Genomic DNA, 72,089 nt, shown 5'->3' with positions numbered 1-72,089 from the left:
TTTGACATTGTTGTGTGATGGTTTACATTGTTGTTATAATAATAGAAGGCAACAACCTGTTAGATAATTTTGTAAGATGACACATCGACTAACAATGGTTATTATTATATATTCTCACATAATGATCATTTCTGTTGCCACCTTTTGTATGTGGATCCAACCTGAAATCCTACAGAAAAAGAATATATTTTGGATCTAATCTCTCTAAAACTTAAATCCTACAGTTGTTTTAGAGGTTTCTTACTATGATATGGTTTATAAGCCTAATGAGCATATGCTCTAGTTTGGAATAGAACATGAAGGCTCTATTTCTTTGCAAGTGAAGAGAAGATAAAGGATGTGAATCAATTCATAACCAAATGGGGTGAATAAAGAACATAGACACGTGCAATTGCTACCTATATTACTTTCTATTTCACCCCTTTTTTTTTCTTTTCTTTTTTTAGCATCAGCAAGATGATCCGTTTTTTCTTCAGAAAATTTCAAAAAAGAAAGTGGGGAGAAGAAAGTCTTGTTGATCTCTCCCCCCGCCCCCCCCCCCCCCCCAATTGGTTTGTGTAAGTAATGTCTGTTTCTTATGTGCGAGTGAGTTCATTCTCTGCAAACTCTATTTTTCTCTAAAAAATTTTTAGGTGATTACTACTCCTTGCTTTTCTTTTCCCTCTTTTCAAGAATGAATACAGTTCTCTTCTATTTGCGATTGGTAGTTGATAGGAAGAAAAAATTTTGATCCTTCAACATTTTAGGTAGGGAATTGGGACTTGTCTACCTTTTTTTTTTTCCTTTCCATTTTCCTCCTTTTATTCAATTCTTTTAATAATTTTTATGATAGGAATAAAAAAATTGGTCTTCAATATTGTTAGAAGTCTATTGAGAGAAAGAAAGAATCTAGTGCAAGTCGTAGACTCCTTCCTTTGGTTTTCCTATCAGGATTATGAGCAATTAGTATTGGTTTCTTATTTTGTTTTATTTTATTCTTTCCTATTCATATTAGGACTTGTAATGATTATTCTATTTAATGAATGAAGGAGGGAGGGCATCACCAATTTAATCGATTGGGACTCCCTTTAAAACACAATCGCAAGTCATTCTGTCTTTATCTTTTTTCTTCTCTTCTCTTTACATGGTATCAGAGCTTAAGATGTCACACTCCACTTTGGAAATGATACCAATGGTATGAATATGATGCTTACCCATCCTATATCTCTACCAGGATCTCCAATAGCAATACCTTAGCCTTCACAACCACAATATAACTGAACCATCTAAAATCATTGCAGCGGAATCAGAGTATAAATATAAATCCATTGGAGAAAACTATTAAGATTATGGGAAATTATTAACATAACAAGGGTCTGTTATTTACCCAAACATAATAAGACATCAATTAACCTCGTAAAACAATCATAAGGGACTCGATTGGAAATAAATTTATCGGATAGTTAAGTAAAATCACATTCATATTTGGTAATAGAAAAAACAAATTGAAGAAAACGAAAAACTTCAATAACATATCTTAATAAAGGGTTAAATAGTAAATTGCCCAACCTATCTTCCTCGCAATGATCTCTCAAACATCTCTCACCTCCCGCCATGAACCAACCCAATACTGTGAATAACGCCTTTGCAACTTTCTAGGTCGTTGGCAGGCAAAACCTCTAAGTTTGAAATTGAACTCGGTATTCTCTCTCTCTTCACACAGTCTATTTCTTCTTCTTCCCTGGCTCTTCTGCGTTGTTCTTCAGCAATGTTGTTATTTATTCATTAATTTGTTAATTGTTTCTTTTCCTTTCTCATAGTCTCACAAGCTCCCTGGGTAGATCAAAGACGGGGAGTTGCCTTGCCTCTAATTGATGTTTTGTGAGCTTCAGTTGTTGATCGAAGTCCTGGAATTGAGCATTTATTCTACAGTATGATTCATATTATCTTAAGGGGCAGAGGATTCCAGGTACTTTTTTTGTGGTTTTTATGGATTCTTCTGTTTAATGTGATGTTCTTCTATTTCTTTTGAATGTTTTTGGCTACTTAAAGCGAATAATGCCTCTGCAGCTTTCTTTTTTTTTTTTTTTTTTTGTGGTAATCCTTTTCTTTTTCTTTTGAATGTTGTTGGCTACTTAAAGCTGTGATTTGTTTTAGGTTGTTCGATTGCATTTTTGGAAGGCTTTTTGGTGATGAGAAGCTCTTGTTTATGGCATATTGTGTGTTTTTTTTTCCTGCAAAAATTTAATAAAGGGCCAATCTTGTGAAGCTTTGGTCATGTAGGAATTGCTCTCGATGGGGACTTGGTACTAGGTACCTAGTTGATTAATAGGTAAACCATGAAAAGGAGCTGATCAATTAGCATTTTTTTTTTCAAACATCTTAATCATGCTGCACTAAGCTATTTTCTCTTTAATGTGGAGTGTCGCATGGATTTATAACATTTACAAGTGAATAATGCTCTTCTTCTAAAGAATACATGTGTCTTTTGATTGGTTTCTGTCATCAATGGTGTTGAAAGGCAAGCTTTAGTTTGTTTGATCTTTTATTTGCTTATTTGCACTCTAGTAGGAGCTGAAATTTTATTCATTAGACTTGGCGTAGGTAATGCTGAACTCGATAAGGTAAGAGGTTAATCACTAAAACCAGTCAAAGAAAAACTAAAATCAACCTGCTAATCTGATTAGGTGTAGTCCTTACAGTATTTGGACAATAACAAATTGTGTTGTGAGTAAACAAGAATGTTATCTTAACATTGTTGGATATTGGGATTAGAGTAGTAGACATAGTTGAGTGATGGGATAGGTTAGCTAAGTGGTACTTCTAGGCTCACTTTTGGCTTTCAGGTTGGAGTTGCACAAGATTCAAGCCTTCAAATATGAGAAAATGACAACAATATGGGAGAGGCATTGGTACGGAAGATAAATGATTCCTTGCAAAGTGGATTGGTCTTGGTTTCTGAAGTTAGATGAACAGGTGTTATTTTGAAGTCTAGAACAATTCTGAAAGTAAGCAGTAGAGTTCTAGTCCTAAACAATAACATTTAATTGATGAAGAAGTAGAAAAATAGAGCAATTTGAATGCTAAGGATGTCTCCATATCCTGAATTCAAACAAAAAAGACTAAGGGCCTCTTTGGTATGTTTTCTTAGAACCCATTGACGAAGTCTCTCTCAATCCTTCCTCTGTGTGAATCCTACCCTTCCTTTTTTTTATCTCTCACTGACTTCATGTTGTATCCTCTCTTGCAATTCCCCTTTTCTACCTATTCTGTCCACTCTCTCTCTTTTCTTTTTCTTTTTTTGGGGTTTTTTCTTTTTTTTGGGGGGGTGGGGTGGGAGAGGGTACTGTTCTCACTTCTATTTATGAGTCAGAATTTGCAATCCCAATTATGTCTCTTTTTGACTTTGAATGATTTTCCTCTTTTTGAGAGAGAGGAGAAAGGATTTCTGAAAATCCATACCAAAGAGGCCCAGAAGTACATTAGGACTTGCTAGAAATATAGTAAAATTCAAAAAGTGTGGTGCAGCTAGAGTAGGGCCAGTTTTCCTGGTGTTAGTAGGATGTTATTTACTCTACTTGTGGGGTTAGTTTGAGACATTTGTTGTTTTCCTTTTGATGGGTGGAGTTGCTTAATTCCTAGAGTCATTAGGAATTTACAGATGTATTTCTACTCATTTTTCATGATTTCATTTGCCTACTATCTACTAGATCCTTGATTGATGTCCTCATCAAATGGGATCTCCTTAAGGCTGCATTTGGATTTGGTGAACTGGATTTGAGCTCATGCAGTCAAATCTATCATTTGGATGAGAGATTTGGCTTAAATTTAGATTTTTATTCTTCCCATGATTTGTACTCCAGATTTTTGTGTTAGAAGTCTTGAACTCCAGGTTGTGGTTTGTTTTTGTTTCTGGGTTTGTCAACAAATCCTAATATTCTTGATGTCTTGGATGATCTAATGTAGCTTAGTTATTTAAATAAACCATCAGTATTGTTCCACCTTCAATATTTATAGAGGATTATGTAGACCAAAGTTTTCGTATGTGTATAGATTGTGGAAAACGAAAGACCTTTTTTCTATAAGTACTTAGTAATAATTATTAACATATTTATATGATTATATACTTAATAAACATGGTTGGATTAGATTGGGTTGGGTTGGGTTGGGCTGAGACCTCAACCCAGGCCCAACCCAACCTTGTCTCGGGCCTGAAAATCTCAACCCTAACCCACCCTATGGGCTGAAATCTCAGGCTAGGGTTGGTGCGGGTTGACCAGGCTTTTTTTACACCTCTATTTGGAACTTTATATTGAACATGGGCAGATTTTGGACACTCCTACGATGGAGGTGACCTTCGATAGTTAATTTTTGTATTATTTTTCATTTAAGTACATGAATTGTGTTCATATGCATAAGCTATATTGTTGGAGTTGTGGCCATATACAAGAGAAATGTGGAGCCCTGTTTTGTACTACTTAAGAGCCAAGAGAATGCATATTTGGTTGTTCTTAAGTTTTCATAATTGCTCTCATTTGCTTTCTTGTATAAGAATCTTTAGCTCAAATGGTAGAGCATTTGGGAATATCCCAAGAAATGATGGTTCGAATCCATCAAGATTCATTGAATGTTTTTATGTCTCATTTATGTATCTACTTTGGTTCGTAGGATATAGATTGCTCAATAAACATTGTTGACACAATGGCAAAAAAAAAAAAGTTTTCTCAAAATAAATAAAAATTTATTGGTATTTATTACTTATATTTTATTTTAATAAGATCATAGAGGAGGCAATGTAAAATCAATTGGGGTCGGCATTTAGAAGAGTTTCCCTAGTCGACATATCGGCACTTGTGGCATGGTGAAAAAAAAAAAAAAAAACCCAATTTAAATTGGTTGCACTAAAAAATTCACTAGTCTTCAGTTTTTTTTAAAAGTTAACCATGATAATAGAAAAAGACATTGTATGTTTCACTTGCGTAGGGCCATTTGGTCAATAAATATTATCAACATGATGTCTTTTGTGACAAGTGGCAACAAAAATAGAGAAATCAAATAAATATTATCAACATGATGTCTTTTGTGACAAGTGGCAACAAAAATAGAGAAATCACAGTGATTTCTCAGAAAAAATCAATTGGTGTTTACTTATTTTATTTTAATGAGATCATAGAGGAAACACGTAAGATCATTTAGGTTGTCGTTTGGATCAGATCCACTAGTCAAATATGTCGGCGCTTGTAACAAATGCCTAAAAAAAAATCCATTGTACTAGGTTAAATTGTTTGCACTAAAAACCCATTGGTTTTTAATGGTTTAAAAAGTTAACGGAGAATCATATGAACCATTCAGATCAGGCATTTGCCAGGTACACCTTGTCAACACGACAGCAACAAAAAAAAAAAGAGTCACATTTTCCTTGGACCGTGACCTACCTATTTAAGGAATGAGTCGATCTTGTGTCGGGCACAGTCGGGTTTCGGGTTTTAACCAGCCTTCTCCTAATCGGGCTTTAAACAAGGTAATGTACCAATAAAACCTTAAACGGGTCTTAACCATTTTTAATTGTCTTAGATTTAAGATATTTTATCAAAAATTTAGCAAAGATATTACACTTAATTACATTCAATAATTGATAAAAATATCAATATATACTCTATTCTATAACAAATAAAATAAAAATAAAAATATACATACAATTGGTTGGGCTAAACATGTCGGGTTTATAAATGGGTCGGGCCCATCTGGCTTACTTTTTACACATTGTACTATCTGTTTATAAATGGGTCGGGCTTGAGCCTGACACATTTAATAATTGGTGCAGGCCATACTGGTTTTTAAAAGATTGAGCCCAATCGATCTAACCGGTGCGGGCTTAGGATTGACACCTCTACCCTAAGGTGTCAATAGCCTTGTAACCTTACTTTTTTTCCCTTTGTTTTATTCTAAAAGTTATTTAATACAATATTTTTTTTTATTGCCATGGCTTCCCCTGAGATGCTTCCTATCGTTTTTATTTCACAGTTTGCTCTATCAATCCTATAGTTTTTAGCCTCTATTTTTTTTTCCATGTTATTGTTCCCTATTCCTTGTGAGATTGCATATTTTATCTACAAAAAATTAAACATATACTAAGAGTTTTTTCATTTCAATCCAAAATAAACTATACAACCAAATGTTTACAAATTTAGAAAAAAATAACATTCTTATAAATGTATCCAGAACATCCTTGTACAAGGTTTCCTAATAAAAGAAACAATGTCCATCTCTCAACTTTGAATAATGTTTTTTTGCGGCTGCTCTCATGACAAACTCTATGATCCCAGACCGAACAATGAGCTGTCCATTTTAATGGCTCAATTCTCTATATGTGCCTGAAAAGACGAACTAGCAAGGTCAATATAATCATTAAAAACTTGAACTATCTATTAGATTTGGCGTTGGCTAGATGTCTTAATACATATCTCCGTATTTGTTTTCCTTTTCAAACTCAAATTCATTTATATAGGAAACTTACCTTAAACAATGAATCTTTTCACGCAAGCCGTTTGGTTTTTTCCTAATCCGATGAATTTGCATTATAGCTTGCTCCTCTACTGCAGGATTCGACCATTGATCCTACTAATTTCACAGACAAAGGTAATCAAATAGAGAATGAATTTCTTTTTTCTTCTTTTTCCAAAATTAGATATTATATCTCTATTTAAGAATGCAGGGGAAACAAATGTTTTAATTTGCCATTATGCAAACATGATATGTCGCAGTCAAATTTATTTAAACCAAAACCACTAGCTTTCAATGACATCAACAACACCTAAAAATAAGAAAGTCGGTCAATTGTAAATCCTCCCAGAATTTAGAAAGAAAGGGTGAATGAGCTCAACCAACAAGAGACAAGATCAAGACTTGCCATGAATGTTATCACTTCAGCTTACTTGGATTCTAGCACATTTGAGTGGTGGATATATACAAACTAGTAGAAATGTAGATGAAAAATACCTTTTTTTCTATGATGGTTTCAGGTCCGAAGAATTGAAATATGAACAAATCAACATCGCTAATTTATATTGAAGCACGTGAAGATTCATAGGGCAGTATGCATAACGTCTGTCTACTAAGATGGTCATACAGAGTTCAATTAAAGAAAGAGTTGGAAGAGAATCTATATCAAATACTTCTAATTAAGGAAAACTAATGGTTGAAACAATAAAAATTTTGGAAAACTGAAATAGAAGAGCTATAGTTTTTTACCATTTTCTCGTTGGTCTTACTAAACTCCTTCAAAACCTTCTCCCTTTGCTTCTGCCCACATTTCCATCCAACCTTAAGAAGTTAATTCCTTTCTTCTCCAAGGAGATCTGTAACAGATCAAAAAAAGAAGTCCACTGGCTAAAGATAATTTCAGCACTTAAATTGCAAATTTACCTTTGATCTCTTGAAGAGGGTATCATAGAAATCCCTGCAACTTCAGATTTTAGGCAGTCAATGGTTTTGATGTCGACAGGAGCGAGAACTAATCTAGGCCTGAATTATATATATATTTATGTCATAAATGAAATGACAAAGGAAAAGTGTATTTCGTTCCTTTTATTTTGGTGAGAAGAAAAAATGAACTAACCCAACTTCCATCTGTCTTTTGTTTCGTTCATTCTCCTTAGCTTCAATAACCCATATAATTATATAAATTTCTTTTAGGAAAAGAACCACACTGAGATGGCCTAAGTATTTTCAAAAGAAACTCACTCCTTCTCTGGCCATCTGAGTTGCCTTGGGGAATTGAGCAGTTCCTTCCTCTGAAAAGATGTTGACATAGATCAAAGGAGCTATCCTGGTTGAAAGTAGACTTAATCAATACTAGCAATATAACTTCATAAAACAGACATCTAAAGACTGCAAATTAAAGATTGGTTCAGTTCATTGTCCAATTGCGCACCTGTCAATAAGTTGACCAACATGGATGTAGTGTTTTTGCTGCCTCCTTGGCATCTAAGCCCTTCTCCAATTCTGACATCCAATGGAGACTTTGTTTCTGGTATGGATGTAAATCACAATTAAGTGTGTCCAGAGACTCCATCTCCTGTACAGTTTAGAAAAAGAGAGGTTCATCACTAAAAGAAATGGATTCTAAACAATAGAGCTTTACAACTAAAATAAAGAGGATCTAACAATTAAAAATCATTATGTTGTTGTACTTCCATGTTGTATACATTTGTTGCACCAACAAGCTTATTCAGTGCTGACTCTAAGATAGATTGTTCATCATTATTTGGTTCACAAACCTGAGTGTCCTTCCTTCATTTTGTACTTGAAAAGAGACCTGAATCACCCCATTGTTTACCGGAAGACATTTTCTGGCTTTAGACTTATAAATGTAGGTCAATGCCAGCTTTTCAAAGATTGATCAAATGCAAGTGAATTTACATGTAGAGGTAAATCATATCCTTGTACAATGTAGATTCTGAAGTTATCATGTAAGTACTAAGTATTCAAAATCAAGAGCAGAAATTGAGAAGTGACAATTACTGGCCTTACACAAAATCACAAATGCAAACAGAAGAAACTAACTTATGTCACTAAACATATGAGAAGTATGAGTTGGTAAAGGTAAGAGATATTTCAGTGAGGGATAACTTACATTTTCAAGTATTAAGCACCTACGGCATGAATTCTACCTGGTATTAGTGCATCATAAACAAAATCTAGGTTCTAAGACATTGTAAATGGAATAAAGTACAATTAAATTCTCACAGGAAGGGGAGAGGATGCAGACCTTGTGAAATGGTCTGTTATTCAGTAGTTTGAAAAAATTTGTGAAGGCTGAGAAGTAAAGTATGACATAGTGTTCAACTAAATTCGACACAGCAGTATCCCCCTGGGTGAAAATAGAATGACACATAAAAACTGCAAAATAGAAGAATTAGATACAATTTGGTATTCCTAAAAAGTATATTCTAGTAAAATCATATCAGATAATAGCTACATAAGTGGTGGGGAATAGGAAAATGAGAAGAATGGGAGAACTTGTATATAAACAAGTTGTATGTGCTAGTGAGAAATTTATCTTAACTATAGTGGGATTTCCTGCATCAGCCTAAGGAGCGAAGGTGTACCCACAAAAATTCACCTTAGTTGAAGTAAGAAGGGGGAGGATGCATTTTGCCCAACTAATCATCAGCCTCCCAATCTGAAATAATTCACGCATATAATGCATCAGTAGTGAAATATATTAGAAAGGGGAGGGGGTGGAATAAACGCAAAATACAGGGGAGGGGGATGTAAATCACTCAAGAAAATAAAATGTCTAAATTGCCCCACCTAAATGATCCTTCAATGTTCCATTGCTTATTGCTTATTCGTGTTTTCATCATTTTGTTAATTTTCCAATCATAACACACCCTTGTTACGTTAATAATATCCCTAAGATTATATTACAAAACAAGATTATTCATCACAACATTCACCAAAACATAAGTATAATAATCCATCAAATAATATCCAAAAATACGGCATCGAAGAAAACGACAGCTCCACTCTTGGTTTAGGGTGCAGCATACGCACAAGTATCACAACCAAAGTCAGGATCATGCTAATCAAGCTCTATATCCACCAGTCGTCGCCCTACTCAGCCATGGAGGAGTAGGTGTCTCTGCCCAACGGCACGATGGTACTTGTCTCATCATCTAAAAAGCAACATACACATGGTGTGAGCTCTAACTAGCTCAGTGAGGGTTGGGGTTTATGCATACACACACATATGTCATGATGCAAAAATGATGCGATTCATTCTATTTTAACCACCTAACATATAACTAAGTCGGGTTCATACTACTACAACACTTTTTTTTTTTTCTAATCACTAGTTCCAAAAATCACACATCAGTCACCTAACGATATAAATCCTAGTCGTGATTAGGAATATGTCAGTCCCATAATGCGACTATCAGTCACCTAGCAAACCCCTGATAGTCCCCTCTTGGAAGTCACAATATCGGAATCACCATCAGCCATGCGAACTAATTTTCGTCTTCGACAATAATCACATCGTACCCGAAAGTGGCATTCTGGAAAGGTTCATTAAACATACTACAATGCGTTATCCAACACCTCATCCTCAGTTGGCGAGGGGTTGCAGTATAGGGAATGAAACCTAATCATAATATGCTACATGCCTTTTATAGTGATACAAGTAGTATGGAATAAGACACCAAAATCACCATCGGCCACATCACATCCATGTCCAAACTTATCTAGAATACATACAGTATAGTGTGGGATACACAGTACCAGAATTACCATCGGCCACACCACATATCCATAGCCATAGTTAATTTATATGCACACCCAATGCATGATGCAATCATCCACACGATGATCACGGTACTAGAATTTCCCTCGCAACACTGGATCCAGTTCACACAATCAAATCACATATACATTTCAATTTCAATAAACATCATACAGTTCAATTATAGCATACATGTAATCGAATTAACTAAACATGAATGCTATGGAATGCATACAATTTTAATAGGTTAAAACACTCCAAAAGAAATTCAGACCACCAGTCCCTTGTCTGTCGACCACGCAAGTAAAATTTCCAAGTTCGATACTCGAAACAGACCTCGCTAGGCCTCTCTGAATTATGATCGTCTCTGCCCTAATCGTAAGGGTAAACGAGCGTTAATACGTGTCAAAAGTATCCATGGATGCCAGGGTGGTGATTGGGTTGAATGACACAGGTTAGGCGCTTGAAAGTGTGACTGAACCCAGACTCGTATGGTGTTCTTTTTATCTTGTAAGTGACATTAAGTACTATAAGATACATTTCATATTGTATGTACTTTGTTACAACCATTTGTGAGAATGACTAAATGGATCCCTTCTTCGTCATTGTGTAAGTCGTTTGGATCAAAATAAGTTGATCTTTCAGATACCCTTTTAGATCATGTCGTGAAGAAGATGCCCACTAATGCTACTTTGACGTACTCCTTAGGATCATGGATGATACAGTCCAGTAGGACATGATTGGGAATAGTCGAATTGAATATGGGCTTAGGGAAATATATTCAAAATTACACCCTTGTTTTGTGGTTCATTGCCCCGATGACTTATCGTATTTGTGTTTCTACGTAGTCATGAGCACATTGCATGTTTAAGGGTCAACATTACTCACCGTTAGGGATCGGGAGTGTTGGATTTAGTGTAATTGGATTATTTAAGGTATTCTAGATTATTTGTGAGTGATATGCTATATTGGTTAGTTGGAAACTTGATATAGAACTCCTACCTTCATACTATCTCGTTAGGTTGCACACTCCATTTCCTATATGATGAGACACATGTGGTAGAGAGACTATAATGGACAATTGAGTATGTCCGCCCTGCATGGGCAAGTGGGAGATGTCAATCAAACTAGGTCAACTGGGTCTTAACCTGGTTCCTTATTGGGTTGCCCAGTTGGGGTAATCATAGACACGCTAGGATTAGGAACTTTAGCTAGCCAAAACTCTATAAATAAGAGGTTTGACCACAACAAAGTAAGGTTTTCGGGTCAAGAGCTATCTCTTTCTCCCTATTCTCTTATGTCTCTCCCAACTGAGAGTGTTTGTCTCCAAGGATCTCCATTGCAATCCTTGGGTTTGGAGGATGGGATTTTACCTGGCGAGATCACCGTAATATTTTGTTCGTTGTTATTCATGCTGATCGACACCTGGTTTAACCTGATCCATTCCATTGCATGGTTATTGGTTGTTGCCGGAGTGATAATGGTGATCATTGGGGGTGAAGACTTTCTTCGTCGGTTGTCACCAGAGTGTAGGATCATAGCGGACGTAAGGTTGAAGGTCGAATGTTCTTCCACTGGGAAAGAAGAAAAGGATGCTTTGGGTTGAAAAGGTAGAATGGGTACTTAAGTACATTAAAAGAGAATTTCCATCTTAAAAAAATTTGGGCCATCTAACGTCGCTACTTAATAATCTATGACTAATAGAGTGGGTCCAAACGTAATTAATTTTCGAAAGTCAGGGAAAGTAGCATAATTGCTTAAACAAAGGAGGATGGTCTTAATATTGAGGTATTCTTTAAGGGAGATCAACATAAATTACCCTAAGAATATAGGTAGGTGGATAATTGAGCAGAAACTCACATTTGAGATCAATGATTCATACTATCTGATCAACATCCCCATAGGAGCTACCACAACATGATTTGGCACACTACAACCACTTGTTACTAGTTACCACTCACTGATCATCACAAACAAGAGCTTTTCCATCAACTAAGGAGGCAGGGTGAGCTTACACATATTTGATTAGGCAGAAGGAGTTGTATCATCCGGTGTGGGGAATTGAAGGGCATGTTTGGTTGCGTAAATCTACGGATTTATTTTCCGTAGAATCGCAATTCTGTGTTTTTGGACGTGTTTGGTTCTCCTAGAATTATGTTCATCAGGGAACCAAACAAATCTTAAGAATCACCTTTTGTGAAGAAAAATCATTCATATATGAGATCACACTACATCTAATCTCAAATACGAACCACCCTTTTTCCCTTTCATATAAAAATGCAATTCTCTTATGAGTGACCAAAATCGGGATTTTGGTTCTCAAGATCTCTACCTTCTTCAAGCTCTGGCCAACCAAGAGAAAACTAACCTTTTGTTCATTGGTTTCTTGATCTCTTCCCCTCATGAACACCTACAAGGTAGTGTTCTCTCTCTCTCACTCTCTCTCTCTCTCTCTCTCTCTTGCTCTCTCTCTTACTTGCAAAGGGAGTTTACAAGCTCTATTTGTTCTTTTCATTTTGATAAGTTAGGATTTTTTTTGGATAGGGCATGGATTATTTATGGAGAAATTTATTTGGGGCTTTCCCTATTTTATTTGAACTAGGGTTTATTAGGAGGGAGGAGCTCACTCTCTAAGCATCTTATCCTTCCTACGAGACTTTCTGGATTGTTTTTCTTATCGTTTATTTGTTCATTTATTATTTTTTTATATTCCATGTAGCATCTCAGTTATCCTACTATTGATGCATATGCATCTGACCTCATTGGGAAGATCTTTGAGTTGCATTGGGGTAATAAGTAACAATTTATGGAAAATAGGATAATGATACAATAGGCCTCGAAATGAAGACCAATAAATGTTTGATTTTGGCTTGAACTTTTAACCATGGTGTTGACCAAACAGTTTTCCAAGAAGAATCACGTGACAGAATCAGGGTAACTAAATAGTTTTCCACTAAGAATCATGTTACAGACTCCAGATAATCAAACAATTTTTCCATTACAAAGATTGTTCAATAGAATGACTCTGCATGGAATTATGTCCCATGAACCTATGCATGACTTAGTTGATAAGGAGAGTAAGGGTTCGAACACTTGTCCTTGGCCATACATTGATCTTCATGAGCCATCAATTGATAACTGCACTAAGCGCAAGCCCCAAGGATGATAAATTTTTTACTCCTGGCTGATGGAGAATTAAGGATAACATCAGTGCTGATCCTGACATGAATCAATTGGAATGTGATAAGAATTAGCGAATCGATTGGATTGATTTTGGCTCAGCACATATACTATGCCTATACCTAGGGGTGAAACAGGAACGGGTTTCTTAAAACCTTAACCGAACCCTAGGTTCTCAAAATTCAACCCAGGCCCCAACCCAACCCTGTTGGGTTCATGTTTAGGCCCAAACCTGTCGGGTTCATACCAACCCAACCTGGCCCTAATTGACCCTATCATGGCTAGGTTGGGCCAGGTTGGGTCGGGTTGGGTTGACCTTAGCTTTTATAATGGTTAGATTAACCTTGATGGACATGTGTTTTCCATTCATGTCGCATATATTAAAAAATTATAGAAAAATAAAATACCTAGTGGAGCCGTAATTTCTATTATAAAGATGCAATGTTAAATTTCGGGCCAGGTTGGGCCGGGTTGAGGCCTCAACCCTAACCCAACCCAACCTGACCCAGGGTTGAGGTTTTTCAACCCTAACCCACCCTTAGGATAAAATAACTTGGTCCAAACCTTGTTTGGCCTCAGGGCGGGTTCGAATTGTCAGGGTCAAACTTTCACCCCTATCTATACCTATACCTATACCCATATAAGTAAGCGGTAATTTCATTTTGAAATTCAATTCTCATTGAAAAAAAAAAAAAAACCTGAAATTCAACCTAGGGGTGTCAATTCGTGGCCCGACCCGACTAAACCAACCGGGACCGACCATTTATAGACCGGCCTGGCCCAGACCGTTTATTAAACGTGTCGGGCTTGAGCCCGGCCCGTTTATAAATGGTCGGTCTCGGTTTTGCTACTTGGACCGTCGGGTGTCCGATCGAGACCAATCGAATAACGCCCGACCGAGACCGGCCTATTGTGCACCGACTTGGCCCGACCCTTTAATGATTATAGAATACCTATTTTACCTCCCAAATTAAAGAATAAAAACTAAAAAGTAAAGACATGTTCATATTTTAAATAATGGTTATATTTGGTATCATTTATTGATTTATTGTCATTTTTTTGGGCTTGCATGAGTGGGCCGGAATATAAGAGCACATTTTAAAGAGGGCCCGTTTAAAAACCGGTTAAAGCCCGTTTAACATTAAACATGTCCGTAGCCCGGTTAAGGTCCGACTAAAGCCCGATTAAGGTAGTTCGATTATAGCCTAAGACCGACCGACCAAATATAAAGTGTACCATGCCTTCAATAACTAAGCCCAATTAATTGAATGGGCAGACACGATGTAGCCTTTGAAAGTCTTCAAATCCGATTAAGCGCGATCGAAACCAGACCGGCCCGACCGGTTGACACCCCTAATTCAACCTATCTCGAGGCCTGGACACAAAGTAACAAAACTATATGCGTAAACGGCTAACGGTTCCTTTTCTAAAATCAAAAGTCCACATTCTTGGGAAGGGGAACTGGGAAGAACCGAAGAACTCATCACACAGGTGTTGGTTTATGATTGGAGACACTTCAAAGTTCAAACCGACCAAAGGTGAGAGAGATAATAGGGAAATTATCTCCGGGAATTGAGGCGGCCGACCAGGCAAGTAGAAGTTGGGGGCCAATTCACAGGGTTTCCTGTTTTTTCATTTTTCTACGGAGAGAGAAGAGGAAGGTTTATAGAGAAATGTGTGATTGAAAACACCGCCATCCCTTCTTTGCCTCACCATTCACTCCACTCTCCTTAACATCTCCCATCTCACTGATCTTTCTAACATTCCTGAGCGCATTCTGCTCGATCTCTTCCTGGTACGTCTCCTTCACCATTTTCATTCTTTTTAGGGAACACAAAATTTTGGGCTTTCTCCATTTTACCTTGCTATTGTTCTTTACTGGGTAATTGCTCTGATTCAAGTTGAAAATTTGTATGATATGAGATGTGTTTCTCTTAATTCTGGCTTTATGTCTCAAATAATCTTAAAGTCAATTCTTAACTTGGGGGAGTTAGTTTCTACTTAATTTTACTGTTTGCTTAGTGATTAGCTGAAGTTTGGTATTGGTAGGATAAACTGTATCTTTGTTTAATTGGGAAATTTTTTTTTTCTTCAAGAAGATGTCTTGTTAGTCTGGTGAATTTTGATGACAGTATTTATGGGTTCCCTTCGTTCAGTGGATTCATGAAAATTAAGTTTAGTTTGTTTAGTAGACTAGGTGTGATCATGGTTTTGTACTTGTTATGGAACCATATTTGCATATTGTTACCAAACCTGAGGTGGGATTTTGGTTTGTCTTATACTGTAAAAGATCCAATAAAACAGAATTGACTTTCTTAGAAACTTGGTCTTGATCTGGTGAGTTCTTTAGTTCAATGATATATTTAATTTATGTTATAAGGGATCAAATAGAAAAGTGGGATTATATTTCCACAGTGATATTGTCTACGTTTGGGGATTTTTATATTGAGAAATCAGTGGTTCATGGCTGCATATTCACATATTTGCTGGATATCTCTGGAGTTTGCAGTAACATGCTTGTCTACATATGGAAAATGGCACTGGAATGGTAAGAGTTGATATCCCGGCTGGCTGATCCAGTCCCCAGTACTGCTGTTTGCATCCTTGATGTGGATAATTGCTGATCTTTGCTGTACAGAACTTCTATATCAATGAAATTTCATTTTTGATCCAAAGGAAAAACAATACTACCAATCTTGATTAATTTGATAAGCTTGGACACAAGTGTCTGGTATCCAGAGCTTCAGTACTGGAGTGATTATTTAAATTATCGGTGGTATCTGAGAATTACTGAAACGTGTTTGAAAGAGTATTGTATTGCTTTGCAAGTTGCATGTGGAATTTCTTTCTCATTATTCTTCACTTATGGGGTGATTGAGGACACCAACCTGGTCATCCATTTAAAAGATAAAATTTTGAAGTTGCATGAAGAATTACCATGTGTAGACTTCCGTAGGAGATGAACTTGAGATCCCTCTCGGGACTGAGCACGTTCATCATTAGGGTATAACAGTTGGTTTCTAGATTGGGATTGCCAGAGGCATTTCTATTGTTGACTCAGTGAAGGACTGATTCGTGGCTTTGAAAGTGGGAAATATGCTTTGATAATCCTATTAAGAGGACATATTCTATATATTGGACCCACAATTCGGATACTTATGATCTTCTGATCAGGTTGATTTTTGAAGTGCTACAGGCACAATTCTTCTGGAGGTATAATCTGTACAATTCAATAAAGGGAAGAGCTAGGAAGCATTGTGTTGATCCCATAAAGAGTCCCAGGGGCTTCATGTTTTTAAGTTTTGTCGAAATCAACTGTTCTGTACAAATCTGAAAGCTTCTACATTGTATGAACTGGAGATGGGTGTCCTAATGGAAAAAACTAGACATTTATCATCATACTTGTGTCAACAAGGTTACCATGAGATTGGCAGATACCATCAATGTTGTCATGATACCTCGCAGACAGAACTCAACAGTTTCCTCTCTCTCTCTCTCTCTCCTTGCAAGAGTGGTACATTTCTATTGTTCTGTTATAAAATAAAAACATCATGCTGCCCTTGCTCTCTTTCATTAGGCATGAGGGAAATGGCCAAGATGCTCCCAGATTCCACTCATTTGAGGCACATGCTTATTAGTTCGGTGCCAATTGGATCTTTCTCCATTTATATTTTTCTGAGAAATAGGCTAAAAGTCCATTCTGGATTTATCTAAAGTTTCCTTTTTCTTGAGCAATGGTTTTAAAATTCATTCAAAAAGACTTTCTCTTTTTAGGGCCCGGAAAAATATTTCTGGGCCAGAAATGGTTTCTGGGAAACAATATTAAAGATACCTTAAATTTTGGTAGCTGTCCATCTGCCATGGTATTGGTGGCATGGTTAGGGACAACTTTGAGGGCAAGGTAATGCTTTCTGGTCCAGTTTGGTGTGATTCTGCCATCAATCAGTTGAGTTGGGTCAGTATCATATTGAGATTGGAAGTGGCTCTGATTTCAACCAACTTGGTAAATATGGCTCTGATTCCATTCTAGATCTATGATTGGAGATCCATGTTGTTCTCAGGGATTTAGTCTGTCAGTTGCTTGGTTCTGACAACCTGCCAGTGATGGCAGATCTGCTAATGTAATTGACTGGATTGTCATGTCTTCTCTGGACTCTTGCAAATTTGCACCTTTGTAAGGGAGGCATGCTTTAATGCTTCCAGGTTAAACTAGAGTAGCTTGTACAGTAACCTAGGTTACTCAATTTGATGGATTCCTAGAAGCCTTATGTGGTAGGTTTCAGAAATCCAGAAAATACCAGAATTGCAGTGAAGTAAAGGACCAGATTCCAAGGGATTTAAGATATCAGAAGTTCAAGGGTTCTGATCTGGTCAAAAGGCTGGCTGAGTCCTCTATTTGGAGAGGAGAAAATGATATTAAAACTTGGGGACCAATCTGATGGTCTAATCTGGAAATATGGGAGAAGAATACTACTGAAGATAGGATTCCAGAACAGTAAATGAAATCAGATTTATGGTCTATAGAGAACAATGATGATATTAAACAGATAACCAAATCAGCAACAAACCTCAGTAACAGTAACAAAAATATCAATCCGAACTTGAAATTAAGGTAGAGATCAGAGTTGAAGATTTCAGAAATTCGAGGAGCACACAGATTCTGAAGAATCAATGCAAAATCACAACTTTGAAACTTGAACCATCGTTCTAAATCTAGGTTTCGACCCACATTTTGGTCGAAACCTATGAAATTTTGAGGAAACAAGGAACTTTTCCTTGGCTTTTGGAAACCATGGTTTCAACCCTTAGATAATGTTTTTTTTTGTCTGATTTTTGTGAACAACCTATTTTTGACATTTCAAACCTAATCCGTGAACTAGTTTCATAAAAATAACACCCAAAATGGAACTTGCGATGTTCACCCAAGTTTTCCAAATATAGCTTACATACTGGAAATGGAAATGAGCTATTAAAACAAGAAAAACGTAATTTGGATTTGAAAAACAAGAAATAATGTAAGATGATAGGGATACAACTTCACTACTCAATTCCTTGCGGAGTTTCTAGGCAGCTCCAATCCACGAGCTGCGTACCACTGCAGATGTCATAGCAGCTCATCTGAATGCGATACATGAGTCCCATGACATATGAAACAAGGTATTACAAAGGTGCTGGTTCAACCAAAATGCTTGAACCAGTCGAAATATTTGGAAACTCCTTGAAACATGTTGAAACCAGTCGAAACTTAGGTACATTTTAATTTCGGTACCTGGTTCATCTCGGAGTGGGTCGAAACCACCGAAACTTGTGAATTTCAGTCGAAATTTTCGAGATTTAGAACTATGTCTTGAACAGATTAAGAACTTAATCCAGTTGATGAATTTGAAATCAGAATTGAAAACCAAGTACAAAATCTGAAGATTTCAGAAAATCCTTCTAAGAAAAGGATTCTTTGACATCAGTTAAAAGATGAAATTTTGACATCATGAATCGATGAAGCTTGAAGTTGCTGATTATGTAAACAGCACTGAGATCTATGGTGTATTAATGGAGAAAACTTAGATTTGACTTAAGTGTGGTATGCATATGAACTGAGAGAGTTCTGGGTACGAACTTGATTTTCTGGACTGAACAATGAAGAAGTTGAAGAATGGAAGAAAGGTAGAAGCATATGGACTAAGCTTCCACCTGGGATGAAGTTGAATGCCACCAACCACCCTTAGCATCTCACCAAGTGTTGCTGTTGTAACTCACAATAGCCATTAAAAAAATCATATAGAGGGCAAAAAGCCAAGCTTTATTCATCATCAAGTCATGGGGTGGCATTTAAACCTTTACATCCATATATATATATATATATATATAATATATCAAACTCTAACCAGGAAACTTTACAAAGATGGAAAATTGAAAACCTTCTTCCTGTGGGCTGTTTGGAGTGTGGGAAACTTCAAGATAAGGAATTAAAATAGGGAAGGGCTTATGGATCCTAAGTTCCTAACCCAACCCAACTACTTTACATTGAGTAAAGAAAGAGCAATATTTAAGACTCCAGACCCCATAATTCTGGTTTTGTGTGAACCAGAAAATAACCAAGCTATAAAGCTTGTTCTGAACCGGAACTGGTTCAAAATGGAACATCACTCCTTTGTTTGGGCTTGGAGTGTTTCCTATGTCGGTACTTGTTTATGTACCTCTTCTCATATCGATAACAGTTAGTCAATTTTATGAGTGAATATTTTGCGAAGAGTTGTTCACTTGGACCTGACAGATGTATTTAGCGATAGCCCTCCCCAATATGATTTTTCATTGGGGAGGCTGAAAGTTCTGGAGTTTATTCCTGTATGGCCTTCCTGAATTTTCTGCCTTCCTTTTGGCGGCTGTGACCTTATTTTTGTACTTTTCCTTTGGGTTACCGATATTCTTGGTATAGATCAAGTAACCAATTCCCTCACCCATGCCAATACCACATCACAAAACTTGGGTGGTGAGGATATCTTCCACAGCTCAGCTCATGCCAAGCCCCAAAGATCCTATCTAAGTAAAAGGAATGTGATTCTTTAGGGAAAATTGTTAGGCTCCTCTTGGTTCATAACTTAGGTATGCAATTTATGTTAAAATGTTGCCCAAGTGTCACCAGTGGTCGACTTGGTAGTTCAGGGTTATGCACTTGTGTGGCCTGCTGAGTGACACTAATTGATGACATGAGCAGTTGACCTAATTTACTAACTAGTGCATTGAGAAATCAACAATTACCTGTATTCTTGATGCAGATTTGTGGTTGACCAGATTCGAACCTGGAACCCAGACCAAAATGAACCGGGTCCCAACCTTGTACTGGTTCAGTAGGATATTTAGGATTTATTTTATTTGGGAAAGATATGTAGTCTTTTATTTTGGGGGTAGCTATTAGACATGTAAGGAACTTTCCTATTTGAGTTTTCTTGGGTTGCTATTTTTGTTGGTCTAAGTTTTAGGAAGCAAGTAGGAGTCTTTGTTTTTTGGGTTTTATAAATATATGTGTAACCTGACTATGGGATAGATTTGAGAATAGATTGAAGTTGAGTTTGTGTGGTGTGCCTGCTTGGCCTGGTGTCTGCGATCTTCCCCCTTCCTCTCTTCTCTCTCCTTCTCTTGCGTTAGCTTTTTTCCCTTCCGTAGTTCTCCTCAGTTTCTTTCCCTGCTCTGTTCCCAAGAGATGCACGATTAATCACAACTGGTCATTAATCTCCCTCTTCCTCTTTCCTCTCCCTTTATAGCTTTGAAGGGTTATTACTTACCTCTAGATGATTCTTTCTTCAAACCCTTAAGCCAAAACTCAGCTAGAGTTGAAAAATCAAACCATCGACCATAGCCGGTACTGTTCTGACTACCAGGTCTGGTTCCAGACCTGTCCAGCAACTCTGTTGTTACTTCTTCCAACTCAGTATGGGTCTTGTTTGGGAGGACCAGTAGCAAGAATCTTGCCCTTGTAATTTCAGGTTGAAAAGGAATTCTTCCCTCTGAACCAAGCGTGGTTTCCACCTTTGGTTTGTGCTAGCGGTTGAGGATGATAACCTCTTCCCCCCACCCCTTATTCGTTGTCTTTAGTTTTGTCACTTGCTTCAAAATTACCCTTCACTCTCCCCTTTATTACTTCTTACCCTTATTTTGTTTTTTAATTCCAAAATTATCCCCTCCCATATAACTCTCATGTTCCCCTTTGATAAAACTTTCTTTAAACTTTTTTTTGGTTTCCAGTAATGCCCCTTTCTTTTGAGAAACAGCCCCTTTGCTGAGCAGAGGTAAGGCTGCGTACGTCATGACCCCATGGTTCAAGATCTCGGCGAGATCTCGCTAATATCTCGTTTTTTCAAAAAGGCGAGACAAGATGAATGGCGAGATACAAATTGTACAAGAACTCGACCGAGATCTCGAGATCTCGCCAAATCTCGCCTCTCTCTACTTTTTTGAAGAAAAAACACCAAGGAGTAAGGTTTTTGGTGCTTTTTCTTGATGATCTCTAGTCCTACACTCATTGAGGCTTAAAGAGTAGAGAATATTACCTCATCATCCACATTTGGAGTTACTTTTCTTATATATGATGTCTTTTTAATTCTTATGATTATGTTGTGTCATGTGTTGATTGTGGAATGAGGATTGTGGAATAGAGCATACTAACCTAAGGTCCGAAGTGTTGGAAACTACTTACATAGGGTACGACGTCAAAGTACATTTTTAGGTTTGATTTTAAAATATGATGTTTCCATTGTGTTTAGAAGGCCTAAAATAGGTAATACCAACTTTCAGGGGGCTACAATGACCATATAGCCACCGAGTCGACTGGGAAAAAATACATGATCTCGGCGAGATCTCTCTTTTTTGGATTAGCGAGATTGGGGGCGAGAGCGAGATCTTAAACCTTGCATGACCCTCCCTAGACCCCGCAGTGGCGGGAGCCTTGTGCACTGGGCATGCCTTTTTAGTAATGCAACAACAACAACAACAACAACAACAACAACAACAACAACCTTATCCCAACTTAATGGGGTTGACTACATGGATCCAAACAAAGCAAATTAGGTAACAACAAAGGTCTAAATAGAAAAGGGGATGCAAAGATGAGAAAAGAGAGATTGAAATGAGATGAGAAATGAAAATGAAATAGACATAAGAAGGAGGAAGAATGAATGCAAGATGAAAATGAAATATATAAGTAAGAGGTCCAGCCCCGAAAAGTTAGGAGAAACATAGCTAAATGGGGTCGGCTACATGGATCCTTGCTCTCCAATAGTACAACAACGACAACAACCCTATCCCAACTTAATGGGGTCGGCTACATGGATCTTTGCTCTCCAATAGTACAACAACAACAACAACAACAACAACAACAACCTTATCCCAACTTAATGGGGTCGGCTACATGGATCCAAACAAAACAAATTAGGTAAAGACTGAGGTCTAAATAGAAAAGGGGATGTAGAGATGAGAAAAGAGAGATTGAAATGAGATGAGAAATGAAAATGAGGGGATGCAGGGATGAGAAAAGAGAGATTGAAATGAGATGAGAAATGAAAATGAAACAGACATAAGAAAGAGGAAGAATGAATGCAAGATGAAAACGACAAATATAAGAGGTCCAGCCCGGCAAGTTAGGAGAAAATCAGCTAAATGGGGTCAACTACATGGATCCTTGCTCTCCAATAGGCTCTATCCGAGGTCATACTTGGTACAAGACCCAAACTATGCATGTCCATCCTCACAACCTCTCCTGTGGTCATTTTAGGCCTGACTTAGCTCTTTCAATCCCTTCAATCTAAATCATATCGCTCCTCCTGACTGGGGCATCCCTAGGCCTCCATTGAACATGACCATACCACCTCAAACGACTTTCTCGGAACTTATCGTTAATCGGGGCAACCCCCAAATCAGTTCGAATAATCATTCCATACTTTATCCTTCATAGTTTTTCTATACATCCGTCTTAGCATCCTCATCTCTACCGTACATAGCTTCGTAATATGACACTTTTGAACAGCCCAACATTTTGCTCGGTACATCATGGCCGGTCAAACAACAGTCCTATAAAACTTTCCTTTAAGCTTTAAAGGGATACATCGGCCGCACCTCTCCACTTCATCCATCTCACTTTAATTCCCTGTGAAACATCATCCTCTATGTCACATTCTTTGTTTATAATTGATCCCAGATATCTAAAATGGTCACTTTGCGGTATCTCTTTTTCTTTAATTCCCTGTGAAACATCCATCTGTGAAACATCATCCTCTATGTCGCCTTCTTTGTTTATAATTGATCCCAGATATCTAAAATGGTCACTTTGCAGTATCTCTTTTTCTTCAATTTTCACTGTCATTATCCATCATAGTGTGACTAAAATTACACCTCATATACTTTGTCTTTGTTTTGCTAATCTAATCTCTTGTTTCCAATGATGACCGCCATTGCTCTAACTTAGCATTATTCCAAGTCTATCCCTCCTTAATAAATAGTAACTCCTTTCGTGCTCCAATGCTTCTCTATTTAGTAATAGCCCCTATGAAGATTCTGTTTTATTTCCAAATTGCCACCCCCAATTAGTTATTGATCTATTTGGTATCTAGGTGTGTCCATAGCGAACCCAATAGGGTATTTTGACCTAGATTTTGCATCAATTCTAAAATAAAATTTGTATGTAACATATTTGATTACCCTATTGGGTCCCATTAAGGTATTTTGACCTGGATTTTACATCAATTCTACAATAAATTTGTATGTAACATATTTGGTTACCCCTTGTTTAATATTGTTTTGGCATTAACGGGTCTGTATGCTTATGAATCTTCATGTGTCCATGTATGTCGTACTAGTCATGGGGTATATACCAATTACTTTTATGTATATATTTCTTATGAGAAGCACATAAAGCTTGATTGGCCTTGGTTTTAGATAGCCAAAAAAAAACTATTGATGATGAGGGAGAGGTTCTTTGACATTACATTCATTCAAAACCTAGGTAATTTGAAAAGAATTAAACATATTGATTTTCTAATGAAAGCTTCGATTATTAAGGGGATACATTTTTAAAGTTAAGGTTATAAGTGATTTTATTTGACAACTTAATCATATGGTGATGGTATGGTGATGATGATGGTGAATAACCAAAAAATTTATTTAAGATATATAGGTACCATAATTATTAAGTTAGACATTGCCTCGAAGCATATTGAGGGAGCTTGAATTTGCATGTACTCAAGTAATTGTATCTGTTTGAATTGGAACTGGACTACATAAGTATGGACAGGGCTTCAGGCTGTTATGAGCTATTTTCTGTGCCACCATAGATAGTAGTGGGCTGGGCGGCCAGGGGCTGGGCTGCTTGGGCTGCAAGCTGATCTCAGTCGGAGGATGATGCACCTGCACTGATAGAATATGTTTGCTTTCCTGATGCTTGTAGGCTGAAAATGATCCACTGGCCTCTTTTATCTAACACAAAAAGATGTGAAAGATATAACTTTGTTCTTCATTAAAAAGGCGTTCTTCACATCTGTCTGCCAAATGTGCTACTGGAACATTGGCTTTGTTGTATTGTGATGGGTATCGTTGTTTGAATCCATCATGACATGGATTCAAGGTTCAAGGTATCGGGTTTTGACCCTTGGAGAGACCGAATTTTCTGTCAAAACCTAGGAAATTTCGAGGAAACCAGGGAATTTTTCCCAGTTTGGTGGAAACTTAGGTTTCGACCCCCAAGCAGTGTTTGTTTTTCCTGATTTTTTGTATACATCCTATTTTAGACATTTCTATCACATTCACATCATTAGTTTCAGAAAAAAAAAAAAAAAAGGAACACATAAAGTCATACTTGTGTACTGAACCAAAGGTTCGGTAATCATTACGCTGAGTTGTTGATTGAAATATGTTGTAGGTAAATACATTTTCAAAAATAGAATATAAAAAAAAAAATCATTAACGTGCAAAAAAAAATTCGGCCATCGTGAATGTGTAGACCGGGTCCTCCTAAGTAACATTTAGAAAATTTACATAATTCTACTCTATTTACAAGTATATTTTATTAAAAAAATTGATTTTTGGGGAAGTTGGGACTTACCTTTTTGGTCCAAGCTATCTTTCTTATGTAGATGAAGCAAGAACCACTCTTAGATTCAATTTTGTTAGGCAAAAAATGGAAATCTCCAATGTTCCCCCAAGTTTCCTACTCCTAGGAGAAAAAACTAAGAAGAGATGGTCGAATTCTGCTAAAGAAGGCTTGGGTTTTTTTTCAAACTAACTTATATGGGACCTAGTTAGGGTTGAACCAGTTGGTTTGGTCAAATCGTCGAACTTGGTCGAAACACATTGAAACATGGTCGAAACCTGTGACTTTTAAAAGTCACAAAACATATCGTTTTGACCCCTACGGATACGGTCGCAGGTTTCGATCGAGTTCTCGAACCATGCATGGAATTGTGGCTTTAGGCTCTTTTAGTTCCAGAATGTATTGCAGAGTAATTATTTATTACATCAGCGTTCATCATAGGTTTCTTTATTTTTTCACTATCTATCATGAAAATTCTTTTCGGTTTTGAAGCTTTCTTGTTTTGGTCACTTTTTCAGTGTTGAAGCTTATATGATAATGAACTTTCATTATTTTGCTAATAATCTTGCATGATGTTTGACTATCATTGTTCCCGTTCTGATATATTATCAAATTTTATTGTTATTGGACACCATGTTTATGATTAGACATTCTGTGATTTAAATGCAAATCCCCCCCGCCCCGCCCCCGACTGGCCTGGTGGCACGGTTGGTTTGACACCGCATTGTGTTTAGTTACAACTGTGTACCTCTTGTTGCAAAACCAATCTCTTAGATAACAGCATTCTTCTTCTTAATGGCAGAGAACACTGGTGCCGGAAGGCTGACAGAGAAGGTTTTGACGCTGTTTGTAACAACTGGTAATGAACAAATCCTTTCACTGATTCAGATGCTTATTATCCAGCATATCATCACTCCTGTCCTCCCTACTAGTGAGTCATCACTCAAACCACTCACTATATCTTCTTTATCTCTTCTTCCTCCATTTTTCCTTCCCTTCCAAGAAGACATTATCTTCAAAATTTCTTTGACAGGATGCTCTGAAAAATTCTGAATCTGGTCTAGTGGAGTGTGGGCAGCAACTTCTAGACTACCCAATAGGCAGGACATTTTGAAGCTTTCAAGGCAGCACGAAGTGGGATTTTGTTTTTCTTTTGTTTAATTCTGGTTTCAGTGAGGAAAATGTCTCATCCTATCATCAAGGATGATGAGGTTGATATTGTGGTTGCGGCAATCCAGCCTGATCTTACCTCCTTTTTGGAGGAATGGAGACCTATCTTTTCCCGATTCCACCTAATAGTTGTTAAAGATCCTGACCTCCAAAGGGAAATTAAAATACCAGAAGGTTTTAACATTGATCTGTACACGAACTCTGATATGGATCGAGTTTTGGGCTCTACTTCCATTCTTTTCACTGGTTACTCCTGCCGGTATTTTGGTTATCTTGTCTCCCGGAAAAAGTACGTTGTCGCAGTTGATGATGACTGTGTCCCGGCAAAGGATGGGAGGGACTTTCTATTTGATGCTGTGGCGCAGCATATTTATAACCTGAGATTTCCTGCAACCCCATTCTTCTTCAACACACTGTATGATCCATTCCAAAAGGGTGCAGACTTTGTGCGCGGGTACCCATTCAGCCTGCGGAATGGAGTGAAATGCGCCCTATCATCTGGGCTATGGCTCAATTTGGCAGATTATGATGCTCCTACACAAGCCCTGAAGCCAGGGGAGAGGAATGCTCGATATGTTGATGCTGTATTGACCGTGCCCTTGAAGGCTATGATGCCTTTGAGTGGGATCAATGTAGCTTTTGATCGCGAGGTGATAGGTTCTGCTTTATTCCCAGGTCTGCGGTTGGTGGGGGAGGGCAAGCAGAGGTGGGAAACAGTGGAGGATATATGGTGCGGGATGTGTGCCAAGGTGGTTTGTGATCATCTCGGCCTTGGTGTTAAGAGTGGTGTGCCCTATGTGTGGAGAAATGACAGAGGTGATGCCATAGACACCTTAAAGAAAGAGTGGCATGGGATGAAGCTGATGGAGGAGGTAGTCCCTTTCTTCCAGTCAGTGAGATTGCCGAGGACTGCAGTAGCTGCAGAGGATTGTGTGCTTGAAATTGCGGCAATGGTGAAGGAAACGCTAGGTCCAAAGGATCCTTTGTTTGGACAAGCAGCAGATGCCATGATAGAGTGGGTCCGCCTGTGGAAGGCTGTTGCCTCGGTATCCCCTACCCCTGGAGCATAAGAGGAAATGAGTTCTTTCATCCTTTAAATGTTCTCTCACTTTCTCTACTGGGAGCTTCCTACCTTTGTTGTTTCTTTTCTGCTACCTGACAATGTCCTGTGAAGATGGGTGGCTGAAAATAAGAATGTTATGGTTGTTTGTTTTTGTTATTAAGTTACAAAGTAATATTGCATCCATCTGTGAATTGTTTTTTCCCCCTTCCAAATTTGTCTAAACCCTAAGGAACTGACTGGTTGGTCATTGAATAGAACTAGGGTAGAATATAACCGCCATTGCAGCCACCATGGTCTGTCTATTGGGGCAATAGTTAGGGGTGTGACTTTTGATACCCAATTGATCTATCTGCTTGGACTGCTTGAAGCTCCATCCACCCTGAATTAAGGTATACTAATCAAACTTGGTTTAAATTTTCACGACTCTTGTAACTCATCAACATACTTCCCCATTTATTAATGGCTGAAATCTGATATTGTCCATAGAGCAACTGCTAAAGAGAATCACTAAATCTGATTGAGTGCCATTATTTTTTTTCACTACGAAAGCAATGGATTTATTATAAAATGAAAACCCAATAATGCAGCCAAGGATGTCCGGAACCTTTTTTTTTTCCTTTCCTGATAGGTAACTGTTAATTTCATTTTCCTCTGCAACTGCTTCAAGTTCTATGCTCTAGTTTAGCTTGGTTGTAGTTTTGTATGTAATGAAAAGGGATGTGGATTTTGCAAAAAAAAAAAAAAAAGTGAGGGGGTGGAGGAGAGAAGTGGTTCTCTGTCCAGGAGCATGGCCTATACAACGATCTCTGTGTCTCTCTCTCTCCTTCCCAAAACAGGGAGCAGATATGTGCATAGGCCATGCTCCCAGATAGATTTCTTTTTCCCAAAAACAAAAAAAAGGGAGGTGGGGGGGAAATAGTGCTCCCTGGTCATGTGGCCTTGTGTCAGCACGAGGGCCAATGAGGGAAGTCCCCATGGGTATAATTGGGGGTAAGGTTTTTTGAGTTTCACTGAGGTGGGGGCGTTATTTTGCCACCCTCTATGTCTGGGTGTAGGGGCTGTGCAATCGTGGAGTGTTCATTCTTCCAACCCCTACCAGAACTTGAGGAGCAACAGAGAAATACTTCTGTGCATTCTCAATTTAGAGTTCCTGAATATTCTTTTCATAGCATCTCGTGAGTGGTTATTGCTAAAATCTATGAACACACAATTCTTGGCAAATTTTAAAATTAGATCTCGCTATTCTCTTGACCAAAAGCAAATTAACTTGTTCACCTCTTTAATCAAGTTGCACTTGTATTGAGAACACTTTTCTTTTACATTTGAGAATCTCCAGTCCTTTGGATGATGGGGAAAAACACCTTCTGAAGATTCACAAACTTATATGATGAATAGATCAAATCCTTGAGAATCATTCAATAAACATTGTTTTTGGGGTTGGTACTGCTCTCCCAGATGATAAATATTAACATTCACATTGATATATTGATGGTCCCTATCTCCTACAAAGAGAGAGAGAGAGAGCTTAATACTTCAATTATTTGAAAGGAGAAGTTTAGAAAGGAGACCATACCACAAGTGAGACTTTTTTTTAGAAAGGAGAGGTTTAGAAAGAGGACCATACTATAAGTGAGATTTTTTTTGGGAAGCTAGAAATGTTTGGATATGTTGTTGGCTAAAAGGAGGGTTTCAAATAAGTTCAGACCTAATTATTATATGTTTGGGCAAGGGTTCTTCGTAATCCCCCTCATATAGAATAATAAAATCATTTTTTTATGAAAAAAAAAAAAGAGTAAGAAACCCCCAAGGAAAGATACTTCACCCTATGTATTTTGATGGGTTTGCTAAAGAAGATGTACTGGTTGTTTTGAGTTATAAGACTTGTATTGTTGAGATCCCTTTCTTGCTTGAAGTGAGATTGAGAAGACTCGCACAAACAGTTGAAGCAAATGAAGCAAATTTGTTGAGTTGTATCTGAAGACATTCTCATTAAGGTCTAAAATGTCCACTATAGAAGTACAACAGTCGGGGGATACTTGCGTTTTACCTCTAAAATAAAACAACCACAAAATCATAGTCTTATTGTATACAGATTTTGATTATTAGAGAGAGTAAGACTAGACTCACCAAGCACGTTGGTAAAAATGAACGGTTTTTTTATGTAACCGAAAAAACAAAGTAGGCAAAGAATATATCACCATGAAATTATGCACTTGTACATGCATGCCCCTATAAACACCTTAATAAGTGCTCTAACTGAATTTATGAAAGCCAAAGAATATGTGTCATCACGAAAATGTAAATAAAGCGCTCACATTCCCATGAGACATGTCTTTATGCTTTCCTAGATGCCCCTCTAAACACTTATTTTAGGGGAGGGATGTTAAAAGAATTTGAACCGGGTTGTCGTCAGGTTTTAATTGGGTTAGCCTTGGTTCCAGCTTTATGGAGACAAATATATACCTATCGCTCTCAAATCCCTAAATTCAAAGACTAGAAAACAAGACCATTCATTACTGCAACACTAATTCTATTAGTCATATAGAACACCCACTCATAGATATTGAAGTCAAAAGATTCAAAAACAGCTCAGGTCCATTATTTTTATTATTCGTAACCTTAGAAAACGTATGTATAAATTAAACTAATATTAAGATCATAAGATCATATGATCTCTGCTCAGCCTAATGATCAATAGTTATGATTAAGCCCTGCCTAGGTTGCATACAATTTAGTACTTCCATTTATGGACCACTACTCAATAATAAATGGAAAAAAAGTGTAAAAAGGCAGTGTACCCCCTATGCTGAAACACAGTGGGGAGGATGGGGGTTGGAGGAAGTTGAAATGATCACCAACAGGGGTAAAAAGGCAGTGTACCCCTGTTGATGTTTTTTACTAGTACTCTCATAATTGGTCCCCATACGGGTATAAAGGTCATGTTACCTTTAAGGAATCCTCTATTTTTCCTAAAATAAAATTCTACCAAAAAAAAAAAAAAATCCCTAAAATAAAATGAAATGGACAAAAGAACCTTGTCCACTTCCGTGTCTCTACTCCCAATCACAGTTGGGTGTGAAAAAACGGTGCTACCCTCCGCCCCGATGCCTCTATGCGGTCTCCCATTGGTCTACGCATTGGCACAGTTGCCACACAAGCGTACATGATTCTTTACCCCCATAAAAAAATAACTCACCCATTACAAAAAAAAATAAAAATAAAAAAAAATCTAAGAAAAGGATTGTTGCTATGTTGGAACAGTGGTTCTCTGATAGACCAATCCACCAATCCTTGCATGTTCAATTATTCCATTTCCGGGCATCTCAATTATTCCATTATCTAGCTAAAGGATTTTGCTTAGGTGCACTTATATTTATTAATAAATGTTTCAACTGTGTGTCTGTGTGGCTTCAAGGCAAGCTGGAACCTGTATATACACAGGTTTCGGGCTTTCAGCAACTGAGTAGGCATCTATTAGAAAAATGAAAAATAATTCAAATTGCTTTATGATATATACCAAAATGACAATATCATATGGAAAACCTAGGAGATATCTCTGAGGTCAAAAGTTAGCATGATCCATAGAAGATTGTTCGATCTTAGTTGGATCTGTAATCTGTGAGTTGACAATTGAAGGATATACCCTACGTACTCAACAGGATAGGATATATTGGAACAATTGAGACGGCCAGGTGAGTTTCTTCTTTCTTGATTGGACCTTTTTTTTTTTAAATTAATTTTGAATTGATACTGTTGCGGGATATTTACGTCCAGTCTTTCTCGGGTCTTGGGTCGATGACCCGAAAGAAGAAAGATAAAAGTAAATAGAAAAGAGGAACATAGCTGTGCTTTGGGAAGACTCTTCGATACCTAAATCAATGTATAACAATAACTGTGAGTTCTGAAATCAAAAGAGAGAAGAAGGGTTAGAATTATCCAATCCTTGTTTTGAGTTTGTTTTTTTTAATTGTCTTAGTGAGAGACCGGTAGTATGTAATTTATATTCCAGAAGGTTCTTTTCTATTGCTTGGAGAATAATATCCTAACTGCCTGATAATGAAAATTTTCCCTTGTGAGCCCTCTGGAGAATCCCTTTACACATGGGATGATGTTACAAGTGAGATTATATGGAAAAGATGGATGGTCTCTTCGGTTAGCATACCCTAGATGGCGGATCTTAATAGGAGATGTATTTATATGTACAATAGGTATAGAAGGGAGAAGAGGACGAAATGGTCAAGATGCTCGAACTCAAGATTTCCTGATCGATGAGCATGGGCTTCGCTTACTACAACTTCACCAACTGCACTACACAGTTGATGTTTTGATTGAACTTTAATTCATTGTAGATGGTTGATTATGAAAAAATGGTGTAACTCAATGATAGTGTATAAGTTTGGTCAGAAATAGTAGGTGACTAAGGTAATTAAAATCAAAGGAAAGCTCCCTCTCCAATCTCGATGCTAACTACTGATTGCTAAGAAGGAAATCATTCTTAACCTAATTTGTAATATTGATTTACATAACTAAAGAAAATGATTTTGTAGGTGAATATCACGAATAATATAAAGAAACATCCCTAGGATGCTAGCGAAATTGAAACGTCCATTTACTTGTAAAGGGAAATTACACCAGCAGTGGGTGAAGGTTGTGGCTAGAATAAATGTAAACATTCTCTCGATCAGCCAAGGGTGGCAATTGTTGCAGTACGATATCTTGTATTTTGTCACATGAATTTGTGAGTTGATTTCAAAGATCGTTAAGAGGCTCAGGGGAATTGGCCCTCTTTATGTGTTATTTTCATTATTAGAGCCTTGGGTAAGTGGGGGTCCATTTGAGGGTTTAGGGCAACAACCCTCGAGGAAATATTTTTTAGGGTTATACAAGTATGTGTTTCGGTAAACTGTACTTATGAAATGTTGTTATAATATTGTAGCAAGTTCATTCTCTATAATCTAAGAGAAGCATGAGAATAAGTGATTGTGATCCTATTATCCATTGATAGTAACACAAATCTCATCTCATTGTCGAAGTATCCAATCTTATTAAACCACTTAAATCCTTGCATTGTGTGATTGTTTGTTCAATATTTTGATTCAATTCATTTTAAGTTTTTATTTTTCACATCTATTTCTAACATGATCAGCTAACCTCACATGACATGAATTTAAGAGGGTTGGGCTGGCCATAGGTGTTTGGGACAGTTTTAGTCCGAGACAACTCTAACCCATTTGACCTTCTAACATTTAAGAGAAAATATTTTCTATCCGAGAGCGTGGCCCACATCAGCATTCCCCTTTGTCTATCTCTCTCCTCCTTCGTTATGAAATGACATTTCTGCCCCCTTTAGGAGAAGGATAGAGATAAACCCAGGGGTTCTAGCATAGACCATGCTACCTGACAGAAAAAGTCCTCCCCAACATTTTATTAACTCTAAAAAACTGAATACACATATGGATTTATTACATGGTGTCGGATTGGGTATTGACTATCCTAGAAATTAATATGATACCACTACACTTTGGTCTGTATTAGATAGTTTTGACACTGGTTTTCCTAAAAGTAATTTTTTTTTTTCTTTCCCCCATACTTTTACCCCTATTGCATGCCATTCCATAGATACATAATCGATCAGTATCAGGATCAATGGCTAGAGATGCCAATACGGATTACCCAATTTGAGCGATCCAATACCGATACCTCAAATCATGAATCAACATGTGACACTCATATAGTCATATCCAAGTTTTGTAAGTAGTAAAGAGTATTGAAAATCATTTTGAGGTTAGGCACTATAGAAACTAGCCATAGGTAAAAAATAATGCATGAAAAAATGTCATACAATTAATTCCATGGGGAACAAAACTCTGCCATCACAATCGATCTATTCAAGCTAGAAGAGGAGATCAAGATTACCAATTAATTTGCTAAGTTTGTTGCTTCACCTACCTACAAATTAAATTCATTTGGAATAAATTCAAGTGAATAAATAGTACCATATTTCCACAAACATACATTATCTACAAAATTTAGACTCCAACTAAACTTCCACATGACATATTACCTACAACCTTGTTGATGTTGTATTCTTATCTTCATGATCCATACTTATCTCAAACATTGTATTTAGACACTAATGGTATAATGACACCATTTAAGTGTGCCATGCTAAATAAGAATTATAGATATTTTTGATAGAAATTTAAATCAAATCAAATGAAATGCAACCAAAAACACACACATATACATACACACTATTTTGAAGTGCAAATGTTTGGAGGGTGGGGTATACTATCACCATATACGAAACATTATGACAAGACAAAACCATAATCATAATCAAGCACCACCTCTTTCTCATATATGCTTCTTTTCCCCTTCTTTCTCTCTATAGTTCCTTTCAATCAGTCATGCCTCCCTTCTTTCTTCCTTGGATCCACTCTCCTAACAAACCACCCGCCTTTTCCTCATTAACCTAACCCAATCACATTCATTTCAACCTCTTCTTCTTACCCCAACTCTAAACCCAACTAACAAACTCACCACCCAACCACTTTTTCCGTACTCTAGTCCCAACCCCATGGTTTAACTTCATGGCATCGGGCATGGTATCGGGTTTCGATATCAATTTAGATCAGCCTATCTTTCCTTAAAATCTAGTTTTTAATGTCTTTATCCTAGGTCTACAATGTTATACCGATATGAGATCGGCCAGGACCAAGCCAATTCAATACCTAAATTGAACTAGTAAAACCGCCTCAGACTGAGTCAATTGAATCCAGACTAAATCGAACCAAAGGCTTATTGGGCCGATTTCAGTTTGGGAGATTGTAACTCCATTAACAGATCGAACGCACCGAAAACCAAATTCGAACCAACTCAAAAACCAGACCAAAATCAAAATAAACTGGTAAGAAATAGAAAAAAATCCAAAATTCATTAAAAACCAATTTTTTACATTATTTTTTTTATAGAAAATCAAACCCAAGTCGAAAAAAAAACTGAAACTAAATCGATTACAAACTGATACTAAATCGATTACAAACTGATACAAGAAACCAAAGCTGAACCAAAACTAGACCACATCAAAACCAAAACTGGAATTTCTTTATTGGTTCGATTTCGATTTCACCATTTCCACACCGAAACGGATTCAACCTAAACCAAAACCGGGCCAAACCAACCCATTGGCACCACAAGATATCGATATCAATCTGGATCGACCCGATTACAATAGCTCAAGCCCGAAGACCCATGACCCAAGACCCAAGCACGTGGTGATTTTCTACACTCCTCTAGCAAGTAGCATTGTAGCAAGTAGCAACTCGTCGTGAGAGTCCTATCATCAATTTCTCGCGAATTTTTTTTTCGAGATTTTGACAAATCAATCCTCACGGCTCACACACATAATCGGGTCCCGCGCATGCCTTCAATAATTGTTAATTCCACCCCACAACCCCATCAGGCATCAGCCCTTCTCTCTCTCTCCTCTTAAATCCTTCTGTATTCTTGCTGGCATCTCTGTCTTCTTCTCCTTCATATTTTCTGTTATTTTCTTCATTCATTCATTCTTTCATACGTTGCTTCAATTCTTCTTTCTCTTCTCTTTCTCTCGCAACCCACCAAGAACAGAGAGAGACATAAACAGAGAGAGACAGAGACAGAGACAATAAAAGGAGAAGGAAGAAAGCAAGGAGCTTGAGACCAAAATTCTTTTTTTTTTTTATCTAAGAATAAGATGAAGAGGTTACCTTCTCCTTCATCTTATTCCATTATGATCTTCTTCTTAGCCCTTTTCGTTTCAATCTCTACTTCTTCAGAAGAATCACCAGCCTCTTCAATATACGAAGTCCTGAGGTCACACGGGCTCCCAATAGGTTTGCTCCCAAAAGGGGTAACACAATTCAGCTTGGATGGAAACGGCAGGTTCGAAGTTCACCTTCAACAGTCCTGCAATGCTAAGTTCGAGAACGAGGTGCATTACGATCGCAACGTGTCTGGCTTTCTTAGCTATGGCCAGATCGGAGCTTTGTCTGGTATATCGGCTCAAGAGCTTTTTCTTTGGTTCCCTGTAAAGGGTATTCGTGTCGACATCCCAAGCTCTGGACTTATTTATTTTGATGTGGGTGTCATTTACAAGCAATTCTCGCTCTCTTTGTTTGAGACTCCACCTGATTGCAAGGCTGTTGACTCTGATCTTCTCCTTTCAGAGAGCCGACACATTGCTGCAACGGTTTTTAAGGTTTAATTCTTCTTCTCCACTTTCAATACCTTCTTTTTCTTGGCTGATCTTTACAATTTCCGTTTAAAATTCCAAATTTGATTGATGAATTTGTATAATGGGTTACTTCCATTGTGATTTTGCATCTCAAATTTGAGGAATGGATACTGCAAATCTTTTTATAATTCTTTTCCTGTTTATGATATCTGCCTTTTTGGATTTTATTTTATTTTTATTTATTTATTTATTTTTTTTTTTTTTTTTTTTGGGGGTGGGGTGGGGGGGCTTGATTCTTATTGATTCTTCTGATATGATCATCTATGTTCTCTGGGTAGTGATTTATCTGTTTGTTTTTCATATGGTACTGAAAAAAAAAAATCATTCTTGTTGTTTACAGAGTCAATCCGGGAAGCTCCAGTATAAGCTTGATCAGGGAGATCTTCGAAGTCCAGTATTGTAAGATGATTCAAGAATTCATATTAGCTCAGTCAACCTGTTCTGGGCTTCTCTTACCCTGCGAGACTGTCTCTGGGAGTCTTGGTTTGATAGTTCTTAAGCTTCAATAATGTGTGCTTGCTTGCAGTATAGTACAGGCTAGTTGGGCCCTCTCCTTCTGTCCTGCAATGGGAGGAAAGGAGAATTTTGACCATGAGGAGAGGATTATTATTGATGCATTGAGTCATTACATATAGAAGATGAAAGAGAGACTTGGGGTGTGGGGTCGAGGTGGGTTGAGGTTGGTTGAGATGATAAATCTGGTGAAGGCTATGTTACTCATTTGTGATCATATTGTTGTTATATATAGATAGATATGGGTGCTGCATCGAGTTTCTGTAAATTCAGGTATCTTTCTGTTTATCAATCTGTACTGTCAATGCAAGTCCTAGATTGAGGTAAGAAGTAAATATCCTTTCTGATAAAACATAGTAAAATTTTTCATTCTTTGCTTTTGATTCCCTATATTGCCACCAATCCTGTATCATGGCTGCTGCTGCTGCTACTGCTACTGTTACTCTTATAATCACTTCTGTGACATCTTCTCCATATCTGCATTCTTAGCTTGCATCGTCCGTTTGAACTTTGAAGTGGATTGTGGGTTCAATTTCATTTTGAGGAATGGACTCAAGCAATTCTATGCTGATTGATTAATGGGGATGCATGAGCAAGAAAATGAGATGGTTTTGTCTTGTAAGTGAAGTGAAAATGGAATTGACATGTCCTCCAACGAATCAATCTGTATTTTATCATTTTCATCCACATTGACAAATTCAAGGGGACTGCTTGGTTTTATTTGAGCACCAAGGCTTATATCTAGACAAGCATTGATATGGTTGTGGAGCAGTTTGAAGGCAATAAATTAGCATAAACTATTGTGGAACAGCTCAAAAATGTTGGCTCTGAAGGGATTTTGTTGATTTATTGGTGTGTTACTTACATATGAATACTACTTTTACATGTGAATTTGTTTCAACCCAGTAGCTTGTGTTCATGGTGTTTAATTGGGTTCTGCGTTTCCATTGTAAATACTAGAATTTCATTTGGAGTGTTCAGTTTGAGACTTGTTTAGTCAACCTGACTATGGGATGATATCTTGCTCAGATTTTGTGCTATATTAACCAAGAAAGGTAATCAAAAGAGCATCAACTGTACCAGACAGGTATGTCTATTACGAGTTCCTTCATGTGTCATATCAGAATGTGTTGTGTGTTTTAGGGTTTAGTGGACGCTTAGTTAAATGGTACATATGGGATTGATGATCCCAATTTCTTTTGCACCTAATGTTGCAGTCTACATAGTTATTCACCGAGTTCAAATAGGGATGCTTTCAAACATGTGAATTGTAGTATGGTATGCACACATGGTTGTGTTCTGACTGTATTTCTGGTGTCATTCATCAAAGGCGAGTTCCAAAGTTGTGGTTTAATGCATGTAGGCTCTTTCTTCACAATAAAACTATGACCATAGAGATGCCCTGCCCTGTAATATGCTGTGTTTTTAAATGCATCAGCAGTGAAAATTGACTTGTTCAACCCTATGGATGGAACATCATACTTGATACTTTCTGATCATCATACTTGGTATGAACTATGTTCAGCCCCACAAACAATAACAAAGATGTGATCTTGTGCTTAAGTTTGAAAACTGTTCTTCAGTGTTTCTGATTTTCAGCTGCAACAAAATGGTGCAAGTGAATAAAAGTTCAAAGGCCTGGGTTCAAGATGTCAGCATTGTGTAGTGTAGATTGAAATGATTTGATGCTTAAGCTTGCTGAAGAAGAAAAATAATCTTCACAAGGTAAATTAGCTGGTCTTAGCGAAAAGATTAATTTGCGGAAGTGCCTCTGTGGATTTAGAAACATGCTCCGGGATTTCATTGGATGAAAATATCTTACTGAACCATTATTGTAACCATTGAATCTGTCCTTCAGATGGCTCCTGTCCTTTTGAAGTGTGGAAGAATATATTGTGGTTCTTACAGTTAATAGTCTGGTATTAAGTTCTGGGAAAAAGAAAGCTGCCTGTTTGTATGCCCCTACGCCTATGTCGGATATAGGAGCACAAAATTACCACCCCACCCCCTGTGAATGAAAAATACCATTCAGGTTGATACCCCTGCACATGGTCTCATTGGGCCCCCTGTGCTGTTGCAGGGGCCACACGACAGGATTAGGATTCCTATCAAGCCTCAAGCATTTCTGATGTGCCTTTACCTTATGCTGCCCGGTTGTAGCCCCTTGATCCTTAAGAAGTTGCCATAAACACCTTAAGCTAACCATTTTTACTCTCTGACAAGGTATTAGTCGTTCAATTTCTTTTGGTGGCCCGCTTCACATCAAGGGCCCAATTGTGAGACAACTATGTTGATGGCAGGTGGTGTTCCTTCTGCAATGGGCCCACTGGTAGTAGTGAGAAAAGGTTGTTTTATGTTAGGGAAGATGCAGGCCACAGTGCCCCATGTACTGCAATCTGCCAACCGCTATCTCACTCATTTTGACACGGGTTTTGAAAACTCAGTGCCATAAATCGGCTTACAAGGTGAAGGGATCCAACGCCCATATGGTTGATATGGGATCGTAATACATTTATCCCTTTTGAAATGATCTTCTGCCCCTCCAGTATGATGCCCTATCTTGTGCCTTTATAGGTGCTGTCTATTAGCTTGTTGCATGCGGGTGGAGTATCTATCCCTCTTTCTATTTTCAGTTTTGTCACTTTCCTGCACGATGCCTACTCAACCCTTATTTTGCGTTTTAGGAACTTAGGTCAGGCAAGCAAAACTTCTAAAATTGGGAACTAATTACAAACCCACTGGATGGTGGGCCTACACCTTACATCTTAGCATGTAAATGCCCGACTAAACTATTGCCCCCAAGTAAGGAGTAGAAATGTTTTTTACAAAGAAGGAAGAGATATAGACACATGGGAGCACTAGTGTACACCACCCTCTTCGAAAAGATTATTTTTCCCTATACATATATACACTAGCAAAGTTGAACGTGTGGCCATTTGTTGGATGGCAGAGAGAGAGAGAGAGAGATCTAGTCTTGGCGGATTGGGATCCTTTCCAACACCAACAACCCTCCAACAATCCATCCAAGGGTTGGGAAGGCTTGGACATACATCCCCAGGTGTTGACAAGTGTTGGGATGTGTGACCAAACCCCTCAACCTTTGGATGGTCATTGGAGGGGCACTGGAGGGTGCAGTCGCTAGAGAGGAGCCCGATCCAGTGGTGGTAGGGAATAGGTAATTGGTTGGGTTGACAAAGCTGGAGGAGTAGCCGAAGTCCAAGCCAACTAAAACAATTTGCCGCTATGGTTTCTCGATCTCAATCAGACTCAATGGGGTTTTTATTGTTTAATGATTAAAATGCCCATTGGTATGCATTTTTGTTCTTGGATTCGAGAATATATTAGAGAATGCAGCCCATTCCCTTTTTTTATTTTTTATTTTTATTTTTTTATTATTATAGTATCAAACAGTTGACATACACAAATGTAAACTCAAATAGGTTAACATGCTCTTTTGTTTTTTCCCCTCTACTTTTTCTTGTTGTAACTCGATAGTTACTGAGTGGGGGTGAATCAGTGAGTCCAATTTTGATCCCCAAAAACCTATCTAGAAGTTTGACTTGAAAAACCCTGATGTACCTATCCCTATTCCCACACAGTCATTTGCACACTCAACCTCTCATAGATACTTTCAAGTGTGCACACCCATTTTGCATTCCATGCATTTTAATGTACACAATGCAAACAACGGGCACATCCACAATACTGAGTTTTAACAACGTTCGACAATATGCGTACGTCCTCGAAGTAGTGTCTGTAAAGGTCTCGTACCTACTCAATACACTACTTTTGACTGCACCTACAGTTGGAAGCACCTCACACCAAATTTTCTCAAGTCGTAGCTGAGATGGTACACGCAGTGCCGGTACATTATGCAACAGCCATTGTAAGGAAGCACCCACTCCCACTGCTTAGCACCCACTAAACACCTAATGCAAAAATATAGTTAACTTAGGCTTATGATGAAGTCCTACAGTCAAGCCTTGCCTAGCATGTACATCCACAACTAGCTAGAATACATACGATTCATCCACAACTATTCCTAGCATACATACATTACTACATACATACATGTAATGTAAATCTAAGGTTATGAGTTAGGGAATCTCACGACTAGTTTTTTGGGATGAACTGAGAACTTGCACTAACACGCTCTCACTGGCTTTCCTCTCTTCCCCTTATCTTCTTGCTCTTTAAAGCATCAAGAACCCCTCACTTGCTCTACTCTCTTCCCCTTTCTTCCTCTCTTGGTTTGGAATCAACTCACCATTAGTGGAGTACAACAATCTCTTATATGACCCTTTAATGGAGTAAATACCACAATCATGAAGCATTAAAGCTCATACTAAAGCCATTAATGGAGGGGGGAGCTTCACCTAAAAATACGTGACCTTGCACTTCTTAAAAACCTATTTTTTGCTTCTAATGTGTAGAGGACGAAACTATGAAGAAATAGGAACTTGGATGGACCAAAATGGCCTTGAAAATCAAAAGTTATGACAATTTCAATTTGGAGCAACCAGAGAGCTTAAAAATGAATCTTCGCTCATATGGCGTAGCATACACTAGCGGCGCAGGGAATATAGCATCATCATGGCCATAGATCTGGGATAAAGAGGTGCCTTTAATTTGGGCCATTAATTATTTTAAAGGGTCATTAATGGGAGCCATTGGATTTAAATCATTAAAACCCTGCTGAGTCATGTGATGCAGGGCTGTGAGTAACTATGATTCACGTAATCTGACTGCAGGGACCTAAGATTGACTACTTATAGTAGTCCACCCAATCCTAACTCCTAACCACTCTCACAATGGTTGGGTTGGTCCTATCCCAAAGCAAAGTGTATAGAACCACTATGGGCTCATATGGAGCAACTGTATTAATGTAGTCCCAAACCCAACAATCATCGTTGCCACCTTATCACACTTGTTCACTTAATCACTATCATGTAGCCGAGGTTGCCAATAAGGCAACCATAAAACAACAACTAACATCTTCATATTTCAGGGGAAAATGTAATAAATAAAAATCCAGGGTTGAAGTTGTAATTGGACCAAAGTACAGGGGAGGGCGATGTAAGTTTCCCTTCTTTTTATTTAATTTACCTGTTTGGATATCTTGGACGTTAAAAATTTGTACATCCTCTGTATTTTAATATAATCTTTGATGACTTTAAAATATAAAAAATTAAAAAAACCTTATACGTGAGGAGGGAAATCTCGGATCTGGCTCCTCTTCGTATCCTCGATCGCTCAGGTCTTGCCTAGGTCTACCTGGGAAGACGACACACATACATGATGAATCCAACGACTCTCAATCTTTGCCCAGAAAAAAAACCACCCACTTTATCAGAAACCCATACTCGAGCGCCTCTCCTTACCCTTACGAGTTTCAATCCTCTATTTTCTCTGCTATTCCCTCTCTTCCCACCTCGTTTGTTGCTCTCCTTTCACCGACATTTCTCTCCAGGTAAGGTCGTGACCTAATGAACAAGAGGGAAGAAGCCCACTAAAGGAGTTGCAGAGACTATTTTGCCAACGCCGGTGATCGAAGGCGACCCTACAAAAATCCCCAACTGCCGATCTCTTCTCTGCCCACCCCAAGAGCTGCTCCTTCTATAGAGGCATGGTTTTGTTGACGTTGGTGATTGAAGGTGACCCTAACAAAATCCCCAACTACATATCTCTTCTCCTCTTTTGATCTCTTTTCTTCCATTCTCTTCTCTCCCATACTACCAAGACCCTAAGGACAGAGGCATGGTTTCTGGTTTTGCTTCACAAAGGTAAAACCCCCTTGAAGAGTCAGGTATGAAAGACACCATGAGAGTCTCTACTTTGTTGTTGATTTGAATATTTATACTAACCTTGACTTACATAGAATTGTGGTGATTGGAATTTTTTCCATTCAGTTGATCTTTTAGCAAATGATAATAAGTTATACAATTAACTTCAAGCAAAATTGCAAATCAGCTTCATGCAAAATCTTCTTTATGCTAATAAGTTTATGTAGTTATTTTCGATTTATGGTTTTGTTGCTTGTTTTATTTTCCCATATAGTTTTGGCTAGCTGCAATACCTTGTATATATTTGGTTGTTGTACTATTATTATTATTTTTTTTTATTTCATTAGAAAAGAGCATGTCCAATATGTTCTGAGATCTTGTGGTTGTGTTTCTCCATGGGAGACCTTAAGTACTGAGATCTTTAGTGTTAAAGATAAAGTTGACACTTACTTAGTGCATTTATGTTATTGGATTGTTAGTTGGACCAGAGTTTACTGAAGTAGTGGGCATGGTGACTACTGACTAGAATACTATAATATTTATATGGGAAAATTACGCCCGCCTCCCTTGTAGTTTTTCAAAATTACATGTGGGTCCAAGGGTTTGAACGATTTATGCGTCCCTCCCCTAACATTGATGGTGTGAGTATGCTGTTACTTTTATACAATAAAAGACCGTAACCCCTTTAGTAGAGATAGTCATAATATGAGAGGACCATTATACCCTTTTATACTCATATACCCAAACCACTCAAATTAAATCCCTAAAACATAACCGTTGGAGAAGGTGGAGGCGAGACCTTTGAAAATAATTCAATGAACAATTATGTTTTTCTTCACCTCCAGAGTTAGTGCTCTATAGAAGTACAAACAGGTAATTCCTCTGATAGAAGCATCAAACCTTAACACCCATATTCCATTAACTATCTTCACATTCTTTACACTAAATGGAATTCCTTTCAAGGGTTTCAGCTCCTGGAAGTAGCAGTTAACAGTGGAAATCCTACCTGGGACCAAGGATCAAAGTGAATATGGAAACCATTATCTGAAAAACTAATAACGATATCCAACTTTAATGGCTCTTGTGAAAAATGGGAAAGAGGAGATACCTTGTAAGGGAATCCGATTTTAGGCTAGCGAGTCACCATCGGCCATTGTCGTTCGAAATCCAATTCGGCCGTGTTAAACTCACCAAACTCAAAGTGAAAAAGGAAAAGGGGAATAAAGTCTGGTTGGAAAACAATTCGATCTCTAGATTCGGATACAATCATTGTGATCAAGTACATCGCACACATATATAAACAACACACTTGATTCTCCAATCGAAAGAAACGAAGGAAAGAAGGTGAAGAAATAGCAAGCGTGAAGAAGAGATGATGCAAAGACCTAGAAGAGGGTGCGAGGGTATGTGTCACACCCCACCTTATTGTAGACCCAATTTACCATTAGGAATACCGGCGGTGTGAGTAAGACACGTACCTGTCTTACCACCTACTAGGATCTCTGATAACAGTACCTTAACATATTCACAATCTCACAACACAAACCAATATAAGCAGCAGAATCAGAGTATAGTAGCGGAATTTAAAAATAAAATGGGAAAAACATCTAATGGTAATATAATAGCAATAACCGAGTTATTCTATTACATTCATCCATAACATATGCTATAATCTAAAAAATATAAAATTCATAACTATATCCAAAAGTATCAAAAGATGACATACAATCTCACAGTGCGGCGTAAGCACAGTGGTCGCAAGCACAGTCCTGGTCGTGCTCCTCTGCTTCTGGCATCCACTAGTTGCTCACACCGTACCCCGACCCAAAAGATACTAGATCACCCACCATCGACACCATGGTGCCTACATCATCATCTAAAAAGGGGTGTATACGTGGGGTGAGCTTTCCAACTCGCTCAGTGAGGGGTGGGGTCAAACACATCCAAGCAAGTCACTAGCCGTAGTAATTTATAATGCATGATTGCGAAAATTAAACACATAGTCCATGATGCTCGTGATGCAGTTCATTTATTTATTATTCATCTAACAATACAAACTAAGTCTGGTAAATGATACTACGGCGCATCAGGCTGTATCCCTCGTCTCGAACATGACATCGACTACGCAGCGATACAAACCCTAGCATTAGAAGCTTGTCGGTCCCCGTATGCGTCCATGGGTCACCCAGTAAACCCCTGAGAACCCCCTCCTGACAGCCACGGCATCGGTAACACATCGGCCAAGCCGGATAGGTTCCCACCTCTGGTAATAATCACATCGTACCGCTGGAGTGGCACTTCAGAAAGTCTCATCAAACATACCACAATGGGTTATCCAACACCTCAACCGCTATTGGCAAGGGTGTGTAGCATAGGGAGTGATACCTAACCACATATATACTACATACCTTCATAATGGTACAGTTAGCATGGATTACACTATACCGGAGAGACCTCGGCCACAAAGTGTAATCTATTTCCAAATACAGTCCCGAGTACACGATATCAGCGAGATCTTGGCCATAAAGTGAAACCCGAGACCGTTTACCTAATCTAGCATACAAATAGTAATTGAGTATGGACTACGCAACACTGGCAAGACCTCGGCCATGAAGCGTATCCATTTCCAAATGTAGTCCCAGGGTACACGATACCAGCAAGACCTTGGCCACAAAGTGTAACCCGCGACTACAACTAACTCTAATGCACATAATCAATGCATGAATGCAACATACATATGGCAATCACGGAACGGATACCACCTCGGCCATGCTGGATTCTGTCTCACACACGTACACATCCAACATACATACGATGATCATGGTACCGGTATCACCTCGGTCACACCGAATCCCGTCATACATTCCATACAATTCATATCATGATCGTAAAATGACAATTTTAATTAAACAGATAATTCTAAGCATGTGAGCAATTTAATAAATAATAAAAATTTTAAAAATAAACACAATCCATCCCTCACTTGTTTTACGATCGATTGTGTTTGGGTTCAAGTATGGCCACCGATCGATCAATTCAATTTTGGCTTTGGGGCACGTGCGCATCACTGTCCTAGACACAAGGGAATCGTATATCAGTACATGTCGGAAACATCAGGAGGGACCCATACAGGTCACCCATCGGAAATAAGACATTTCCACCGAAAATATCAGTCTTGTTTCTGGTGGAGGTGACAAAGAGCACATTAGGCTCATTTGTCCACCGGAAACAACCCACCGGAAACAGCTACAGTGCTTCCTGTGCCATATTTTCGGTGGACACAGGAAGGTCCAACTCGAATTGGGGATTTCCGGTTTGGGCTCGATCGTCAGGATTTGTTTCATGGAGTTTGTAGGGGATGTTTTTGGCATCATTCTAAGCCAAGAAAATCCCATCTCCACTGAGCCGTTTGGGAGATACATCGATCGAACGATCGAAACCCTAGTTGGTCTTTTGGCATTACATGTTGTCGGAGCTCACCGGGCTTGGTTCGAGCTCAGCGACAACACTGGGAGGGTAAAACACCCAACCCACAACCTTGAAATAGTTTGTATATCAAGATTCTACCCATACCTAGCTTTTCTAGGTCGAAATGAAGAGAGAGAGAGGCATGGGAGGTTGTACTTACCTCCGACGACGATTTCGGCTACAAGGCGGCAGCCGACACCAAGGTAGGTCTTCAATCCCCTTCTCCTTCCTCTTCTTCTTCCTTCGTCTCTTCTTTCTCTCCTCTCCTACGTTGGGCACAAGGGAAATGAGGAAACATTTCCTCATTTCCCAACTTATAACTTAAGTTGGCCCTAAGGGCCTGTTTGGTTTGGGCCTCTTTTGAACTAATTAGGTTAAAATGAGTTTCGGGGCACGAGGATCCACACAGTTAGGTCCATAAGGTGTTCACATCAAGAGGAAGGTGTGGGGGATGATTTGGGATCATCCGAAACCCTTCACAATGCGAGTGGCGGGACCCACGGGCATCGGAACCTCGACAGCAGCCAATGTACCCACTGGAAATAGGCACCAGATTCATGACCATGCTGCTTCCGGTGGCTTGTTTCCGGTGGTCAAGACAGCCTTCTATCTTGACAACTTGCTGTCCCAGGGTTGGTCTCGCACGGGTGGTTGCCCTCGGTCATGCCCATAGTTAGCAAATTCGGATTCGGGAATTATTCGGACGGAGAATTATTCGGTATAATTCGGACGATTAATTTAAGGATTCGGTCAAAAAAGCGGTCAAAAAATCTTATTGGGGTTTTTTTTTTAAAAAAAATTGTTTTTTTATTTTTTTATTTTTTATTTTTGGTTTTTTTTTTAAAATAATGTTTAAATGGACCGAATAATTCGGTTTAATTCGGATTCGGTCCGAATTATTCGCGATTTATATTCATTTTGGAAAAAGTCGCGAATTTTAAAGAATTTTATTTTTAATTCGGATTCGGTCCGAATTTTTGATAAAATTCGGAAAAATTCGGTTCGGCCGAATAATTCGCGAATTATTCGGCCGAATTGATAACTATGGTCATGCCTAAGGCTTCTCGACAATTATGATGCATGTCGGAATTCAAGTGTGGGGTGTTAGGTCACTTACCGTCTGGGATCAGAAGTTATGAATCCCCTCCAGTTAGATAGGCATGAAATGCATAAACACGTGGGGTCATCTTTACCCATTTGGCAATGCGCAGCAGCAAGCCAAAATCCGGTTGTACTTTCGATCTCCTATCCAAGGCCTGTCACAACAGTTCAAATTTGACAGGATTAGGGCACGGGTGTAACAATATGGCCATGGGAGCTATCACTCTTGATCTCCGTCCTGACCTTAGAATTGGACCTTTCACACTTGGTAATCTAATTTCTTGATCCCTTATTGTTATCGTCAAATTAAAATTCCATTTCTGTAAGCTTCTTCGCTGGATTTGTTTCCATTTCTGTAAGCTTCTTCACTGAAATTGTTCTTCCCCTCTGACCTAGCGGAGGTTGCAGTCGAATGTCCAATCCATTCCTAGGTTGAAGAACAACAAAGCGATTTGGGGATTTTCTCTTTTGTCCCTCTTAAGTGAAGGGTGTATTAGTAACTTCACTTTCTTATAAGGGTATTTTCAGCATTAAAGTGGTGAAGTAACCAACTAAAAATTTCAAATTCATGGTGACTAACTGGTTGGACCTAATTGTAAGAATCTTTCAAACTATATGGGAGGGGCGCGTAAATCGTTCAAACCCTTGGATCCACATGTAATTTCGGCAAACTACAGGGGAGGGGGCATACTTTTCTCTATTTATATTTATTTTATGTCATGTATATTAAATTCAAGTAATACTGTAAACCAATCCTTTTCGTCCTAATAGTCTTGACCAAATTTATCCCATCTAAGTTGGATTGGGTTACATTACGTACAGTTATGCTGCAATGTGTACATGTGTAATATACAAAGAAGTATCGAGATCATTGCCATGATTTTCTTGCAAAGCAGTGGTCCATTGTGGTCAACATGATCATTGCCATCATCTTCTTGCAAAGCGGTGGCCCTTTTTTAGTTCATATCTTGACTATATTGTTTGGAAAATCGCATGTCATTTTAGAGAAGCCAATATTGTAGCTATTTTATCAGCCAAAAAAAGGTGCAAGTAGTCAACAGTCTCATGTATGGGATTACCCCTGGATTCTGTTGGTACTGAGATCACTTGGGATCTTTTAGACTACAAAATGTATAAATTTTTTTATTAAGCTTGACTGAGATCACTAATTTTCCATGATTAAACACAAGCCTTTGGTTGATTTTATTGTTTTCGGCATATCTATGCATGTTTTAAAATGAGCAATTCGAATAATTTTCTCATACTTGTTAAGTTTTTTAGAGTTTTTATGGGTACCAATTCAATGGTCTTGATACAGTCTCATGGGTACCAATTCAATGGTCTTGATAGGTACATTTAAATGCTGGTGGAATGCTTTTATTAGTTGTGTATAGATTTCTATCCAATCTTTTATTTTGCAAACTCAAGGGTTGGAGAATATGGAAGATCTAGTGAGTGTGGATGTTGAGATTAAGCCATTGGACGGTATGTTGTTTAATTCTGAGGAAGAAGCTTATAATTTTTACAATCATTATGGAGAACAAATGGGGTTCATTATCAAAAGAGAATGGAGATGTAAGAGTAAGAAAGACAAGAAAACCATCACTTCAAGGTTATTTGTGTGTAATAAACAGGGAAGTCGAAAAAAAGACGAGAGATATTTATATTGTGAAGCCTTGAGTAAAGACAAGATCAAATTGTCAAGCACATAAGACTATTGCTATTCTAGAAGGTGGAAAGTACTATTGTCATGCTTTTGTTGAAGAACATAATCACATACTTCACTTAGCATGTACCAGTCATATGATGAGATCACAACGGGGTATTTCTGACTTACATGCATTTGAAATTGATTTAGTCGATGATTCAGATATCAAATCAAAGGACATGTTTGAGCATATAAGTAGGCATTCAGGAAGAAGAGAATGGGGTATATTCGACAACATCAAAAGAATTACCTTCAGACTAAACATCAACGAGACCTATCTTACGGTGAAGTCGGGAGTTTACTACCCTACTTTGAAAACCAGAGTAGAGTCAACCCCTCATTTGCTTATTCAATGCAGTTAGATAATGATGAACAAATAACCAACATCTCATGGGCTGAACCTAACATGCTTATAGATTATGCATAGTTTGGTGATGTCATTAGTTTTGATACAACATTTTGCACAAACAAAGCATTTAGGCCATTTGGGATATTTGTTGGATTCAATCATCACAGAGGAATCATCATATTTGGGGTTGCGCTTTTGTACGATGAGGCAGCTGATTCTTTCAAATGGTTGTTTGAGACTTTCCTGGAAAATCATGGGCGAAAGAAGTCGATAACTATTTTCATAGATTTAGATATTGCAAGGAAGGCAATAGCTAAGGTATGACTAGAGACACATCATGGATTGTGTACATGGCACTTAATGCAAAATAGCATAAAACATGTGGGCAACATGATGAAGGTGGTTCAAAATTTATGATAGATTTGACCAAATGTGTATGCCATTATGATGACGAAGTACAATTTGAGAATGCCTGGAGAAAACTGAGGTATGATTATCCGATTGAAAATAGTTCATGGTTGGACCAGATTTATCGACTTAAAGAAAAATGAGCCAAGTGTTATATGAAGAATACATTGACCATAGGGCTGTGAAGTACACAGCTTAGTGAATGTATAAATGTTAACTTAAAGGATTACTTGAGAGCAAGCTTAGATCTTGTTCAATTTTTTAAACACTTTGAAAGGGTTGTTGCCGACAAGCGTGCCAATGAGTTAATGGAAGAGTTTGATGCAAAAAATAAATTACCAAGAAATTATTTTTCGAAGTCACCTATTATGCAACAAGCAGGAGAAGTTTACACTCCTTTGATTTTTGAGAAATTTAAAAATAGTATGAATGGGTTGCAACATGCTACATCAAGTACAAGAATGAAATTGATGTGATCCGCTACTATGTGATTTCAATTGTTGGTCAAGAAGATGAATTTAAAGTGTTGTATAACCCATTTGAGTGAATTATTCAATGTAGTTGCATAAAATTTGAAACTTTCGACATTTTTTGTCGTCATGCCTTGAAAATTCTAGATGCTTTTGATATCAAGCAAATTCCCAATGCATATATACTGAGAAGATGGACACGGATAACAAGAAACATTGTTATGCAAAACAATAATGGAAAGAAGTTGTAGCAGATATCCATATGGATCATTGACAAAGGTATATGTTTCTTTGTTCTAAACTAGTTAGAATTGCATCAATAGCATCAAATTCAACTGAGGGTTATGCTTACGTGAACAAGGTTGCTGATGAGATATGTAAGAATTTTGAGATAAATGAAACCTTTAATGTGCCACCTCAAGTGGTACTGAATGAAAATACACAACTCAACACAGTGAAAGGCTTTAGAAAATGCGAGGGACGTAAAGGTGGGAAACGTAAGAAGAGCTGGGTGGAAACCATAAAAAAGGGAAAGAAAAAGACTGATGCAAAACCCTTTGGTTCTTCTCAAGAAAAGCAATCGGCAGTAAGGTTTGTTTTGGTATATTTTCATTTTAAAATTACATTTAACTATCTTACCCATTGTTTACTTTGTACAGTGTAATTTTAACTAACACATTTGCAAGGATATTCATCTCAAGATTCAAATATAGCAATGCGACTAACAATTGGATGATTATTCATCTTATTTTATTATGTTATACAACACATTACATGCCTTTTGCTTGTAAAAAACAGTTATAGACCTTTTGTGATGGTTTGGATAACTATTTGTTCTTTATATCATTCTAATTTTCGATTTCGTTAAATTTTGCACAAAGCCTTATCTAACTTGGTTTGATTTGTAGGTGAGTTTTTAGCTCAAATGGAAGAGCACATAGGGTTAAACCCATGAGATGGTGGTTCGAATCTACCAAGACTCTTTATCATGTTTCTATGTATATGCTGTTGACATTTTAGACTTAAAGAATAATAAAGAAAATAACAAAAGTTGTTCCATAAGATAAATTTAAAGTGTAAAATAACTAGGTTTTCCCATTAGATACTTAGCAAGGTTTTTCCATTCTTATGGAAATACTATTACAAAGTTTAACCAAACAATCAGAAATAACATTACAAAACTAGAGCACTCCTTTGAAGTGTCATTACAAAGTACAGTTAATCTCTTTTTTCGCTTAAGTCTAATTTGTTGATTGAGTCAAGAACGTCTTTTAATATCTTCATATGGTCCACCGACTGCTTAATTGTACCTTCTAAATAACCTTTGATATAATCTGGTGAAGAAGAAATCGATGTAGATGATGAGGTATCCGAACATCTCGACATAGTTGGAGTACACTGGCTAGTAGAGCTAGTCCTTGCATCTCCTATCCATTTGAACATTTTATAGCCACAGTTAGTCAACCTGTATGGTAATTACAAATTATTGTCATCCTTCAATATATAATCATAAACTAAAAAAAATGGACATAAAAACAGGAGAGAGTCATACCCCAGTTGATTGTGGGTAGCACCAAAAAGGTTGACCATAGTTCGTACTAGTCCTTGTTGTTTTGACCTTACGTTGGACTTTTCCACGGTCAAATTCTATACTGATCCACCCACATGAAGAAGTCATAGCTCCTCGGACATTTGAAATACTTTCTTCCAATATGTTCTCCACCATTTGTTGTGAAGATTGAACAACTTTCACCGCAACGTTCACATTTTGCATTAACAAGTCCATTCACATTAGAAGTCATCTGTACACATAAGGTTTCTCAATTGTACTACTCTAAAATCTTTATTTAACAATAAACTCACATAAAAGCTAATTAGCATGAAGAAAATATGCAATTTTGCTTCAAGTATACCATCTCATTCTGTACTTGTTTATTATATTGGAAACATTTAAAAAGGGCTGTATGTACTCCAGAGAAATTGACAGATCATTTGTTAAACAGGATTGGGCATCTATAGGAGGTTTTGTACAGGTGCTACAGTTATCCACCGACGCTTGAAAAGAAGTGTACATTCAGTAGTACACTTCAAGGGGTGAGAAAAAGTGAGTAGTGTGTGTGTGAAAAAAAATCTCATAATAAGCATTGCAATTGATCAAGTGAATCAGTTGGATAGCGGGATTATGGCCAAATTGATACAAATTAACCTGTTCTTCCTTGAGAATCTTTAGAATCCAGAAAAAATTTGCAAAAAACTAAGCTTATAACATCATCAATATCATAATATCTAAAAGCCTCTTAAATAGATGAAAAAAGAAAAGAAAAAAAAAAAAAAATTAATAATAACATCAAGACCGCATAGAAAAACTATTGCCAGCCATGGTTAAATAATCTTAACATGGAGATTGAATTGACTATTCAATAAGGAATAGTCAAAAAGGCACCATACTTACAAAGATAACAGAGCAAGGCAGATACACAAATCTAGCAGTTTCCTCCTACTAACAAGCGACAACAGAATTTGATAGAATCACATCAAACTACCTCACAATGTTAAGATCTTTCGCAATACATCAATGAATTTTCTAAAACTTCTAAAATTAAAATCTTCAGACTTATTATCAGGTTAATCAAGGTCCCCTTCTATCTTCCCTGCAACCTAAGTTCCTAACTGCTGAAGTTTGGACCAAGGGTTTTACCCCCTGAAAAATAGTTCTTAAGTATTGACAACCAATTATTCTTCTTGTTGCTCAACACATGGCACACAAGCACTCCTACCTGAACGGCTAATTACCATGAAGCTGATTTGCAATTTTGCTTCAAGCTAATTGTATAACTTATTATCATTTGCTGAAAGATGAATTGAATGCAAAAAATTTCAATCACCACAATTCTATGTAAGTCAATGTTAGCATAAATATTCAAATCAAAAACAAAATGTGAAGCAAAACCAAAAACCACGCCTATGTCCTTAGGGTCTCAGCAGTTTGGGAGAGAAGAAAATGGAAAAAAAAAAAAAAGAGATCGTAAGAAGAGAAGAGATCGGCAGTTGGGGATTTTGGTAGGGTCCCCTTCGATCACCAGCGTCATCAAAACCACGCCTCTATAGAAGCAGAAGCTCTCCGGGTGGGCAGTTTGGCAGAGAAGAGATTGAAAAAGGGTCTCGGCAGTTTGGGAGAGAAGAGATCGGAAGAGGAGAAGAGATCGACAGTTGGGGATTTTTGTGGGGTCGCCTTCGATCACTGGCGTCGGCAAAACAGTCGCTGCAACTCCTTCAGTGGGCTTCCTGCCTCTTGTTCATTAGGTCACAACCTTAACTGGAGAGAAATGCCGGTGAAAGGAGAGCAACAAACGAGGTGGGAAGAGAGGGGATAGCAGAGAAAATAGCAGATTGAAACTCGTATGGACAAGGAGATGCGCTCGGGTATAGGTTTCTGATAAAGATGGATAGTGTTTTTGGGGTAAAGACTGAGATCTGTTAGATCCGTCATATACATGTGTCGTCTTCCCAGACGTGGGAAGACCCTGGGTGATCGAGGATAATGAGAGGAGCCGGATCCGGGAATCTTTGGGTCTACTCAATGCAATTTCTTACCCCATTGAACCTTCTGTTTAAAAATCCTATCCTCCAATGATTTTATTGAGAGTTGGCTATGCAACGTAGTATACATGTAAATCTAACACTCATGTTTTGTTCTGACAAAAATGTTAGTTAAAAGATTTTAAATGAGAGTAAGACATGTGTTATAGGTACAAAGTGATCAGGCTTGATTTTCTAACTGAGGTTGTGTTTTGAACGATAGGAAAGGAAAGAAGAGGAAAAAAAAAAAAGGTATGATTTTCTCGTCTTCCAGAATGGAATGCCTCATATGGGACAAAAGATTGCAGTAGTTAAATTCAAGAGCAAATTACATCCCCTTCCCCCATACTTTATCCGTATTATAAACCACTTCATGTGTTTTCAAAAATTACATCCCCCTCCCTATACAATGTTGGATCTTACAAGTAGACCAATTTCATTAAGTTTATCTATTATTTCAATAATACTCATATTACTCTTCAATACTATGGTCTGATTCTTTTACCCTTTCAAAACAAAACCCTAATATGAAGTATATTGTTCCCACTTCAACTAGGGATGCAAGTTTGGCCTTGACGGCCTGAACCCGTTCTTGGGCCACCCTGATTCTGAATAAGTACTGACCCAAAAATTTGGCCCTGAGGGCTGGCCCAACCTTTAAATTTTTAACTCTGAGTTAAGGTCAGGGCGGGTAAGGGTTGATATCTTTGGCCCGCATTGAACCCAACCTTGATTTTTGGTCCTAGTTTTGGCCTGACTCGGCCCTGGTTTTTGCCCCTGATGTTGACCCTGGTTGCGACCCTAATGTTAACCTAATTTTAGATATTATTTGACATTGAGTCGTTGATACCTCAAAACCCCTAATATGTCTTCTCACCAATCTCTCTTGCTTTCCTTCTGTCGCAGAAGTTCTGCCTTTAATAATATCTTCACTGATTACTCTAGGACATTAGGGTTTCGAATCTTTGAATATCCCACCGCCTGAGTTTACATTGTGTCACACCTTCATCCCTTAACGGACGTTAGGATGATCTCCTCTTTGTTTACTATAATAATTTACGTTATTTGTATTGTTTGAATGTTTGCTTTAGGATGTTCTCCTCATAACAAGTAATTTTTGATTTTGTGTTTTTAATCTCCTCTTTTATGAATATATTTTATTTTTTAGTTATTTCATATTTTGTAGGGTCATGGTCAGAGTATACCCGACCCTTGATGACAAACCAAGGTTAGGGCCAAGATCAATCAGGGTCATCCCGGCCCTTGATGGCAAACCAGGATCAAGGTTAGGGTTAAGGCCAGGGTAAATCAAGGTCATCCCGCTCCGACCTTGAAAAATCAGGACCAATTAGGGCGGATAAAGGTTGGGCTGAACCCTGAAGGATTGTGCATGGGTTGAAGTTTTGCGACCCTGAATCAGGGTCAGGGCGGGTTTGGTCCCAATTAAGGGGACTTAGGGTTGGGCTAGGGCTTGTTGCCCAATGCAGCCCTATTGCACCCCTAACTTCAACACATTAAAGCCCTAGCCCAACCCGGCCCGGTTGCACCCCTTTCAACCCACCCCTTGTGTTTTCTTATCTCTTTCTTTTTCGGGTGAACTAAATGGAGAACTCAGCATCTACTTCTTCTCTAGCGATGTTCAAGTAATAAGACTCTAATGGGTGATCTTCAAGCGTCAAAACCCGAAGCAAAAGAATAATGAGGGAGATTGCAGTTAAGATTTTATCATCCTAACAATACAAAACTTGGAAGGAAATGGCCTCATGCTCACCATGGCCACACTACTTGCCCCGTTTGGAAGCCTCAGCCTCTGCGGCATTGTCACTCTTCCTTCTACCTTCTGTACTTGGGTTTATTATGATTGCATTTGGATCATTCTTTATTATAGAAATCAATTCTTCACAGCAAACCAACATGATGAGGGTATTTCTCCCTAACCACAGCACAGGCAAGGAGTGTCCTGACCAATGCTACACGGGTACCTTTTCTGGCCGTGCTGCCACCTCAGCCCTCCCATTTGGCCGTGCTGCTACCTCAGCCCTCCATCAGTCCGAGCTGCCACCTTGGCCCTCATTGGGCTGCACTGCCACCTTGGCCCTCCATCGGGCTGCACTGCCACCTTGGCCCTCCATCGGGCCGTGCTTCCACCTTGGCTCCCATCAGGTTGTGCTTCCACCTCGGCCCCATATCTGGCCATGCTGCCACCTCGGCCCAGCGTCAACAACAAAGTTCCCAGAAACGTACTCTCATCCACTCCTACATTCAAGGAACGTAATCCCTATTCACAACGACAGGACTTTATCCACTATATGTCACCAGAGACATCTATCTCTCACACGGTTGGCATCTCCGAGATAAGAGGGGAATATTCCCTTGAAATACCCTAGGATCTGGAATATTCATAGTATTAGAGAGTCATTACCCTCGAGGACTCTATGCCTAATAGGACTCTCCACAAACGTCTCCCATCCTCCCTCCATTAGCAGCCTATAAATGTCAAGGTAAGCCTCCCTAAAAAAGGATCGATCATTTCATTTACTGGAAAAGCTCTCTTGAGCATCTGCTGTGGAAAGGTCTGACTTAGGCATCGAAGAGTCCCCTGTCGGGTCAGCCTGGCTCTCCCCTGTCCTCTCTTCTGTGCAGGTCGGCTGGAGCACCAAGAACTGCAGGGAAGATCATCCAGTCAGTTTTTGCCGCATCACAACACCTACCCACTATCTAAAACCTAGAAATCTGATAGGATAACTCTTCTCCTAGGTCAGCCTTCATACTCACCCATCTCACACTTTTCAGGCTACATAATTGTCCATCCAAGTAGGGCTCTGTTCTATTGGGGTTTTGAAGCTCAATCTCAACCATCAAATAGGTCTCTCCTCTAGCTTGATGGAGGTACTAGTTATTACCTAAAGGCCCAAGTAAGAAATCAATCAATCATCTACTCAGTTCCTACTCTTACCCTTTTCTCATCTTCCCCTATTTAATACCCCTTGCTCTGTAATTCCATTTTTATATAACAAGTCCTGGTTAATCATCAATAGTATATGGTTTTCTCCATATCATATTACTACTATTTGTACTTCCTTACATAAGCACAGACACACAGTAGGGTGTTTTTTTTTTTTTTTTAAACTCTAAAAAACTCGCAGCAAGAGATTACAAAGCCCCCCTCCCTTTGGATTTGTATTATTGGTCGCCTCACCCCTCCTTTCCTCTCCAATCCACTACTGATTGTAGAATTTAGAAAAGAAGTAGCTGCACGAAATCAAAACGCCTCATCCCTCCTTCACAATCGCCAAGGGTAGGTTAATGTTTACACTATATTATATTTACCGGAGATGGTGAACACAACGTTTCTCATTTCAATTTGGGGAAAAAGGGTTATAAGAATCAATTAGGGTAAAATAGGTGATTGCTTTAGTTGAATACTTCACATGGCTAAAATTATCTTTTACAAGTAAAACTAACACCACACTAACACCATTAATACCATTAATTAACACGGGAGCAGATGCAATTTTTGAAAACACAAGGGATGATTTGTAATACGGTCAAAGTATACAGGAGGGAATGGGATGTAATTTGCTCTAAATACAAGAATAGTCAAAGTATAGAGGGGATGGGATGGGATGGGATGTAATTTGCTCTAAATACAAGAACGGTCTTGAGAACGTTGCTTTATTCTCATATAGGGAAAGGAAAGCTCCCTCCAGAACATGGTTTGAGGAATCGAATAACAAATCAGTTAGAATCAGTCAAATCAGATTAAATCAATATCAACCTTGATCGATCCCAATTCTTGGCCTGATGTTGCCCCACTCTTTGTAATTGGAGCTTAATTGGACTAAAATTCCCACTTTGGATTGGGCTCTTTTGGTGCAATTAAGAAGACGAGATGCCAAGGATAGTATGACACTGTCTTATTGGAGGCGATATTCTCGTGTCTCCTTAGAAAGGCTCATCATGGAGTCACACATTTCTTGTGCCGATAACGCCTTAGAAATTATTGAGAGTGTGTGCGTATCCATCCATTCCTCTTCTTTTTTGTTTTGTTTTGTTTTTGTTTTTGTTTTTTTGTTTTGTTTTGTTTTGTTTTGTTTTTTTTTTTAAGTAAAGAAAAGGCTCGACACTACTACACACTAGTGCTGATTGCATCTCTTTCTCTTTTCTCCCTTTGAGATGAGCCCCTGCCCCTCTTGTATGGCATCCTGTCTTACACTCATTGGTGCCGCCTGCTAGTTTACCCGCATACGGACAATATGCCTATCATTCTCTATAAAGTAAAATATCTATTTTTTTTATGAATAAAGGAAAAAAACTTTTATTTTCTTTTTTTTCTTGCCAATCAACCACACAAAAATTTTCATTTTCTTTTAGGGGAAAATGAACTCTCCTTGGTCACGTGCCCCCTCCCATAGATAGAGGGTGGCAAAATGATGCCCCACCCCTGTGAAATCCATAAAATCCATCATTATTTATACCCATGCGTGCCTCTTCATTGGCCCTTACGCCAGCGAAAAGGTTGCATGTGACCAAGGAGTATTCTTTTCCTTTTTCTTTTATTTCATTTCTTTTATTTTCTTGATTCTTACTCTTTTTGTATGTAGTTCTATTCAACCAAACAAAACAAGTAAGAGTAAATAAGAGGGCCTTACCACCAAAAAAAAAAAAAAAAAAAAAAAAGAAGTAGACTTTAGAGTGGGCCCTCCTGTTCTAATCCATGGAGTAAAGCCGAAAAGTTTGAAACGTAAAAAATGGTTTTCTTTCATATTTTACGGCAAGGAATATTACTCCCCTGCACTGAGTTATACTTCCAGATCGGGCTCGTCTGTAGCGCAGGGGTGATCTACATCTCGTGTAGCTCAAGACCACAACTCCACACGTGGAGTTTTCAAAATGAATAGTCTAGATTGCTGAGAGTGTAAAGTGCAGAAAGTCAGACTGCTCGTCTTTGGCTCTTCCTCTTCCCGTCTAAGGCTCTGACGGTGTCCTCTAGTGCTAGCAGCCTTAGCTCAATCATAACCATCAATCTAAACGCGTCTGTGAGCACTGGTTCTTCGACGCTCTCAACAGTGAAGGCGGTGGCATTTCCTCCATGTCTTCCTTGGAACGTGGCCGCTCTTAAGTTTCCTCTATCGTCTCTGAAGTCCCTGATCATCTCTTTGGCTTCGATAACTCAGACGTGCATAAATTGAAAATCAAACCACTTTGACAGAGAAAGATGAAGACATTTCAAGAGAGTCTTAAAGAGCAATGGACTTGGAAGAATGTTTGAGAAGGGTGGAGATGGAGCACTAAGCATGGAAAAGAGTCACCTAAGAGAATGAAGCTATGGTTATGGCCATCAACAAGACTCTGGAACAAGTCAAAGACAATCTTGTTTTTTTTGTTTTCTATCAGTTGGAGCAGAGGATGTGGAGTCCTGTTGCATTGTCTCTGATCATGCTCATTACAGAGAGGAGAAGAGAAGAGATGACGACGAAGGGGACATTGCAATAAAAAATATCCTTGGGTGGAGACATCCATCTTGATCTGGCCATCACGAGCAGATCGTAGTGTGCCGCTAGTCTAAGGAGGTGAATTTAAAACCAAAATCGTTTATCAAAATCAAGTCAAGCCATTTACACCGAAACTGTGAAGCCATTCGTAAATGATTCTATTCTGGTTTCAATTTTTAGACCGATTAATTAAACAGTTCAATTCGATTTTAACCATTTAACTCACAGTTTCAAACCGAATTAACACCGTCAAAATTGAACTGCTTATACCGTCAAAACCAACCCATTGAAACAGTATATGATTTACTAAAATAATGAGTTTCATGTAAACAAGATGAGTTTAATTTAGGGATGAAGAAAATACCATAGAGGTTGTCCAACAGCCAATTCAATATTTTACTCCTATTATGTAGTTACGTAGTTAAAACCTTACCCTTTCAATGCCTCATTGAATTTGATATAAGATTGAAGTTTTATCAACAAAGACAAATTTAATAGGCATGCAAATAAACCAGCCAATCAGTTGTTAACCGTTTAGAAACCCTATGGATTAAACCACGATCAAAACTGTGTATAATCGCAAAATCTAGATAGTTTGAAAACTGTGAAAACAGAACTGTTTATTAAACGATTCTAATTTCTAAAAGTGCAACCGTTTGGTAAGCAGTTCGATTTTGGCTTCAACCAAATAAATGTGAATCAAACCAAATCGTACCATATACATCGGAATCAAATCGATTAACACCCTTGGCTTTTGACAAGGTACCGGTACTCCTTCAGTCGTCTCACACATCACCGTTGCCTCAGAATTTTGAAGCGCTGCAACCGATTCTTCCTAGTAAAAATTTAAAAATCACATTAAAAGTAATATTAAGAAAATAGAAAATGAGAGCAAGAGGATATTTTAAAATTGAAAAGACCAGTCTCCTCTTTAGCCCATAACTTTTTTTTTTTTTCTTTCCGGGTCTTGGTTTTTGGACGAAAAGTCTACTCCGCTCTGTCTTTCCCTTCTTTTCTTTTCCTTTCTCTTCCCAATTCTTTGGTTTTGGATTTTGATTTGTTGGGAAGGAGATGGGCATGATAAAGAATGAAATGTTGTTCATCATCAGGAATACAATGTCGGATAATCTTATCCGAACATGTCTTAAACAAATAAAAATCATCCCAGAAAAAATACTTGACTTGGGAATGAAACCTATACTTAGCTTAGGTGGACCAATGGGAAAGAGTCACACCCATAACTAAATAATTGACAATGTCAGTGAACCATGGTTCACTAGAGACCGCCAACAACTGCTCATTAGGAAAGCTCTCATTGACTGGAGATTTACTAGTCAAAGAATTAGGCAGCCGAGATAGATGATCTGCAACCATATTCTCTATTTCTTTCTCATCCCGTATCTCAAGATCAAACTCTTGTAGCAACAAGACCCATCAAATGAGATGGGCTTTAGCATCTTTCCTTGTTATAAGGTATCTAATTGTTACATGGTCTGTATAGATGATCACATGAGACCTGATCAAATAGGATCGAAACTTCTCTAAAGCAAATATAACAGCTAGGAATTCCTTCTCAGTGGTAGTGTAATTAAGTTGTGTATCGTTGAGAGTCCTACTCGCATAATAAATCACTGTGGAAAATTTATTGAGTCTTTGTCCGAAACAACCCCTATAGCATAATCTGACGCATCACACATCAGCTCAAAGGGCTCAGTCCAAATAGGTGGTTGGATGATGGGCGCAGTGGTCAACTCTTTCGTCAAGTACTCGAAACTCTCGAGACAATATTTAGAGAACTCAAAGGGTTGATCCTTAGCCAGTAGGTTAGTTAGAGGTCTAACCACTTTGATAAAATCCTTAATGAATCTCCTGTAAAAGCAAGCATGCCCCAAAAAGGAAAGGATGTCCTTTGGGGGTGGTAGATTGACAATGCGGTCCACCTTGGCTTTGTCAACCATAATCCCATCTTTGAAAATCATATGATCGAGGACTATGCCCTCTTTCACCATGAAATGACATTTTCCAATTTAAGACCAAGTTCTTCTCCCTACACCTCTCCAATACCAATCGGAGATGGTGCAGGCAATCAGAATAGGTGGAGCCATGAATGGAAAAATCATCCATAAATAGCTCAAGAGACGCTCTCCACTATATCAGAAAAGATACTCATCATACACCGCTGGAAAGTTACAAGGGCATTGCATAGCTCAAATGGCATGTGCTAGTAAACAAAAGTTTCAAATTAACAAATGAAAGTAGTCTTATGTTGATCCTCAGGGGCAATTGGGTTTGGTTATAGCTGGAATAGCCATCTAGAAAACAATAATACTCATGGCCAGCTAGACGCTCTAACATTTGGTCAATAAATGACAAAAGGAAGTGGTCCTTCTAAGTTACCGCATTTAGCTTACGGTAGTCAATGCAAACTCTCAATCCCGTTTGGATACGAGTTGGAACTAACTCATTATTAGCATTTTGAACTCAGTAATTCTGGATTTCTTTGGAACTACATGAATTGGACTTACCCATTGATTTTCAGAAATGAGATAAATGATCCCATTATCCATCCACTTTAAAATTTATTTCTGAGTGGCTTCCTTTATCACTAGGTTAGCTCTTCTCTAGGGTTCCGTTGAATGTTTGGACCCCTCAATGATATGAATATGATGTTGAACAATAGAAGAGCTAATTCCTTTGATATTACCCATAGTCCATCCTAGAGCTTTCTTATTTTTCTTTAAAATCTTGATCAACTCCTCCTCCTGACTAGAAGTCAAATTAGAAGCAATAATAACTGGAAGCGTATGATCCTCTCCCAAAAAAGCATATTTAAGATTAGAAGACAACTCTTTCAACTCAAGATTAGGAGGCTCAACAATGGAGGGCTTGGGCATTGAAGTGGAAAAGGGTCCAATGGGTTCCACAGGTGGTTGGAGACTCTAAACCTTAGACATAATTTTCTCACCAAAGTCATCTAATTGTTCCATACACTCTTGGAATCCAAAATCAATATCAATATCAAAATATGTCTCAATGGAATCTGGGATTTTCTAGAGCATATGAACTTCTTTTTTATATAAATGAAGTTGCTTGCCAAACCTAAAGATATTAAAGTCCACTAAAGCGTTGCCAAAGGAGAGGTTTATTAGATCATTCCTGCAATTAATTAAGGCATTGCTGGTAGCAAGAGATGGTCTACCCAAAATGATTGGGATTGATCTCTTATGGAAGTGACAAGCTGGGTGTCTAAAACAATGAAATCAACAGGGAAAAAGAATTCCCCAACTTTAATCAAGACATCCTCAACAGACCTTTTGGAGTCTTGATGGATCTGTTTGCTAATTGAAGCGTGACAGTTGTCGATTTTAGCTCTCCCAATTCCAACTGTTGATAAACAAAGTAGGGAAATAAATTTGACGCTTGCACCTAAATCAAAAAGAACATGGTCAATCTTTGTATTACCAATAGCACAAGAGATTGTTGGGCACCCAGGGTCCTCATATTTAGCCACCATTGGTTGAGCCAAGATAGAACTAATATTGGCAGCCAGGAAAGCTTTCTTAGGCACATTTGTAGTCCACTTATGAGTGCATAAGTCTTTAAGGACTTTAGCATAAGGGGGTACCTGGGATATTACATCAACAAGGGGATGTTGACCTGTAGCTTCTTAAATACATCAAGAATTTTATCATAGGCAACGTTTTTCTTATTGTTTACCAATCTTTTAGAGAATGAAGATTTAGGGACATAGACTCTTTCAAGTGTTTCTTCTCTAATAGTTCTAGGTTTCTCAGATGAACCTTGAAAGGGAGGGAGTGAATCACTCACCTCAATGGGATGGTCACCCTAAGATTTAGAATTTGACAAGGTTGGACCATCCTTCAAATACGCGCGTCCACTTCTTAGAGCATAGATTGCATTGCATTGGTTGGAAGGCTCCGGATGTGGTGGACCTTGTTGAATTGAATTCAACAGGTTTGGGGAAGAGTTTGGATTGGCATTTCTTGGATTAGGATCCGGTTGGCTAGGCATCTTACTTCTCTCTCTCTCTCTCATATAAGGCATTGGCAAGTTGAGAGATTTGCTTCTCCATATTATATTGGCTAGTCATGAAAGTGCTTATGAGAAGCTCCACACTTTTCTCTAATGATGAAAGCCTAGACAAATCACCACCTCCTCTCATGTATCCTAGAGGTTGATTTATATGAGGTGGTGGAATAACCGACTGAGTTGGGCGAAAACTATTGGATTGATTGGAGGGCATGTTTCTTTGGTTGGTTTGTTGGGGAAACAACTGACCTTGATTCAAGGGTTGAAATTTAGAAGGACCACCTACCTGATTGTTTATTTAATTCCAAGAAAGGTTGGGATGGTTCCTACAACTCGGGTTGTAAGTGTGACTATAAGGGTTGTTCTAGTACAGGACATTCACATTTTGAGGACCAACATTCAAATCATTCACACTAGAGATATTGGGGAAGTCCTCTATCACATGGGTAGGAGATTGACACCAACTACACATGGGGAAAAAATGATTTACTTGATTCAATTGTGCTGGTCCTTTAACTACTATTGCCTCAAGTCTCTTGAGAATGCTATCTAGTTGAACTTCTTTGGCCACAGTACCCTGTACAAAGTAACCTTTATTTGTCCTATCACTTTTCTGAGTCGATTACCACTCTCTAATCTTTTCAGCCAAGTCAAGAAAAAATTTCCAAGCAGTGTTTTCATCTGTGAATAATGTAAATCTTGTTGGTCACATTGATTCCAACAACTGCTTGGTCTGATAGTCAATACCCGCATAGATAATTTGGCACAAGTGCCAAGTGTTAAGTCCGTGATAGAGGCATTTTTGGAGTAAGTCCTTAAACCTCTCCTTAAATTTGGAAAACGACTCATTGGGATTTTTCCTAAATTGAAGAATATCATTCTGAATTCTATTGGTCTTATGCAGGGGAAAGAAATTTTTCAGAAAAAACAACTGTGAATTATTCTCAAGTGGTTATTGAGTCTGTTGGCAAACTATAGAGCCACTTCTTAGCTTGGTCCTTCAGTCCAAAAGTTATAAATCTTAATTTCATCGCTTCATCAGCCAATTGTTGGACCTTGATTAGAATACAAACCTCCTCAGATTCCCGAAGGAATAAGTAAGTATCTTCATTAGCCAACCCGTGAAAGTGGGCTATCATACCAATAAAGTGGGACTTAAATTTATAGTTGTTCCCTTGGACCTGTGGCAATCTAATGCATGAGGGTTGAGCAGCCCTAGAAGGGTAGAACCTACCCCTAAGAGTTTTAGGTTGTTCACTATTTTAAGACGATTTTTAGAATTTCTAGTCCACCTGAGCATACAAAGTCCAACCTCCCAAAATTATGTCACCCCTTGCTCACGATTTTTTTTTTTTTTTTTTAAACACAGCCCACATAATATCACAAAAGCACACGATAAAATATTAACAAGTATTCAAAGAAGGAAAGAATTCCTCTCCTTTTCCTCCAATTTGATTCAAATTGTTGGATTGATTTCGAATCAGGATTAATGAAAAACCTTGATTGTACTTCCCCAACAAAACGGATTGGAGGTGCAAAGAGAGAAATACACAATATTCACAAGGAGTCAAGAGAGAAATTAGTTAAGCTAACATGTGTCTGGGTGCTAGCAGGGAAGACCGATCTTTCTTTGCAATGGCTAATCACTACTCCCTTCTGGATTTGGTTGTGCAGACACGATCTACCAGTTGATAGATAGTCTTCTGCTTGGTGGGTTGTCAGTGGTTACCGACAGGGATCCAAAGTTTCACTCTTTTTTTTTTTTGTAAATAAAAATCTAATTAGATTATGGGTCTAGTAACCTAGCACAGATCCCATAAATCTTCTCAGCAGAACAAGAAAATAAAGAAATTTAAATTTTTTTAGTGATTACCGGCAGGGATCCAGAGTTTCACTCTTTTATTTTTTATTTTTTTTAGTGATTACTAGTAGAGATCTGGAGTTTCATTCTTTTGAAAATAAAAATCTGATTAGATTATAGGTCTAGTAACTGGCATTGCAACACGGATCCCACAAATCTTCTCAGTAGAAGAAAAATAAATAAATAAAACAAAGCACTCCGAATCAGTTGAAAATGTAAAATAAATACTTCGCCTCCCCGGAAATGGCTCCAAAAACTTGTTGGACTCAAATGTAAGTCAAACTAATTACATTAACCTCAAGCGCATAGTATCAGTTATAGCTACGAGTCAAACTCAGGGAAGCCGAGTGCTTAATTAACACACTTCCAAATTAGGCAGAGTGTAAATATCAAGAGAATTGACTATACTAATTTAACTAAAAATAAAAGACATAGCAATGAAAATTAAATAAAATAAATAAATAACTTTCCTAAATGGAGAAATGCAGAGGCTTGAGAAGAAAAAAATCCAGCTTGTAAAATAATCTTTAAATCTTCCTTGCTTCCAATAACTTGTATGGAGATTACAAAAAATGAAAATTACTAAATCTTCCTATTAACTTAAAGTAAAATTACAACTTGTAAACATAAATTATTCAAAGCTAAACTAATGAGTGAAAGAAGAAAGAGAGGGGAGAGGTAGCTTGGTGTTCTCAGAGAAAGAGGAGAGCTCCTTTATTTAAGAGCTCAGCCACTTAAAGAATGAGAAAAAAGAAAAATAGAAAGCAAATAAAAATCAAAATCTATAATAGAAACTACCTAAAATAGATAATCCAATTCCTTTTACAATATTTTCTTTAATTCCAAAATAGAAGGTATGATATGATTCTTCTAGAATATTGTCTAATATAGAAGATCATAAATATAAAACTACTAAAAATTCATCTCAACATGTGGTTAAAAACCAAAATAGAAAGTTGACTCAGCCTAAAATCTTCCTTGTAGAAATCGTCCATCTCATGGTAAATCCTTGGAATTTATTCTGTAGATTTTCCCAAGAGAGAATCTTCTAGAATGGCTAGAGTTTGGTTCCCTGGGCCAAATTTGACACTTGTACTCCACTTAGTCCATTTTTTGCCTGAATTCTAAAAACAAGAGAAAATACCTACAGTAGCACTGTTCTGGGAATTAAATGACGTAAAAAATTGAACTAATTTGCATATAAAAAATGCTCAACACCAGACCAAACCTGAGAAAGGGTGCAATATAGTCATGCCCTAGCTGGTAGTGATCAAAATGATTAGAATTTAAAACTAAACATCCATGCATAGTTCATAACGTTCGCTCCCAAACATTAAAACATTCAAAATCTACATAGGGTTCTATTACATATCAGAGTTAACAGGATCGCCTCCTGGTGAAAAAAAAAATTACAATCCAAAATCCCAAGTTCTCCTACATACTTGGTTAATATTTACATTAAGTTCTCTTAAGCATTAAGAATCAACAAAATAACAAAATGACAAAAGATTTTCTCTTCTTGTTCAATAACTTGCAGGCTCCTTATCAGCCATATGACTCTAACCATTACCTATGGAGAAATATGTATGATAAAAGGATGAGCTCAACAGGCCAGTGAATAAAACCCTGCCTAAGCAATTCCACACTGGACATACACGTATGCTTATGAAAACAAACCAAAAAATCATTACCATGCCATATATTTACAACATAATAACTATTAAAGTGTCTAATCCATACATTTTCCTTTGCCCCTCAGCATAATTTAAATTGGGCTGAACCCTGCCTTAAAGTTCTTTTTTTTTTTTTTTTTTTTTTGTTCAATCAAACTTGGTTGAACCAATGTAATTGAGCCGAATTATGTTGAACCGCACTGATCAGACAAATCAGGTCATAGGTCGACCCAAATGAGCGAAAAACTTGAGTTTTGGATAGGCCCATCTATGTTTTCAGACCATGTCATGGGTCGACCCATTCGGGCCAATAGGTCGGTTCAAGTCAATGGATCATGGTCTTGGGTCAATTGGTTAGGTCCTGGGCTAATGGGTTAACCCAATAGAGTCAATGGGTCAACCCAATCAAACCAAAATGGCTAGTTAACCCGGAAACGCTAACCAAATTGACCCGACGATGACCTGCTACACCGAGTCAATAGACAGATATCACTCTTCGGACTCTGACGGAGAGTGAGGGAGTGTTTGGATGATCCACGGGGCATGCGACTGATCAACGCAGCCATGAGGATAAGCCCTACATTTCTATATAAAAATATATTGGTTTTGATTGTGAAAAATTTTGGCAACAACCGTTTTCCCTCAAAACCCTCAAACCCTTTTTTTGACCCAATAAAGTACTTTTTTAGGGTTTTAACCTTCATTTTTCACCCAAAAATTTTGATTTTAGGGATCTAAACCGTGAAGGATGGCTTTGATAACAATTGTTAGGAAGTTTAATCCAAAAGATCGTCCCTTCACGGTGATTAGAACACATTTGAACCTTAGATAGTTGTCCAAACAAAGAACATGAGTTGATTAGGGACTAGAACCATGCATGTGTGTAGTTTGGGAAGCCTCCACGAGCACTTACATGCTTCCACTGTGCCACTCTAATGAGTCCCACAAACAAACCTCTAGGATCTCCTGCAGTCTCCCTCCCTCATGGATCTCTCCCACAACTTTGTGAATAACTGTGAATCATGTCATGTGATTGTAGACACCCAAGATTGACTACTTGCAATAGTCCACCCAACCCTAACCACTCCCACAATGGTTTGGCTCGACCTATTCTGGAATAAAGTGGGTCGAACCACTACGGGCCATATAGAGCAATTGTATTAATGCAGCCCAAAACCCAACAACAACACTCTGGAATAGGTCAAGGAGAATGCATTTTTTTTCCCTATCTATAGGAGCAGAGGATGTAGAGTCCTATTGCAATGTCTTTGATCAAGCGCATTACAGAGAGGAGAAGAGAAGATATGATGAAGAAGGGGAAGAACAAGAAGAGGAATCAATGAGAAAGATGGCTTGCAAATCCTGTAATTCTCAAAGATCATGCATTCTTTAACTTCCTTGCAGGCATCTCTGTTCTTGCAACTCTTGTGAAGCCTTCCTTGATTCTTGCCATGTTGGTAATTCTCCAAAAAAGGCAAGCATGGAGGTCTACATGTTGTAGAAAAAATAAAGACATAAATTAAAATCATTTTTTCTTTCTTTATATCTTCTTCTGCTCCTTCTACTTTCGGAAATGGGTTTTGTTCCTCTTATTTTCAGGATCTATTCGGAGTTGGTTTCGTAGGGGATCTATTCGTGCTCAAATAAAAAATGAGGCCCTCTTTTCCCGAGAACGTTCATTTTCCGACATAGTTCATCGGCTCCAACAACTTCGTCGTCCTGTGGATCAATTTCATTGTAGCCTTGCGTTTCATTTATCCTTGATCTTCCACCTGTTGAGACCAAATTATAGGATCCTAATCGTGTAAGTCACTCAAAAGGAAGCCAAATCGATGGTTTCAGGGAGACAAGTGATATAGTTGGTTTTGCGGCAAACTGGGTACACGGATAACATTCCATGTCAGTACTTCCCAGCTAGCTACTTTCCTCGTCCGATGACATAGTGTTGCTGCCAAAAATACCCCGCTAGTCGAACCTACACAAACACAGATGACGGAGGCCCGGAGCTTTGTCCGGGGTTAGTCCTCCGACGCTCAAGTCAGGGTCGGCCGCACAGTTCAATAAGGGAGTAATGGTGAGGGTATCAGAACTTACCTTCCCCTTTCTTCCGTGCCTTCTTATATAGCTCTTAGGGTTTAGGGTTTTCCCCCTTCTTCCCTCTTAGCGTCCCACTCGAATACGTCCAACCTTCTAGGGGGAATATTCCCCTCATGCAGACGAAGCGATCCCGCATGATTTTGCGAGCGTGCCTCGGTGATTGAGCGTGCTCGAGCGTGAGTGGTCTCTCGGAACCTTCGTCTGGCGGAGGACACGTGTCTCAGAGGCGACACGTGTCATTGCCCCCACCGAGAGGTTATTTTGGCTATATCAGGAGCCCCCTCACTTCCACTAGGAGCTTCTTCCTGTGGGAGTAACCAACATCTTCTTCTTTGGTTGACTTGTTCCTTCGGCCTTGACATTACCAGTGACCGAGGCTTGGGGTCGACCGAGAGAAAGATCTTCGGTCGCTTCAGATCGGCCTTACGGAGCCCCCTGCCGAAGGAGGGACCCTCGGTCAGGTCCGTTCGGCTTCGGCCGAACTCCCAACCGAAGGAGGGACCCTCGGTCAGGTCCGTTCGACTTTACCTAGCCCCCCGCCGAAGGAGGGACCCTCGATCAGATCCGTTCGGCTCTGGCCGAGCTCCCGACCAATGGAGGGACCCTCGGTCAGGTCCGTTCGGCTTTGGCCGAACTCCCAACCGAAGGAGGGACCCTCGGTCAGGTCCGTTCAACTTTGGCCGAACTCCCAACCGAAGGAGGGACCCTCGGTCAGGTCCGTTCGGCTTTGGCCGAACTCCCAACCGAAGGAGGGACCCTCGGTCAGGTCCGTTCAGCTTTGGCCGAACTCCCAACCGAAGGAGGGACCCTCAGTCAGGTCCGTTCGGCTTTGGCCGAACTCCCAACCGAAGGAGGGACCCTCGGTCAGGTCCGTTCGGCTTTGGCCGAACTCCCAACCGAAGGTGAGACCGTCTGCTAGGTCCATTCGGGCGCAAACCTCGAGGCTTTGTACCCTGACGTGGCGGTGCCATTAATGCTCGGGAAGTCGTACCGCCCTTCCCCCATCTATATAGTGTGGGGGGCCATTTGTGGGGCAACCTTTCTTTTTCCCTTCGGAGAGCTCACCTTCGGCCTCGGACTCCCTTATAGCCCTCGTCTTCGTCCTCCTTTAGTTTAGCGACACCGCAAGTAAGTGATGTCTTCCTCGTCGGGCTACAGCCCATCGTCCCATGAGAGATCAAGGCCTAAACGTAGGTATAGGAGTCCTGGGGAAGTCCGAGGGATGTCCTCGGACTCCACCGACTCTCCCTCCTCCCACGACTCATCGTCCGCGGCCTCACCGTCGGGGTCCATGGGTGGCTCCAACGGCGAGGAGTTCAGGGAGAGGGTGCTCGACGCCCAAGCCCAGACCCAGGAGCCCCTGGAAGTTGAGGCCCTCAAGATCGTCTCCACGATGGACGAACCAGAACTGGAGGAGCTGAGGGCCTCCTTCGGTGTTTCGGATGCTTTCGAGCTCCGTCTGCCCAGACCTTCTAACTGAGCCAGCTATCGGAACCCCGAGGAGCTGTGCCTATACAAGGAGGCCTTCAAGGCAGGTCTTCGGCTGCCCCTCCACCCCTTCTTTACCAAGGTGTTTCGGCACTATGGGGTAAGCCCGACCCAGCTAACGCCGAATGGGTGGCGACAAGCGTTAAGCTTTGTCATCTTCTTCGTTCGGCACAAGAGGCCCGTCTCCCTTCAACTTTTCATTAACTGCTTCCTCCTTCAGGCCTGCAAGGGACTTACGGGTTGGTATTACTTTTACCCCCGAAAGGACCTTCGGCTCCTGAAGGGTTACCCAACTTCCATCCACGGATGGAAGGAAAAGTATTTCTTCGTGAAGTCGACCGAGGGGGTGCCCTTTGGCACGGTCTGGGACATCCCGGACCTTAGGGATGTGAACTCCGCCCCTGCCCTATTCGGGGCAGAAGTGAAGTCATTGGCAATGGCGAGGCGGCAAGAAGGTTGTTCTCCAGTCGAGGCCGACTGCCTCAAGTCCGACGCCATCCTCTTCAAGTTCGGGCTTAGCCCGGGTGAGTTAGGCTAGCCTCCGTCTGTTTCCTTCGAGGGTCGGTCCTTCATACTAATACCCTTGCTTCTTCGTGCAGTGCAAGTTACCAGAGCCGAGGCTAAGGCCGCCGCCGCGGCAAGACAGGCAAAGATCAAGGAAGCCAAGGCACGTGATGCCCCCCAACAGCCGAAGTCTAAGAGGAAGGAAAAGACGGGACCGTCCTCTGAGACCCCAAAGAAGAGGCCCAGGGTGGAGGGGTCGACTGCCGAGGCTATCCAAGCCCTTGCTGCTCCTGGCAGGGACGGACCTGCTCAAGACCCTTCATCCGTCGCTGCCTCCCGAGGCCCGAAGGTCTCGTCGACGAGGGCTGAGGTGGGGTTCGTCCCACAATGGTCGGTGAAGGAAGACGACACTCTGGCCATCGGACGGGTTGCCAGAGAGTTGGTGATGAAGGGGAGTCTTCCCCGAGATGCCACCGAAGCCCAGAAGCAAGGGACGACGGCACTGATCACCTCCGCATGCATCTACATGGCGGGGGTAGGCTTCGGTCCCCCTGCCTTCTTTTACTTGTATTATTATTATTATTATTTTTTTTTGCATTCTGACCTTCGGTGCTCCGTGCAGGCTCAGAATCAGATGGGTCAGCTGGCGGCTCGAGCCGAGGCCATGTGTCGAGAGCTTGAAGTCAGCGAGAGGGAGAAGGTCTCCCTAGACAACGAGCTCACCACCCTCCTCAAGAAGGTGGAGGACCTGGAGAGGGACCTAGCCTTCGAGCGCCGAGAGTGCGATCGGAAGCTCTCGGAGCTGAAGTCACAGGTGAGGGCACGTATTCAGGAAGCCGAGGCCCGAGGGGTCGAGAAGTATCGGTCCTCCGAGGCCTTCAGGGAGGAGATCAAGAACGCCATCGCCCCGGGGTACACAATGGGCGCTACCGAGGTCCGAGATTGGGTCCTCGGCCGCTACCCCGGGGTCTCCTTCGAAGACAGCGGCCTCATCTTCGAGGACGACGATGTGGAGGCGGTTCCATCGGCCACCGAGGTTGCCGATGCCGACGGTGGGGCCTGCAGCGAGGAAGGCGAGGTCCAGCTGCATAGGGAAGTCCCTCCGACCCCTGGCCGTGGAGGTTCGGACCAGGAGGCTCTCCCAGCCGAAGACGAGGCCGCGAACCCGACGGATGCTTCTTGAGGTCGCCTCGGGCCTCAGCACAGACCACCCCCTTGTTATGTAACCAGCCTTCGGGCCTTTTTGTGTAACTTTTTTGCCTTCGGGCTTTATGTGTAATCCTTGCCTTCGGGCTTTTATGAATGCAATCGTCTTTTTTCATCTGTTCATTTGATGATGTCTTTTATTCATAAATAACTGCAAAGGGCCGAAACCCTAGTTGACCTTAGTCGCATGGCCCCGAGACTTGGCCGAGGGTCGACCTGTTAGTAAGTCAGACGAAGGCCGACCCTGTAATTACTAGCAATATTTTACAAGGTTTTCCCTCTCGCCTCCAGCCGAAGGGTTTGTCAATCGCATGAATTTGGGACTTGGCCGAAGGTGGACCATTCGATGGTCAACCACCAAGCAACTCGTTGTGTACCCTCGGCTCTAGCCGAAGGGTTCACCGAAGGTCGACCCTTCAGTAGTCAGAATCGCCAAGCAATCCACCAAGTGTGTACCCTCGGCTCCAGCCGAAGGGTCTATTAGATGCTAGGTCTTCACCGAAGGTCGACCCTTGAATAGTCGGAATCACCAAGCAATCCACCAAGTGTGAACCCTCGGCTCCAGCCGAAGGGTCTATGAGATGCTAGGTCTTCACCGAAGGTCGACCCTTGAATAGTCGGAATCACCAAGCAATCCACCAAGTGTGAACCCTCGGCTCCAGCCAAAGGGTCTGTTAGATGCTAGGTCTCCACCGAAGGTCGACCCTTGAATAATCGGAATCACCAAGCAATCCACCAAGTGTGAACCCTCAGCTCCAGCCGAAGGGTCTGTTAGATGCTAGGTCTCCACCGAAGGTCGACCCTTG

General features: G+C 39.2%; 2 protein-coding genes and 1 long non-coding RNA gene across 5 annotated transcripts; 2 read left to right on the top strand and 1 right to left on the bottom strand.

The window, feature by feature from the left end:
- The first annotated feature begins 14,879 nt into the window (after positions 1-14,879).
- LOC122086275 (probable UDP-arabinopyranose mutase 5) lies at positions 14,880-27,435 on the top strand. Of its 3 annotated transcripts, none has more exons than XM_042655025.1 (3): positions 14,880-15,239; positions 25,822-25,878; positions 26,053-27,435. In XM_042655025.1, the coding sequence occupies exon 3, from the start codon at positions 26,201-26,203 to the stop codon at positions 27,257-27,259; it is 1,059 nt and encodes a 352-aa protein (XP_042510959.1). In that variant the 5' UTR covers positions 14,880-15,239; positions 25,822-25,878; positions 26,053-26,200; the 3' UTR covers positions 27,260-27,435. The 3 variants fall into 3 exon arrangements, with proteins under 3 accessions (XP_042510959.1, XP_042510965.1, XP_042510973.1); XM_042655031.1 differs by having other exon boundaries at positions 26,026-27,435; XM_042655039.1 differs by lacking the exon at positions 14,880-15,239 and having other exon boundaries at positions 25,855-25,950; positions 26,193-27,435.
- Positions 27,436-34,737: 7,302 nt separating this feature from the next.
- Positions 34,738-36,433, top strand: LOC122074116. Its single transcript, XM_042638964.1, has 2 exons — positions 34,738-35,494; positions 35,871-36,433. The coding sequence occupies exons 1-2, from the start codon at positions 34,991-34,993 to the stop codon at positions 35,931-35,933; spliced, it is 567 nt and encodes a 188-aa protein (XP_042494898.1). The 5' UTR covers positions 34,738-34,990; the 3' UTR covers positions 35,934-36,433.
- A 13,965-nt stretch (positions 36,434-50,398) lies between these two features.
- On the bottom strand, positions 50,399-53,061 carry LOC122075073. Its single transcript, XR_006139180.1, has 2 exons — positions 50,883-53,061; positions 50,399-50,795 (listed from the first exon to the last, which is right to left on the bottom strand). It is a non-coding gene; the product is annotated as an uncharacterized LOC122075073 (long non-coding RNA).
- Positions 53,062-72,089: the final 19,028 nt, after the last annotated feature.

This window comes from Macadamia integrifolia, chromosome 1, assembly GCF_013358625.1.
Source record: "Macadamia integrifolia cultivar HAES 741 chromosome 1, SCU_Mint_v3, whole genome shotgun sequence".
Classification (NCBI taxonomy): Eukaryota; Viridiplantae; Streptophyta; class Magnoliopsida; order Proteales; family Proteaceae; genus Macadamia; species Macadamia integrifolia.
Note: the sequence above shows the minus strand (reverse complement) of the source record. Positions and strands in the feature narration are given on the sequence as shown.

What these genes read in the sequence shown, in the direction of transcription:
- LOC122086275 (XM_042655039.1), top strand. Translation starts at nt 25,908, where the DNA reads ATGCTTATTATCCAGCATATCATCACTCCTGTCCTCCCTACTA. An exon ending in CACTCCTGTCCTCCCTACTA is followed by an intron (nt 25,951 to 26,192) that starts GTGAGTCATCAC and finishes TTCTGGTTTCAG; the next exon opens with TGAGGAAAATGTCTCATCCT.
- LOC122074116 (XM_042638964.1), top strand. Translation starts at nt 34,991, where the DNA reads ATGAAGAGGTTACCTTCTCCTTCATCTTATTCCATTATGATCTTCTTC. An exon ending in TTGCTGCAACGGTTTTTAAG is followed by an intron (nt 35,495 to 35,870) that starts GTTTAATTCTTC and finishes TGTTGTTTACAG; the next exon opens with AGTCAATCCGGGAAGCTCCA.